A 60,948-nucleotide genomic window follows, 5' to 3' on the forward strand; every position below is an offset into this window, starting at 1 on the left:
TCTTTCTCTTTGAAGGTAATCTACCACCATCACCGTCAACGACAACATCATTCAGCTCAGTCCTGCCTCTACATGCTTGCTTTTGCTGTTTGCACCTCCCAGATGCCCCCTTCTTACCCCCTAACCAAATCCTAGCAATTCTTTTCTAGGAATCCTTCCTTGAAGACCCCAACCCAGGAGATGTCTCCCTCTTCTGAACTTTCCACCCCATCCAAAGACATTTTTATAGCAATGACTATGTGCTTGGCTCTTTGGGGAGAGTTAAAGATGTACCAGTGTAAGAAGGTGCATCCAGTTTGACCTGAAATGCCATTTCAGAGGGTTGGCTGAATGGTCTCTGGAAGGCTGTAGTCCATGCTGAAGAAAGCAAACAACACTCCTCCCGTGGTCCCCAGGATTGTTTAGGAGACTAAGAGAGAAGAGAAATGGGAAGAGAAGACAGTGAAATTTTCATGTGTATCATCTAGTTTAGAGCTCCCCAAATCTCTGCCACTTAAGTCTTAATTTACAGACAAAGGAACTGGTGCTCAGAGAGGTGAAGTCGCTCACCCAAGATCACACAGCCAGTGAGCGACTCACAGAGCTCGAATCTGACTTGTCCAATGGTCCTGTCCCCTTCCTACCCATTCCCTAATGCCCCCCATTATTAAGTGATGACTCACACTACAGAAACGTCTTCTAATTAAATTTGAAAATAGGAAAAGCATTTGGAATGTACTCTGAGGAGGCTAGCCTTAGCAGAATTACTTCCATACCAAGAATTTGTTCCCCAGCTATGTAGCAGCTGGAATTTTTTTTTTTATTCCTTGATGAATGGAATGTAAGAAGCACAGAAGATGACCAGTTTCCACCCTTGGCTTTCTTCCTAAGCTGCCTCGAACCCTTTGTACAATAAGGACATAGAAATCAATTGATCAATCAGTTAAGAAACCTATTGATGAATTAATTCCCACTTTTACCAGATGTGCTTATTTGGGAGAGTTATTGACCCAGTATGGACACAGCAAAGTCCTAGGCTCTATTCCCCAAAGCACAGTGACAATCAGTGGGGAAAGCTGGTTCGTTTTACAGCCAACAGTCTGAGAACACATCTGCTGTCAAGCTCCAAGTCAAGTTACTAAAATTGTGGAGGAAAATATGGGCTCTTTCCCTTTCCTACCATGCAGAGATGTAGTAAAATAAGCTGAATGTTACTATCCCAGCTCCCTCCTCTCTATGATGTGTGACCTGCAGGATGTACCTTCACAGAGCCTCTTGTTTCCCCATCAAGAGAATGGTGGGTTGTGCCAGGTGGTTGTGGAGCTCGCCTCCAGAATTGGCCATAAGCCTACAAGTGTCTATCACGCTGAGTCCAGCACCCAGTAAGAACTCAAACTAATTTTTTGAAAGATTTAACTGAGTAGAGTTGAAAAGGTAGAATATGGGCGAGATTGGTGCCACCTCCTGGCCATGTGACCTCAAGCAAGCTCATGACCTCTCTGAGCCTCGACTTCCTCTTCTGTAAAATGGATTCGATGATGCCAGCTTCGGAAAGTGGTGAAGATGGAACAGGTTAAGGGATGTGAACGGTGCTTAGGAATGGTTGGCCCCTCCCCTTCATTACCCAGCGAAGGACAGACTCGTCTCCTGTGGAAGCTGATGCACGGGTCTCAGCCTCGTAGGCCCCCATCTCCGGCACCAGCTCCAATGGCAGTTGTGAAAGGCACTGGCTGGTTGGTTGAGGGAGAGATCAGGAAGCAACGATGCCCACAGCTCTGTGGCCCCTCCCCTGGCAGATGAGGAATCACTCGGCTATTGGGGAGACTCTGTTGGCTAACTCACCTCAAATAAAATGTATTTACCAGCATCCCCCTCTTTTCGAAAGTTTGCTTTATGCTACTCTGCTTTTATGAAACATCTACATTAGTACCTGTTTTCACTAACCAAAAGAAATTTGAAGAGGATTTACACTTTTATAAAAAAAGGTGAAAAGCGAAGACAGAAAATAGCATTCAGCGTTTGTTTTGCAGCAAGCCCTTAGAGAGGCAGCGCACCCCCTGAGCAGTGAGAATGGCCCCACCCAGCTCGTCCCCCCCCCCTCCCCACAGCCCAGAACTACACTCAGCATCTCGGCATCAAGCTGCCCTAGCTTTGAACTGTGGCTGTGAGCATCTGTGCTTCATCTCAATTTATTTCATGCATATCCATTAGCAAGATGTGTCCTAAGGCAATCGTTTTTTCACCCTACACCATTTTGGCTTACAAAAGTTTTCATAGGAACCCTCTACTTTCAGATAGCAGGGGAAACCTGTGTTCATAGTGACCAACAAGGGCTGATGTCATCTAGTCCAACTGGCCTCTTCACCTTCTCTCTCTCCGTCCCTTGTTCCGCTTCATCCACACCAGCCTCACTGATCTTCAGGCCCATCAAGCTTGTTCCCACCTCAGGGGCTTTGCCCAGTTGTTCCCTCCACCTGGAATGCCCTTCTCCAAAGTTGTCACAAGGGCTCGCTTCCTCACTTCCTTCAGGCTTCTTCTGCTCAAGTGTCACCTTGTCAGAGAGGACTTCCCTGACCTCCATCTTGCCTTAGTTACTCCCAACATTGCTCCCCGGCTTTACTTTTCTTTGCAGCACTTATGCCTCATGTACAGTGTGTATTGATTTGTTTGTTGTCTGCCTCCCACAACCAGAATATGAGCTCCAAGGGGGCAGGACTTTGTCTAGCTCCAAGTCAACCTCAGACCATAGAACGGTGATTGCGGGATGGTAGGCCCCTCAGTAACTATCGAATAAATAGGGATTATCGGGTGGATTGGTGGATGGGAGGAGGGATGGATGAGAGAATGGTAGTGTAGGAAGATGGGTGATTATAGTTTGGCGGATGGGAGGATGGGTTGATTGATTGATAGGTGGATGGGGAAATGGATGGATGAGAGGATGGGAGGGTGGGTTGATGAGCTGATGGGTCAATAAGTAGATTGGAAAGAGCACTGGGTTTGGAATAAGACAGACCTGGGTTTTTGTTCCAATCCTCTCCCCACTCCTTATGTTACCTTAGCTGAGTTACTCATGCTCGCTGACCCTCTGTTTCCGTATCTGCAAAATACACAGAATGAATCCTGCCTTATGGGGTCATCCTTTGCACCTCTATGGGCAGAGGAGAGCTGAGGGTGGATCGGGTGGGTAAAAGCAAGGAACATAGGCAGAAAGTATTGCCTCTTCTGACTTTGTCTCCATGTGGGAGACCAGATGACCCACGACAAGAATGAAGTTGTGGGTCTGGAAAAGAGAAGAAGTATATGGCAAAAATATTGGGAAGGAAGGATGGGTAGGACCAGCGATTCACTTAACAGAGGGTCTGATAAAGGGTGGAGCCCACAACGGAGCTGGAAACTGGAGGGAGAGTGGGACCATGCTCCCAGCAAGGGGAGATCTAAATCAAACCAAAATGATCCTGGATCCCCAGCCACAGATTATTTGTTGGAACTCTGTGATGATTCAGAGAGGCAGCCCAGTAGTTAGGAGTAGCGCTTTGGAGACAAGGGACCTGAAGTTGAGTCCTAGCTCTGTCCCTGACTTGAGCAAGTTGCTTCCTCTCTCTGAACTCTGGTTTCCTCATCTGAGAAATGTAGATAATAATCATTTTTGGCCCTTAAGGATGTTGTGGGGATTAAATGAGACTGTGTGTAAAGTGCTTAGCATGGAACCCTTCACTGGGGAAATCAGCTGCCATGTAGTGAGGAGACTCAAGCAGCCCTGCAGAGGGACCCACATGGAGAGGAACTGAGATGCCCAGCCGACAGCCAGCACCAGCTTGCTGGCCATGTGAGTGAGCCACCTTGGAGGCAGACCCTCTGGTCCCAGCCAAATCTTCAGGTGAGTGCTGTCCCAGCTGACATCTGGACAACAACCTCCTGAGAGACCCTGAGCCAGAACCACCCAGCCAAGCCATTTGCAAGTTCCTGGCCCTTAGGAACTGTGTGAAATAATAAATAATTATTGGTGTTTTAAGCCAGGGGTCAGTGAACTTTCTCCATAAAAGTCCAGATAGTAAATATTTTAGTCTTTGTGGGCCACGTGGTCACTGCCATAACTACTCTGTCATTCGAGAGCAAAATCAGCCATAGATAAATGTGGCTGTTTTCCAATAAAACTTTATTCATAATAACAAGTGGTGGGTCAGTTTCAGTCTCTGATCCATAGTTTGCCAACCCCTGCTTTAAGCCACTAAAATAAACGATTCATGCATTTCTCACGGTGTATAAAAATGGTCCCTTTCTTCTTAGAGTTGATGGTCTTACCTGGAATGCCATCTCCTGTACATCCTCTCCACGGGATTGCTCAGACCTCAAGGGAGGGTCTGTGCTGATTCACTTCCATGTCTTGGCTCTCCCAGCTCTCAAAGAAAGTGCTAACCTAACTATTCGCCAGAGAAACAAACCACATAAAACTCAAGACACTATTTGTGCCACAAGTAGGAAGCAGACACTTAGGGCTGTGGGAACACTCCAAGGATTAATGTAGTCTGCAAGGCTTCCTGGAGGAGGTGATTTGAGCTGAATCTTGAGGGTAGGTACAACTCATTAAGCAAAAGACAATCATTTCAGACCAGAGGGAACAGCATGAGCAAAGCATGGAAGGGCAGACACATGTGGTGGGGTCAGTGCACTGAGGGCCTTAAAGGCCAGGCTTGGATGTCATCCTGGAGACCAGGGCTTCTCAAATAGGGGCTTCACAGATGGGCTCTGGGGAGAGATGCTGTCACTTTCATAAAATTCTGTGACCCAGAGACAATGGGTCCACTGGGGTAAGTCACTGAAGCCACTGAAGATTTGTGTTTCAGTTTTAAACAGAAGAGGGTGGGTTGTTTTGGGTTCCCCGTGAAGCAGACACGGAGATGAGGACCCAAGCAAATGGTTAATTTGGGAGGTGATTCCAGGAAACACTGTAAAGAGAGGGAAGTGAGGCCTGGAAGGAAAGGCAGCCAAAATAATCAAGCAGGTTGCTGATGTGGGCTATGAGAGCTCAACCCCAACTGGACCTCAACCGGGGACGTCTGGGAGACAGTGAGAGACACGACAAAGAGGCATCCCAACTGAGGGCTGGAAGCTGGGTATTCACCCATCAAATCCTATTAGTCGGGCTTCCCTGGTGGCGCAGTGGTTGAGAATCTGCCTGCCAATACAGGGGACGCGGGTTCGAGCCCTGGTCTGGGAGGATCCCACATGCCGTGGAGCGGCTGGGCCCGTGAGCCACAATTACTGAGCCTGCGCATCTGGAGTCTGTGCTCCGCAACAAGAGAGGTCGCGATAGTGAGAGGCCCGCGCACCGTGATGAAGAGTGGTCCCCACTTGCCGCAACTAGAGAAAGCCCTCGCACAGAAACGAAGACCTAACACAGCCTAAATAAATAAATTAACTAATATTAAAAAAAAAAATCCTATTAGTCATTGGCCAAAGGTGCTGGGGGACCCTTGATTCCCCAGCACCTCTGGCCTCGGGCAGAGAGTTGCAGATGTTTTGGGAAGGCTCCTTGGGCATGGAAAGGTGAGCACCAAGGGGACACTGACACCAAAGGGACAATGACAGCATGTGATATGGGTAGGGTGACACACGCAAAGCAGTGTGTTAGAAAGAGTAATTGAGCAGCTGTGGAAGGCAGGCGGGCACTGACAGGAGGAAGTCAGAGACTGAGACCCAGGGAAGTGGCCGCAGCAGACACTGCAGCCCAACCCTGCCGGGGCCGGGGGTGGAGGAGGGGGTACCAAGGACCAGGCCTGGCCCCACAGACCCAGTGAAGAGGTGGATGGGCCCTTCCCAGGGTCAGAAGCCAGGAGGGGAGGAGGCTGAGTCAGGTTCCAGACAACCCCGGTTTGACATGCCCACAGGGCTTCAAGTGGAGAGGACCAGCCAGGCGGATGGAGCCTCACGTCAGAGCTGGGGAAGGCGTTTGGGAGGCCCCCGGAGGCGGAGATAGGAGAACGGAGCTGAAAACTGACTCAGGAATGTAGCTAGGTGAGGAAAGAGCAAGAGGAGTTAGAAAAGAAGGAGAAAAGAGTACAGAAGGGCCATGGGAAGGGCAGCATTTCTGAGCTGATGCATGGCAAGAGCTTGGTCCCTGAGTAAACAGGGAGTGGAGAGGCCAGACCTCCAGAGAGGGTGAAGAGAGAAGGGGATGAGAAAGCAGCCCCCACACAGGTGGGCAGAACTTCTAAGACGTTTCATGACAAGAGGGAGAAGTGAAGTGAAGATCAGAGCAAAGGGGGATGGAGAGGACAGAGACCAGAGACAGGCAGATGGAGGGTGGGGAGGGGGAGGGCCCAGCTGGAAACGCTGAGAAAGGACCAAGGGAAGGAGGGAACTAGCAGAGGGGGTGGGATCCCAGAGGTGGGATTCAGGCTCGTTCAGGACCATGAGCAGCCATCCTTCCCTCCTCCTCACACAAAGAAGGACCAAGAAGCAGACATGCAGAAAACAGGCAAGCAAGGGCTAGTGGCTTCCTGCTGGTGCCTGAGGCAAGGACCACCAGGCAGCCCCCATGCCCAATCTCCCTTTGTCTTGGAGAAAAATATTTCCCCTGATTTTTAGTTGAGCGCATGTCTGCCCTGCATGATACCACATTTGCCAGCCTCCCTTGTGGCTGGACATAGCCACGTGGTTGTGGGCTGACCAGTCCCACCCGCTGGAGGATAGATGTGTTGGGGGCTATCTCGGGCAGCCCCTGGGGAGCTGCGCACCACGCAGACCCTGCACCAGGCTGCGCTGCTCACATCCAGGCTGCTGTGGGAGGAGTTACACTTGCACCTTATTTAAATCATTCTTATCCCAGCTCTCTGTTCTTACACAGGATCTAGGCACCCACTGCTCCCCCAGCTGTCTACTTTCTCTCTCCAAGTTCTTTTCCTCTGTGGCATTTTCCACAACTGGTGCATCATCTGCCTTCTTCCCCCAGCCCCTGTCCAACCAGATTATCAACTCCAGGAGGGCAGGGACATCACCAGACTCACAGCTAAACAAGGAAGCTGGCCAAGGGCCTGGGGCAAGAAGCCCAATGTGTGCAGACAAGGTCCCTGCTTTGGGGGGCACAGTCAGCATGACAACAGATCAACAAGATCAGTTCAGATGGTGGGAAAGGCATACAGGGAACGAAGCAGGCTAAGAGGATGGAGCATGGTGATGGGGGACCGGGTGTATTTGCTTGCGTGGTCAGGGAAGGCCTCCCTGGCGAGGTGGCATTCAAGAGGAGCCAGGGAGGACCAGGATGAGCTCATCATTGGAGATTTGGGGAGTGTTCCAGGCAGAGGGAACAGCAAGAGCAAAGGCCCTGAGATGGTAATGAACAGGTGTGCTTGAAGAGCAGGAAGGCAACCAGTGTGGCCTGGGGCAGAGAGACAGAGAAGCGGTCAGCGGGGCTGGATCCTGTGGGCCTTGTGGGCCGTGATAAGGGGAGAACCAGGGGCGGCCATGGCAGGTGTTAAGCAGGAGAAGAAGATGAGCTGGTTTTCTTTATATCAGATCCCTTTGGCTTCTTGGGGCAGGGTGGGAGTGGGGGTCGGGGTAGAGGGCAGGGGTAAAACCAGAAGACCACCTGGGAGGCCTTTACATGTATGCCGTCAGGGGTGCTGGATGCCTGCACTAAGCAGGCAGTCACAGAGGTGATGGACAGAAAGGGCTGGTTTGAGAGCTATTTCACAGGCAAAACTGACGAGTCATGGTGATCGTCTTAGCAGACCTGGAAATAAGAATTCAAGTGCAAATTGGTTACTTGGGAGTGGACTCCAGAAAGCAAGGAAGTGAAGGAAGACAGGGAAGGAAAGGAAGTGAATGTAAGGAGTGAAGATCAAGTTGGGCAACCTGGCTTCAATCCCACTGGGAAGTCTGGAGACAGAGTCATCCCCCCCAAGGGGCGAGGAAGCTGTGGGCTTATCCACAACTCCCAGTATCATCTTGGGGCGGGGCGAGGAGGAGGTGTGTTAACTTACCAGCACTCCCAGCCTGCCCGGTGGGTGGCTGGAGCCCTGGGTTCTGGACAGCAAGTACCCGAATGATGAACACCAAATGGTATGGGCAGGGCACCCACTGAGAGAGCCGGAGAAATGGCAGGACAGAGAGACTTGCGACTGGATGCCTTTGCCAAGAATTCTCAGGAGCTGAACTGGTCAGAAGTCATGAGGGATTGGAGGGGGACCATTGAGGCCCAGGTAAGGACTGGGATTAAGGGGCTGAGGAAGAGCAGAAGGTTGGTGCCTATCATTTCCTCCTCAGCCCAATTTTGGCTGAGCTGGCTGAGAAGGAGGTGGCTGAGGACTCTGTAGGCTGGGGGAGGCTGTGGGTCCTGAGGATCCTTAGGGCTGGGAGTCAGACGCCAGAGAAGACAATGGGGAGCTCTGAGAACCAGGGCTCGTAAGCTAGAGGCAGCCAGATCTGTGTTCTCTCCGTGTGACTCTCTGGGGCCTCCATTTCCCAACCTGTGAAATGGGTCGTTACCAGAACTAAGGACAGAGTGTGGAAGGACCCAGAACTCCAGGCTTTCTAAGGCCAGTGTCTGACCTTGTCCCTCCCCAGTCCTCCTCAAGGGCGGCAGCTCCTACTTCCTCTCTTCCCACCCACCCCCAGCCCCACCCCCTCCCCATCTCCTTGGGAATACACTCAGACAAGGCCACACCTGCCCCAATCCCACCACCCTTGCCACTGCTCTGCTCCCCTTCCTGCACACCCCCTCGCTCCCTCCATCCTAGCCACTCTACCTCCCTTCACTGCCTTGACCCCAAGTTCATTCCCACCTCCGAGCCTTTGCATCTGCTGTTCCCTCTACCTGGAATGCTCTCTCCAGATCTCCACACAACTCGCTCCCTCACTTCATTCAGGTCTCCGGCCAGTGTCACCTCTCAGAGAAGCTCTCCCTGACCACCCCTTGTCACTCTCTGCCTCCTCACCCCACTTGTTTTCTTCACAGCACTCGCCCTCACCCCTGCTGGGCTGTAAGCCCCAGGAGGGCGGGATCTGGACCTGTCATGTTGTTGGTTGAGTCCTCAGCGTGTGGACCAGTGCTCAGTAAATATTTGTTGAATAAATGAATGTTTAACTTCTGGGAGCCCTTTAAGACTCAGTTCAGATATCAGCTCTTGCAGGCCTCCTTCCAGCACCTTCCCTGGAGTCTCCACCACCCCTCCGACATGCCTGCATTTTAGAATTTATCCAACTTTGTTGTAATTGCCTGATTTCCCTCTCTGCTCCCCACCAGGCCGTGAGGACCTTGTGTCTTTAACTCTCACCGCTCCCTGGCACACAGTTGGTGCTAGGTACTGAATGAATCAATCAATCAATCAATTATCCGATTCCTAAAGGCTGGAATCGAGACAGGGGATATGGGTCAAGAAAACTTGGGGGCCCAGTGTCCCTCACTGCACTTCATGTGAAGTAATTTTTCTATCCCTGAAAGCGGCACATAATAGGGCTGCATGAAATATTTTTTGAACAAATAGTAATAGCTAACACTTATTAGGCACTTACAATGTGCCAGGCACAGTTCATTAACTCATTTACTCCTCACAATAACTTGATTACCATCCCCACTTTACAGATGAGGAAACTGAGGCACAGAGGAGTTCAGCAACTTGCCCAAGGTTACATAAGTAGTAAGTAATAGAACCAGGACTTGAACCCAGGCAGTTGGATGCCAGACTCCATGTATCACCAAGCTCTACTGCCTCTCAGCTGACAAACAATGGATATAAATAATAATGATGCCACCAACTGCTATAATTTGCACCTTCCCAGGGTCAGCACTTGTCTGGGTGCTCTGCAGTTATCTTTTGATCTCCAGAGTGCTCCTTGGGCATGTATTATCTCCATTTCATAGATGAGAAAAGTGAGGCTCAGATTTAAGGGTGCACAGAAAAGTAAGAGGCTCTGGCTCTCAGCTCCTTCCAGAGTGGGAAAGTTCAGATGCCTGAACCTTGGCTTTTTCCTCCACCTTTCTGCATCCAGTTCTCCCCCATCTTCCCAGAGCCAAGGCTGGTCCCAGCACCCCTGCCCCCAGCCCACCAGAGACCTGCCGTCCCCAACTATGCAAAACTTCTCTTCATCCTTCCCTTCTCTCCCCCAGCCAATTACTGACAGATGAACTTGATTGTGAACATGTTTTAGAAATATTTTCACTATTGTTTGAAACATTTTCCCTGTGTTTGAAAAAGTGTTACAACTTCAACAGCAGGAACAAGAAAAACCCTATCCTAGCGGACAAGGGCTGTGAGTGTAAAACCAGGAACGACTGTATTAAATAATCAGAACTGAAAACCACCCAAACAATAGAACTCCTCAGAGTTCTGGCATCAGGAGGACTTGGGTCTTTGAGGCTGCCCCCAGGTGGGGTTACGGGGTTTGCAAACACAGGAGAGGATATGGGGGTCTTGCCTCCAGTAATAGGTTGTAAATCCTGCTCTAATGCCTGCACCTTCTCCAAAGGGTGCTGAGAGCAGTTTTCTTTTCCACCCTTTTCTGGGAGATGGACTGAAGCCTGGGGAAGATGGGAAATTGGATTCATACAGCAGATCCAGGATGAGGCTAGAGCTTGAGTCCCAGGTTAGAGACCCCACTGGGGGCTCCGTCTGGGGCCAAAGCAGGGGCTCAGTATGAAACCAAGATCATAAGTCAGTATGGGGCCCAGGGTATGACTCAGTCTATAAGAAGGATCAGGGCTCAGTGTGTCACAGAATCAGGGCTCAGTCAGAGGCTGGAGTCAGGGTCTACTGTGAAACAACATTCAAGGTTCTGACCGAAAGCAAGATGGTAGCTTAGTCTGGGACTCAGTCCATGATCAAGAATGGGGTCAAAGCCCCATCTGGGACCAGGATTATGATTCAGTCTAAGATCAGGGTCAAGTGTCGGTGTGTGATGAAGGACCAAGGCTCACTCTATGATGAGAGAATCAGGGTTCAATGTTATGACCAGGATCAGGATTCATCTTGGGTCCCTGAACCACCAAATAGGAGTCTATCACTTCCTGAGACCTTGGGTGAGTCAGTCCACCTACGAGGCCTCACTTTCCTCTTCTGTAAACTGGGCTAACCATAATCCATTTCCTGAATCCTTCCATAGTTAAATGTCAGGCCAGATGAAATAGCAGATGTCAGTAAGCTTTGCAAACTGTAGGGCACTGGGCAGATGTTTATATAAACACCCCAGAGGAAACCCCAAACAAGTCTTATTGTGGAAAAATCTAAATGTCACTAAGCCTCCTACTCCATCTTCTATCCCACTTTCTCTTCTGTCTGTAAAACTAATAATAGCTAACAGTTACACAGCATGGCCTTGTGCCAGGCACTGTTTTAAGAGCTTCATGTATTTTTAATCTAATCCTCAAACAACTCTATGAAGTAGGTATTAATATCATCCCTATTTTCAGAGGAGGAAACTGAGGCAGAAATAAGTAATTTGCTTAAAGTCACACTTAATACATAGGAAATCTCTGGTTCAAACCCAGGCATTTTGGCTCCCAAGTCTATGCTGTGTATAGGAACTAGGGTGGGGGATGAGTCTGGGGGATTCTTCATGGAGCAGACAGACAGGGGTAAGAGATGCAGGTCAGCAAAAGGCCTAAGGATGACCCATGGCCCCCAGCAGCCTGCCTGTGCCCAGGAGGCGGAGTCTCTCAGCAGACCCCACTCCTACACAGGGACATAAAAGGCTGGGGGGAGGAGCTGGCGGGTGGCATTAAGTCATCTCTTTAAACTTGTTTGTTTATGGAAAGAAATTTCGGGCCAGCTGCTGAAAACCTGTATTTTATGGGTAATTTTTCAATTTATTTCACACTGGTATTAAAAACAACAACCCAACCTACCATGGAGGCTGTGATTCCACTGGGGTTGGTGAGGGAGGGGTGGCTGACTTGAAGCAGCTCCTTTGTTTGCCTGAGCATCCCAGGGCCAAGGCTGCTTGCCTTCCCTCGGGAAAAACCAGACAAAGTGAAGAATGAAGACAGGGGTTGCAGAGGTTGTGATTTAAGAGGAGAACAAGATGAAGTCCGGTGGAGGAAGGTGGGGGTTCAATGCCTCTCTTTTACAGATGATGAAACTGAGGTATAGACAATGGAAATTATTAGTGAAGATTTACTCTGGATTAGGCATTGCTTTTACCTGCACTACCTCAGAAGCAGTCAGGATAGAATTAGTAAAATACTGTCTTGGTTTGGGGTTGCTGAGAAGCAGACCCTGAGACACAGATTGGAGTTCAGGAAGTTCATCTGGGAATTGATCTTGAGAAACACAGGGCTAAGAATAAGGAGTGAAACAGGACCGAAAGGCAGCCCACGAAGGATGGGTCATCAAGATAGTTACCGCTGGGCACAATTGGAGCTCAACCGTGCTGGGGAGTTCTGGGAGACAGCATAGAACATGCCTCAGGCTCTCTCACTTACTGAAGGAGGGAGTGGGGGTATTTGTCCATCACTGGGTATCTCCACTCTGCTACTGAGTCTATTAGCAAAGTTTTTGTTTCAATTATTGTATTTTTCAGTTTTATAATTTCTTTTGGGTTCTTTTTTGTAACTTCTATTTCTTTGTTGAGATTTTCTGCTTCCATTTTTTTCAAAAGACTGTATAATTTCTTCTCAAAAGATTTTTTTTTTTTTGATGGCTGCTTTAAAATCCTTGTCAGATAATTCCAATATCAGAATCATCATGGTATTAGCATTGGCTGATTGTCTTTTCTCATTCAAACTATGGTTTTCTGGTTCTTGGTATGACAGGTAATTTTCTATATATCCTGGACATTTGGGCTATTATATTAGAAAACTCCAGGTCCTATTTAAATGTTTCATTTTAGCATGCAGTCTCACTGTTTAGGTATAGCATATAGGTTCTCAACTACTTTGGGGGCTGTAGTTGCAATGACCATTTGGTTTCCAGAGCCCTTGCAATTCTCTTCTGGCCTGCTTTGTTCTTCTGGTGTTACTGGGGTAGTATTATCCTAATACCAAAACCAGACAAAGACAGTACACAAAAATATATAGAGATCAATATCCTTCATGAATATAGCTGCAATAATCCTTAATAAAATATTGTCCAGTAGAATTCAGTAATATATAAAAAGAATCATAAACCATGGCCAAGTCGGGTTTATTCCAGGGTGGAAAAAGGCTGATTCAACATTCAAAACTCAATGAATGTACCATATCAACAGGCTAAAGAAAAATCACATGATTATATCAATAGATGCAAAGAAAGCATTTGACAAAATCCAACACCAATTCATGATAAAAACTCCCAGAAAATATAGCAATAGCAATAGCAGTAATAGAGAGGAACTGCCTCAACTTGATAAAGAGCATCTACAGAAAATCTACAGCTAACATCATACTTAATGGTGAAAGACTGAATGCTTTCCCACTAAGACTGGGAACAAGGCAAGGATCACTCTTGTTCAGCCAGTGCTGGAAGTTCTAGCCAATGCAATAAGGCAGGAAAAGGAAATAAAAGGAACATAAATCAGAAAGAAAGAAATAATAACTTTTATTTTCTTTGCAAGTGACATGATTGTCTATTTTGAAAAGCCCTAAAAATCTTTTTAAAAGTACTCCTAGAATTAATAAGTGAGTTCAGCAATGTGGCAGGATAAAAGAGCAACACATAAAAATCAGTTGTATTAACCCAATCAAAAATGGGCAGAAGACCTAAACAGACATTTCTCCAAAGAAGACATACAGATGGCCAATAGGCACATGAAAAGATGCTTAACATCGCTAATTATCAGAGACATGCAAATCAAAACTACAATGAGGTACCACCCCACACCAGTCAGAATGGCCACCATTAAAAAGTCTACAAACAATAAATGCTGGAGAGAGTGTGGAGAAAAGAGAACCTTCCTACACTGTTGAAGGGAATGTAAGTTGGTGCAGCCACTATGGAAAACAGTACGGAGGTTCCTTAAAAAAATGAAAATAGAGTTACCATATGACCCAGCAGTTCCACTCCTGGGCATATGTCCAGAGAAAACTCTAATTCGAAAAGATACATGCACCCCAATGTTCATAGCAGCACTATTTACAATATCCAAGACATGGAAACAACCTACATGTCCATCAACAGATGAATGGATAAAGAATAGGTGATATATATATCTGAATTTGCCGTAAAAAAGAATGAAATAATGCCATTTGCAGCAACATGGATGGACCTAGATTTTATCATACTAAGTGAAGTAAGTCAGACAGAGAAAGAGAAACATCATATGATATCACTTATATGTGAAATCTAAAATATGATACAAATGAACTTATTTACAAAACAGAAACAGACTCACAGACATAGAAAACAAAACTTATGGGTACCAAAGGGGAAATGGGGGTGGGAGAGATAAATTAGGAGTTTGGGATTAGCAGATACAAACTACTATATATAAAACAGATAAACAACAAGGTCCTACTGTACAGCACAGGAAACTAAATTCAATATCTTGTAATAACCTATAATAAAAAAGAATATGAAAAAGAATACATATATATAACTGAATCACTTTGCTGTACATCAGAAACTAACACAACATTGTAAGTCAACTATACTTCAGTTTTTAAAAAATCAGTTGCATTTCTATATACTAGGAATGAACACGTGGGGCAGCAAAACTAAAAATACAGTACCAATCACAATTGCTTTTAAAAAAAGGAAAAGAAATACTTAGGTGTAAATCTAATAAAACATATGCATATGCTGAAAATGACCAAACATTGATTTTTTAAAAAATCAAAGAAGATCTTAATAAATGGAGAGACATGTCATGTTCATGGATTGGAAGACGCAACATAGTCAAGATGTCAATTCTCCCCAAATAGATATACATACTTAAGGCAATTCTGACCAAATTCCCAACAAGATTTTTTGAAGATATAGACAAAATTACTATAGAATTTATACTGAAAGGCAAAGGAACTAGAATAGCTAAAACAGTTTTGAAAAAGAATAAAATGGGTAGGATCAGTCTACCCAATTTCAAGATTTCTTATGAAACTACCAAAATCAAGACAATGTGGTATTGGCAGCCAGAACAACACATAGTTCATGGAATAAAATGGATAACCTAGAAACAGATCCATACAAATATACCCAGTTAATTTTTAACAGAAGAGCAAAAGCAATTCAATAGAGGTAATACAGCCTTTTCAACAAATAATACTGGAGTAACTGGACATCCACAGGCAAAAAAGGAACCTTGACTTACACCTCACCCTTTATACAAAAATTAATTTGAAATAGATCATGGACTTAAATGTAAAACAATATAACTTCTAGAAAAAAATAGGAGAAAATATTTGAGACTTGGGACCAGGCAAATGTTCTTAGATTTAACACCAAAATCATGATCCATAAAAGGAAAAATTGATAAAGTAGACCTCATCAAAAGTAAAACCTCTGCTCTATGAAAGACATTGGTAAGAGAATGAAAAGACAAATTATGGACTAGGAGAAAATATTAGCAAATAACATATAGAATAAAGAAGTCTTAAAATGCAACAATAAAAAAATCTAATTAAAAATGTGCAGAAAGACATGCACAGACATTTTTGCCAAAGAGGATACACAGAAACTTGTATACAAATGTCCACAGTAGCTTTAGATTTAATAACCAAAAACTTGAAATTATTCAAATGTCTTTTGGTGGATGAATGGTTAAACAAACTATAATACATCCATATCACAGAATACTACTCAGCAATAAAAAGCAACTATTAATACATGCAATAACTTGGACAAATCTCAAGGAAATTATGCTAAGTGAAGAAAGACAGTCTCAAAAGGACACATACTGCATGATTCTATTATATAACATAAGTGTAACAACATAATTATAGAAATGGAGAACAGATTAGTGGTTGTTAGGGGTTAGGGTGGAAGGAAGGGAGTGGGTGGGATCCTAAAGGAAAGCATGAGAGAGCGAGTCTTGTGATGGTCCAGTTAGGCATCTTGATGTGGTAGTGGCTACGTGAAACTATACATGAGATAAAATTGCATCCCAGTAAACTCTTCAATCCCTGGCAAACCAGGAAAGTTGGTCACTCTAGCAGGGGTCATCCAGCAGCCCTTGTAGCTCTGAGGAGGAGTTTGGGCTTCACCTGGAAGAAAAGCCAGGTCCTCTGGCTGCTTAGGAAGAAGAGCTTGTAGGGGCCAGAACTGACACAGCCAGAAGCTACTACATCAATGCAGCCAGAGTGGCAGACTGGCCAGATGTTCACCAAATGTTTGTTTTCCCCCTGAGCACATGGCTAGACTACATTTCCCAGCCACCTTTGCAGACAGATGTGGCACGTGACTGAGTTCTGGCCAATGAGATGTGGGGGGACATGATCTTTGCCTCCAATATGTGGTCCTCCATGCCCTGCCCCTTCCTCAGTGAGCTTTAAGCCATGTACCAGAGAGCAGAGCACAAGCTGGAAGGAACCTCGGTCCTGGCTATCCCACAGAGAAGGATTTGCTGATCAGGAACACGCACTGCGAGCATAATGCATTGCAGCCATTATACCCATCTTCATTTATTTGTGACGATGTCCAGCAGTTCCTTAACTGATGGCCCCTGGTGTGTACACCTCCTATTCTGCCATCAGCACCACTGGTCTTGATGTCCTCCCTGTGCACCTATGTTGGGGGAAGGCAACTGGATGGCAGGCTGGGATTCCCAGACAGCCCTCTACAGCTACAGAGAACCCAAGACCCTCTGAGCAGCTCAAGGTTGGGTGGGGGCCTGAGTTCTGGCTCTTAGAACCCTGGAAATACCAAATTCTGAAAGGATTGGAAGGGCTCTCGGAGGACACAAAATCCCATCTGTACCACTGAATGAATGGGGAACCTGAGGCCCTGAGAGAGAATAGGAGGTAGTTGACGTCCCACAATGAATGAAGGGATGAGTGAACATTCATTCATTCTTTTATTCATTCCACAGATATTTATTTAGCACTTTATGTGTCAGGCACAAGGATAAAACAGAAGATTCCTGCCCTCATGGAATTCACAAACAAGCAAATTACAAACATGAACAGGCCTGGTGGTGCTCGGTACTACGGACAATAAAGCAGGACCAGGGGATAAAGGGCACAGGCATCTATTTTGTCTGGAGTGATCAGAGAGGGCCCCTCAGAGGAGGTAACCTTGAGTGGAGACAGGCCCTGAGGATATCTGAGGAAGAATTTTCCAAGCAGAGGTAACAACAAAAAGCCCTGCTGGGGACACATGGCAGAGTTTGAGAAGCAGAAGAAGGCGGGGGGCGGGGGCGTGGTGTAGGTGGAGCAGAGGGGGTTGGGGGAGAAGAGGCGAGAGGCTACAGGCTGCAGAGCTCTGTGGCTACTAAGTGGCCCCAGCCTCTGCCTGACTCCCATGCACCCTGCCCTTCCCCAGCCCTGCTCACCTGGGGGATGGCCTGCTCTGGACTCTGGAAACCTCAGGACCGGTGGTGGCTGGGTAGGGGCTGACTTTCAAACTTCTTAAAGTTTGAACTTCTAGGGTCACCTCATTTCTCCAAGTACCCAAATTCCATGTATAAGCTGGGAGACTCCTGCATCTGGAGAACTCATTCATTCATTCATTCTACAAACATGTTGCATACCTGCTCTGTGTCCAGCATGAGCTAGGTTCCAGGCATCCCAATATGACCTCATCTCTGTCCTTAAAGAGTTGACAGTTCAGAGGAAGGGACAGACACATCCATAGTTACCACCTGGTGTGATGCAAGCTGTAATAAAGAGATTGTGGGAGCCCAGAGGAGGCACTGGACCTGGCCTGAGAATCAGGGAAGGCTTCCTGGATGAGGGGCATATTCAGGACTGGGTCCTGAATGAGTCAGTGGGGATGGGGGATGGGATGTAGACCAACATTCCATGGAGAGGCCACTCATGAAAGGCTCAGAGGTGTGAGAGGCTTGGAGGTGTCTGTGAAATACTGCAAGGAGTTGAGATCTGGGATTAAAGGGGTGAAAGGTGGGGTAGAGGGGAAGATGGAGATCAAAGAAGTCAGAACAAGAGGGCTTTGTAGGGTCTGGTGGATGCGGAACATGCTGGGACACCTGGGTGCCCATCCCACCTCTGCCTTAGACTTGCTGGGCTGCCTGAGCTAGGAACCTCCAATCCCGAGGCCTCAGTGGCCCCATCTGTGGAATGGAGCCATTTTGGGGGGGGGTGGCTCTGACATTCCACCAAGACCCCTAGGATGTTGTCAGTGTTCGTGGAGCCCTACAGAAGAAGAACAGCCAGGGCAGAGTTGTCTCACTCTCTGTGTTTCCCTACCCCGACATGCCCTCAAATGTCCTCATTATACTGGGGGCCTCACTAAGGATGAGGACAAGGGGCTGGAGAAGGAGATGCCGGCATTTACCTTCCTTTTTTTTAATCAAACTACACACACAGGATAAAGGAAGGATAATTGGTCATCAAGAGACTGTCAAGGGTAAGTTCCTCTGTGCCCCAAGCAGTGGCTAAAAGGGTGGACACTGGACCCAGACAAACCACTGACCTGCTGTGTGGCCTTAGGCAAGTCACTTGGCCTCTCTGAGCTTTCCTTTCCTCCCCTGTAAAGTGGAGCTAATCAGAATAGAACCTCGCTGGGTTGTTTTGAAGATTATATTATGTGTAAAAGTGCTTAAAACAACGCCAAGCACATAGGCCTCAAAGTGATAGGCAGTATTATTCTTACTCTTACTGTTTTTAGTGGGCAAGGTGGCCGGAGGCAGGAGTGTACCGTTTGTTGGGGAGAAGGAGGGATTTGGCTCTGAAAGGGTTAAAATTGTACCAGCTGCTCCCATTCTGTAGACAAGGCTGGAGGAAACACAGTCCAGGTCCTGGGCCCCTTCGCTGGCTAATTTATCAGGTGCTGGTCACTTTGGGGCTTAGGAGAAAGAGGAAACAGAGAAAGAGGAAAAAGAAAATACGAGGCGGAGAGTGGGGTGGAGGGAGATGCTGAGAGGACGGGGTCACCTGGCGTCCGCGCGTCCGTACCTCTGTGTGTGGCGTGGAGGACCGTACCTGTGTATGCCGCGGGACAGTGCCGGGCGCGGGAACGACGCCAGAGCGCGCACGTCGTGACAGACCGACCTGGCCGGGCGACCCCCTCCACCCCCACCGCGCGCCTTCCCCAAGCGGGTTAATGCACCGCCCCCGCCTCGCTGGCTCCTCCCTGCCCGCCCCTCCCAGCCCAGCCGACGCCCTCACTAGACCTGGAGGCCGGCCCCTGGGCGGACTGCGGGTCCCTGGCTGCGGGATCTACCCCGCACTCGCTGATGCGCCCGGCGCGCCCTGAGCTGCCCCCGCGCCCGCTGTGCCGCCGCCGCCGGTAGCCGCTGGGCCGTCGGGCCTCCCAGGGAGCCCCGCGCGCCCGCCCAGCCCAGGCTGCCCAGATGCGGGCGCCACTCTGCCTGTTGCTGCTCGTCGCCCACGCCGTGGACATGCTCCCCCTGAACCGCAGGAAGAAGCAAGGTACGAGGGGCAGCCGGCAGGGTGGCCGGGAAGGCGCAGCAGGATAGTCAGGGGGGTCGCCCTTGGGGCATCTGCCTGCTGCCTGACGCCCTGGGCTGTTAACTCTTCCAGACTGCTGTCAATCCCACTTTACAGATGGGGAAACTGAGGCCCCAGGGCACCCGTGGGGCAAGCTGGACCAAGAGGCTCTCCAGGGAGGGAAGGAGCTGGCAGGGCTCTCTCATTGCCCCCGCTCCCTATAATCACAGAATTGCTGGGGGGAGGGAAGTGACTTTTGCAGAGACAGGAAGCCTCAGGTGGCAGGCTAGAGGTCGCAGGGCCTAGGGGACAGAGTTAGTGGCTCAGAAATCATCCCAAGCATCCATACTGAGCCAGGAGGTGACATAAAGAGCCCTGAGCTGGGAGTCCAGATGCCCCAGTCTCAGCCCCATTATAGACCCTGATCCCCCGCATCACTTTCAAGAAGCCAGTAATTTTTGGTGGGTTCCCCTCTGGTGAGGGCATGAGCTGCATGAGCTCAGAGAGACCTGAGTTTGAAGACATTTATTCTGGGTTGACCTGGAAGATGTCCAGCCCCTCTAAGAGCCTCAGTTTTGCCATCTTGACCTCCTAGGGCCACTAGGAGGATGCACCAAGGTTCAGACCATAAATGTACCTGGGGCACAAAGCCAGGGGCCCCTTGCACTCTCACTTCGGGGTCCTGTGCCACAGCCCTTCCCCGAAGGAGTCAAAACATCCTCAGGAGGTGGGTTTGAGGCTGTCCCTGCAGAGCCAGGACTGGCAGAGCCTGGGGGGCTGAGGAAGGTGAGCGAGTCCCATACCCGAGCTGGCAGCCCTTTGGCCTCCGGATGGCAGTCTGAGAATCAACAACCAGCCACTGTGCCCAGGGTTTTCTAGTCAAGGAGGGAATCCCCACTACATCCTCGTGGCATAGGGCTTATCCCATTCTAAAAGCCAGGTGCCAAGGCTCAGACAGGCTAAGTAACTTTGCTCGGTTGACCAGCAGGTGAATGAAGACCCTGTGTCTTCTTTCTTTGCAGCTCTGGTGTGAGGTCTGAGCTTGGCTACATGGGAAAGAGAACGAGAGTCTGCCCTCTGGGGGTTTCTAGTCCACCTGAGTGAAAAAGCCCTAAATAGACACAGTCACTCCTCGAGTGAAACAGGAGGCAGAGAGAGGCTGTGGGAGAATTGGGGGTGGGATTGGGTGGGACAGAGAGACTGTGGCCTGAAGGACTCCAGCTCCAGGTGTGACTGGACAGAGGGATCCAGGGAGGGAAGAGGTGGGTGGGCTTCACATGAGCTGGGGGGCATCTGGGACCTCATAGGGACACTGCTCTGTGAATGGCCCTTGTATAGTAGTTATGGTCATGGGCTCTGGAGTCAGCCTGCCTTGTTCAAATCCCTGCTTCCCCAGTTACCAGCTGAGTGACCTTGGGGAAGTCACTTTGCCTCTCTGAGCCTCAGTTTACCCATCTGACGGTCTTTTAGAAGCTCTCTAAGGTCTTTCTCAGTTCTTAAAAAGACCAAAAGAATAGATAAATAAAAACTGTCTCCTCGGCGACTCCTCTTTAAAATAGGAATAATAATCTTCAGTATCCAACTCACAGGGCAGATGTGGGGAAGACTGAATGAGTTAGTGTGTATGTTACATGAGTAGCCAAGTACAATAGTCATTCTCCTTTCCTGTCCATTGCGTCCTTTGCCTCTCATAACAGCCTAGTGGGGCTGGGGGGATGCTTATTTTCTAGACGAGGAAACTGAGATTCAGAGAGGAAAACTGATTTGTCCAACGTTGCAAAGAGGGTTAGTAGCAAAGCAGGCTTGAATCTCAATCCGTCTGACATGACGCTGAGAAGATATCTCCTGAGCTGTGTTGCTCTTCTCTTCTCAGAGCCTCACTTTCCCCATCTGAAGAGGAGCTGGTTTAGAAGATCTTTAAGATGCTTCTCAGTCAGTTCTAAAAGACACACACACACAAAGAATAAAGAAAAAGAAAACTTCCAGTCCCTCCCCCCATCCCCAGTTGCTCAGTGAGGAGGTCAGGCATGGCTGCGCCTTACATAGCCACCATCTGGTGAAGGGGCTAGTGGCACCCCTCCCCACGGTAGGTGATCTCTTGCGTCTGGGACATGTGCATGTCCAGTGCAGCATCTTCAGAAAGAGGCTTGTAGCTCCATTTATCAGTCAGGTGCAATGGAGATAGCCTTGGATTTCAGTCCAACTGCCAACCCCTTTGGGTAAGTGGATTTCCCCACCACCACCACCTGCCTGCTGCCCACAGCCTTGGCTTCCCCATTGGCACTGGGGTGGAGGTGGGAGGGGGGCGGTAGCAGAAGGCTTCCTGTAGCATCTTCTGCAAGGTGGTCATAGGAGTCCTGGTCAAATAGGTATGAGAGATGCTGGCTTTAGCAAATTTCTTAACTGTGGGACTTATCAGAGCATTCATAGAGAAGAGGCTGAGGATAGAGAGCAGGACCTTTCCCAAACCAGTTACATATTAGAGACCATTTTTCGTAAGACAGCTGCTTGGAAAATTGCACATGAGATCCCTGAGGGTCTTACCAGCTTTGACATTCTGGTCTAACTTTGGCAGGAGAATGTGTCCTGAAGGCACCTAGGTATTGGCAGTGTCTTTTCTTTCCTTTCCTTTCCTTTTCTTTTTTCTCCCTCCCTTCCCCCTTCCTTCCTTCCTTCCTCCCTTCCTTTCTCTCTCTCTCTTCCCCTTGTTCATTCAACAAGTATTACAGGGCAGACTGGGCGCCGGGCTCTGTGCTGGGAACTTTGGGAGTGCCGAGGTGAACAGACCTGGGGCCCGCCCTTGAGGAGCTGCCAGTGTCGAGGGATGCCCTTCCCTGGCCCTCTCCTACCTCCCCTCCATGCCCGAGTGCTTGGCCCAGCCTTTGGCCTACTCTGCAAGGTCAAGAGGAACACTCGGTGGGCCCAGCAGCCGCCCAGGCTGAGCTGTCACCCTTGGGGCCTGGTTCCCACAGACCCATGCTTCCTCAAGCTCCAGCATCACTGTTTTTTGATGAAACCTAATTTTTCTGTTTCCAAGACAAAGACTAAAAGAAAAGGCTTGAGAACAGTTCTTGGATCTCAAGTGACTCTTACAAAACATGTTGATTAATTAAATATAAATGAATCAGAACCAGATGGGGATGTTTCTCTTGAAACATGCTGGGGTGTCCCGGCAATAGGACAGTCGGGCAGGGTGAGGGGGCCCTGGTCTGTACCCCACCTCAATACGGAGCTTCATTTAGGCAATGAGGAGAGGACAGGCCATGACTGACTCTCCCCAGCGTCCAAGGCCTGCTGGGGAGGGGGCTTGGTGGAGGCAATTGTCACCCACATTCACATGGTGCCTTTAGATCCTTCTAGACCTGAGGCAGCAAAGGGCAGAGGGAGGAGCTCGGAAATTCAGGGCCCTCTCCTTCCCTGGATGTGTGATTTGGGGCAGGCCATGTACCTTCTGCATTGGTTCCACATCTGTGAAATGGGAACAGTTGTACCTACCTGTTTGGTGTTTGGGACGATTCACCACAGTCCCAGAGGGAAGGTGTCCAAAGGCATAGAGTATGTGCTTCATGAGGACTCAACCACTTCCCCCTCCCATTTGACAGCAGAGCTGGATGCTCCCTGGGCTGGGGGAGGGGAGTTTCATGCAGGTTGAATCTCACCTCTGCCCTTCTCCCCTCTCTGAGCCTCTTTTTCTTTATCTGTAAAAGGACTGTGGCAGCGCCCACTCCAGAGGCCTGTTAGGTGGACTGAATATAATAATTCTCTGTAAACTGAAAAGCCCTATGTGGATGGCCAGGCCGGCAGCACTCTCCCCTGTACACAGACAGAGAAGCTGAGACACAGCAAGCAAGTACCCGAGGCAGGGGTGGCGATCGGGGAGGACCCAGGTTTCTAGTCTCCAGGTCAGGGCCATGGCTGGGCACACAACAAGGTGTATCCCACCTCCCTCTCCCATGGATGGAGACCACCCCACCCCTGCCCAGCCACCAAAGGAGACCCTTGAGGCCACTTGGGGCCAGCCACGTGCCGGGAGCTCTGCATGTGGGTTTCGACATCTGACTGACTATGGCGCTGCCTGTGTTACACCTATTTCCTAGACAAGGGGTCTGAGGCTCCGAAAGGGGCAGGGACCTGCCCAGGAACTCCCAGCAGCTGAGCTGGTACGTGGACCCAGAGTTTTGGAGGCTCCAAAACCTGTGCATAGAAAAAGAAATGAATTCTGCTGGAGACGTGCCAAGGGCTGCAAGGAGGAGGCATCTGAGAAGAGCCCCATCAGAGGGCTGCAGAGGTGGCAGCAGCATAGGAGCTGGGGACTCTGGCAGGAGGAGGGGAGGGTCTGGCCGGATGGGAAGGGCCGAAGGGGCTGTGTGGCAGAGGGGGTGGAGGTCCGATGGCAGACAGGGCCAGAGCCCAGCATCTCCTAGGGATGTCAGGAATGGATCCATCAGAAAAAATGACATGGACAGGATCCCGCTGCTCCTCAGTGCAGCCTAGCAAGGCTGGTCGGCGGCAGTCCTAGTCTCAGCTGAGGAATCTGAGCCTCAGAGGTGGGACGTTGCTTGGCTGAGGTGTCACAGGACAAGGGGACCTTCTTCCCTTTGTTCCCCTGCCTCCTCTAGTCCATCTGTCAGTCCACTGTCTCTTCATCCATCTTTCCATCCTTTCATCTAGTGAAAAAACTGAAGCTCACGTTGATGCAGAGTTTTTCCATCAGCAGATGAGGGAGATAAATTTAGTAAATGCAGCTAGCATTTAGAATGCCGAAATGGAGTAGAATGGATAAAACAGAACAGAATAGTATAGAGTAGAATAAAATAGAGTGGGGTCTTCAAACTGTTTTTGCAAAAGGCCGTATAGTTACTATTCTAGACTTCATGGGACATATTCTTCCTGTTTTGTTTTGTTTTTTTACAAGCCTTTAAAAACATTAAACCATTCTTAACCTACAGGCCATACAAAAAGAGGCCATAGCCCAAAGTTAGCCCATGGGCCATAGTTTGCCAGCCCCCTTTTTAGAAAATATCAGAGTGCACTGCAAGTGTTAAGATTAATTATCATTTTGAGAAATGGGTTTCGGCTTACATATGTATGTGAATGTGTGAGTGGGTGCATGTGTGTGCACATGGATGTGGGTGTGTGTGGGAGTGTGTGAATGAGTGTGTGTGTACTCTGTGTACTGTGTGTGTACTGATGTAAAAATGTAATTTTTACCATTCCCCAAAAAGTGTGGAGCTTTTGGCTGAGCCCAATGCAGTGCTCCTGACAGCTCTGAGAGGCGGGTTCTAGGGGATCCCAGTATTGCAGATGGGGAGACGAAGGCCCCATGGGTCACACAGCCGTAGGCGTGTGAACCCAGAGAGTCTGGCTCTGGAGCCCCAAACAGGACACCGAACTGTCTTTATAAGTAGCAACTGTCCTCAACACATTTTGCAAACCTCTATTTCTTATGCTTGTTTCTAATGGCTCAGAATCTGGCGGCCACGTCCTTCCCAAGGTGTTTTCTTTTCCCAAGGTGGATTTTAGCCCTAGGACCCATTGGGGGCCTAAATATCCCTCCTGCATTAGACACCCTCAAGCAGCCAGTGAGCGCCGGACATTGCATGTTCCTTTCTCATCGACCCTCCCCCAACCCTGCCAGGTGGATATGGTTGCCCCTCTTCCTTTACAGAAGAAGCAGGCTGGTTCAGAGAGAGAAACTGGCTTGTCCAAGGTCACATAGCCAATGTTGCTGATTCCAGAACCACAGGAGCAAATCCCACCTACTATAGACCGCTCCAGAAAGTCCATCTAATGCTGCCATTAACCACCCTGTCATTTATATAGCACTTTATTGTTTGCAGAGCAGTTCAACTTTCATTTTCTCTCTGGAGTTCTGGAGAAGGTAGAATAATGGAATGTTAGGACTGAAAAGGCCAGTTGAGACCTTTGAGACCCACGCTTGTAAATATGGAGCCTCAAGTGAGGAAGTACCTCACCCAGGATCATCCAGCCAGGAGTGGAGGTGAGGATGCAGGAAAGCGAACGGGGGTGGTGAGGGTGGCCTTGGATAGGCAGAGGAAGGCAGCTTGCTCCAGGGCCTGAAATCTGGTTTAGAGCTTCTCAGAAACTGAGTCTCTTAGTTTCCCCTGTGTGACTTGGCAATGCTCAGTCTGCTTTGCCTTTCTCCCAGGCCTAGAAGAAATGTTAGATGAGAGGATGGAACCAAGAGGGCTTTCAGAGCTTGAAGGCTGTCTGCAGAGGTTTCTTAATAACCAGAGGCCAGCCTGGGGTCCAGGAGCCTCATAAGGGCCTCCGGAGTTACCTGAGTGCCACATGGGGCCTGTGGCCTGGCTGTGTGGTTCCGTAAGAGGGACCTGGTGGAGGCCTGGGCCCTGCACAGAACCACCATGGCCTGGAGGGCAGTCCTTCCATCAGAGCCCCAGGCTGTGGACACTGTCAGGACGTAGAACAGCCCCAGACTCTGTGGACACCCAGGAGCACACGCCTCACGTATATATCCACACACATATATGTTCCTAAAAACATTTATTTGTTTTTTTTTAAAGTACTTAATTTTCACTGGCACCAAAGGTTTAGAAAAGTCTCTTTCTGATTTGGTTTTATGGTTGAACATTTACTCTATGCCAGATGTTACCTGTGTGGTTTTATTTTATTTGTCAATGTCAGGTACTATGCATATAAACTGACTGAATTCTCCTAATAAACCTGTGATGTGGGTACTATTATTATCCCTATTTTACATATGAGAAAACCGAGGCACAGAGGGGTTAAGTGACTTTCCCCAGGACACACAGCCAAGTTCAAATCCTTCCTAGTCCCAGAGCCAAGCTCCAACTACTGAGCTCAGTTGCCTCCCACCCTTATTTAGTCCTCACATCAACTTGCGAAGGGACTGTTACTATCCACATTTTACAGAAGAGGAAACTGAATTAAGAAGAGAGGAGCATTAGTTGAAGTATGTGAAACTGCCATTTTTGTAGGTTGAAAACAGCCAAATATTAACGATTTCATATGTTCCAGTCCAATAGCTTGGCAAGTAAGTTTGGCAAAGCCAGGATCTAAACCCAGACAATTGATTCCAAAGGTTGGGTGCATAGCCATCCTGCCTGGCCTTCTCCCAATTCATCCAGATAATAGCCCACGAGGTGATTTGATCCTATTATTCTCCAGAGGCCCTCCAAGCACAGAGAGGGCAATCGACTTGCCAGGGTCACACAGCCAGGATGGGGAGAGGTTGGAATGTGACCCCCAGGTCTCCATAGCCAGAACCTCCTTTTCTCAGCCCTGTGCAGCAGTAAGCGCCACTCGGGACACATGAGCCCTCGGCCCCATGCCTGGGGATTCCTCCAGGGTCCCGAAGGGAATGGTCTGGTTCCCATTGCCTGGGTGAAGCTCACTCGTCTTGAGCACTGCTGCCTCAGGCTAGGCCATTACTGCCTGCCCCTGGGATGATTTCTTGTAATGCCGCGTGACTCATAGGGCCCCTGCTCTGTGGCCCGTGGTGGGGACTCCTCTGTGCTGCTGTGAGTGAGGGGTTCTGTTTCAGCAGCTGAGAAGAAAGGCATTCTCAAGCCTGGGGGACCCAGACTACATAGGGAAACCACTCCCTTTCCCTGCAGCCTGACTGCTGTACCCACATCCGCAGGGGTGGAGACACCCAGAAAGGAATGTCACAACTGCCCTTCTGCAGCCTGCTCTGGTGTTGGCAGGCAGGCACAGCTGTCTCTAGCAAGTGCCAGATGAGCAGTGGGAGACTGGCTGTCTGTCACGAAGGCCACGGGCTCTACTGCTCACCAGCTGAGTGACCTTGAGCAGGTCACCTCTCCCCTCTGGGCCTCAGTTGGCTAATTTGCAAAATGGGGCATGAAACGCATCCCTAGCACATAGTGAGTGCTCAGTTAGTGACTATGAAGAGTGTCCAGTGCCAGGCAGTGGGTGTGGGATTTGGGCTGTGACAGGCCTGGGCTCAGCTCCCAGCTCTGCTACTGCCGTGCTTGGGTGAAAATATTTCACTCCTGAATCTCATTGTTGTCTATCAATACAATGGGGACGATAATAGCATCTACATCATAGGATTGCGTTGAAGGTCAAAATTGTGCATGTAACCCACCTGGGAGACAGTAGGTGCTAATAAATGGTGGTCACAGTCATGCGTCATGGGAAGGTTGGCTCCTTCTAGCATCCAGGACATTCCAGCCTGATGTCAGACATGCCCCTGCCTGTGTTTGAAAGTCCTCTGTAGACCTAACTCTCCAAAAGAAGGTTATTTTGGGGAGCCCAGATTCAGAGGATAGGGCGGTCCTAGGTGCTCTGTGTCTATGGCACAGTGACTCACCCTCTCTGAGCCTCTGTTCACTCCTCTGTGAAAGGGAACCTCAGAGAACAGCAGTGAGGATGGAAGGATGTGTGTGTGTGTGTGTGTGTGAGTGTGTGTGTGTGCTGCTGGCACATTATAAATGTATAAATGATGTGATGGCTATTTGTGGATGAGGCCATGATGGGGCCTGACATCCTGCCCTCTGCCCATGGCAGGCTGGAAAAACCCAGTCAAATGCTGCCTTTCAGACCTGATTTTCCTTCCTCCTCCCCTGTTGCCCCACTTCTGACAGGCATTTGAGTCAATCAGACTTAATTCATAGCACATTATCAGCATCAGTTGAGCTGATAGTGCTCTTGTTTTGTATTATTTTATTTCTCTTTCCTTATTTTTTAAATGGTTACAAATTGCCAGTTTTTAAGTTTACTCAAAATTTATTTCACTTATTTAAAATTTTTTCATTTTTATTTTATTTAAACATTTTAATTTTATTTTTAAAGTTTACTCAAAATTTATTTCACTTATTTAAAATTTTTTCACTTTTATTTTATTTAAACATTTTAATTTTATTTTTAAAGTTTTAATTTTTATTAATTTTAATTTATTTAAATTTACTTAATAATGTATTTTTATTTTATTCTTACATTTTATTTTTCTAAGTTTTTTATTTTATCATTTAGTTTTAAAATGCCATTTTATCTTAAATTTTTTATTAATTTTAGTTATTTTTTATTTTAAATCTTTTAATTTTACTTTTCGGTTTTTTTCATTTTAAAATTTTTATTGTATTTTTATGTGCCCACGTTTTTATTAGGTTTCCTGAATTTTTCTTGTCAGTTTATAGTACTTCTTTGTATTACCTACATATTAATCCCCTGTTGGTTTTGACATGGAAGATATGTTTCTTCAATCTGATACCCAGCTACTAACTTTGTATGCCCTTTGGAGAAGAGAAATCGTTACTTATAATACTGTTCATGTGATCAATCCCTTGAAGGTTTTTTAGGTAGGAGGGCATTGTTTCTGCCGTATGTTCTGGGCTTTTTGATTTTACAAAAAGTCCTCATAAGGTGGTCTCATGAGAAGGGTGTGAGCCCCCGATTCTCTGTCCCTTGAGCGGATCACCCTTCCCGCAAGTGATTCTTCCCTGACAAGTGTTGACAATCCTGATGCAGCAGCCCTCAGCCCTTCCTGAGTACATTCCTGGAACTCAAATTCAGGTGACACTTCTCTGTCCACCCTCATTCCTGGATGTCCCCTGAGTCATCGCATTTCAGCCAGTGTCTGTTGAACACTTGCTGTCAGCTGGCCCCTGTCCTTGGGGGCCCCAGACTGATGAAGGTAGCAGGCCCAACAGAGTGAATAGGAGAGGTGTCAGCTGGAGACCCCCGCCCCTGGGACAGGGGACGTTGGCTTGACGCCCTCCCTGCGAGCGGAGCATCCCCACAATGGCTGATGTTCTCCCAGGGCTGCTTTGGCTGAATAGCTTCAGTTCGTAGACCATCTTATTCCCTTGCATCAATAACCCTCCCTCCAACCACCTCCCCCATTAAAAGAAGAAGAAAAAAACCGAGCACTCAGGACATTTCTGGATAACACAGACTTTATTGACGGTCCTGGGATGCTGCTAAGGGCTCCATGGTTTCCGACTTAAGACCACTGGGTTGTTCCTGCAGCCTCCCCTCTTCTCCTCCCGTCTGACCCTGCACACAGCTCAGGGCCCCTCTTTGGCCCTGAGAGACGTATGACTTTCAGTGGCACTTCTCTGCCTTTGGAGAGCCACTGGGCATTAGTCAGCAGGGAGGGGCTGACAGGCCATCAGGGAGGCATGGCTCCCAGCAGTCAGGAGCTAGGACTCTGGTTTGCATCCCACCTGACTCTTCACTGTGGGTTCTTGGGTCAACCACTAACCCTAACCCTAACCCTAACCCTAACCCTAACATCTCTGAGCCTTAGTTTTCTCATCCATGAAAATGTGTAAATGTAGCCCGGGTTTGCAGGGCTGTGATGGGTTTGCAGTGATTTAACACAGGACCTGGTAGCACAGGATCCTGCATGCTGCAGACGGCATCAGCCTGATTCTCCCCATCTGCAGACCTGGTCCCTCAGAGGATCTACAGGAGCTCACAGAGACCAGCACCTCTGGCTGTGGCTGCTCATCTTGGTTCCAGCCCTTAATCCTGGTTTTAACTGGGCAAGAAGGATTATGGTTCCCATTTTGCACATGAGGAAACTGGGACCCACTGACAGTGGTTGTAGAATTTCCAGGCCCTGCAATCCTAGGTCCCTCCAACTGGCTGGGTTTCGGTGTGGTGGAGACAGTGCCCCAGGACCACGAGAGGTTTCCAAGGTAGAGCCCCACCATATACTGTGCCTGTGTCCCCTTCTTCCATTCAGCTCCTCCCTACTGGCATCACACCATTTCTTGAGCACCTACTATGTGCCGGGTGATTTTTGTGTGCATTAGTTACCCACAACCTTAGAAGATAGGACCCATTTTACAGAAGAGGAAAGTAGAATCCAGATAGGTGAAGCCACTTGCCCAGGTTTCCACAGCCCCCATACAGTCTGGGTTGGAAGCCAAGCTGGGGCTCCGAAACCAGAGCTCTTTTTCACTGTGCCAGGAATTGGTGAGCAGAACCCAGGGCAGAGCATAAGGACGAAGTTGGCTCCCATGTGGTGAGTCCTTGGCATATGAGCTGGGCACAGAGCCAGGGGCTCTGCAGGTTATTACCTCCCTTTATCCTCCGGGCACCCCTTTGATAGCATCATTCTCAATTTGCAGCTGAAGTGTGAGGCTCAGAGAGGTGAAAGGGACTTCCCAGAGTCAAGGTGGCAGAGCTGGGATTCATACCCAAATGTGTGTGACCTGGACTCCCGACTGCCCAGCACTGCCTCCCTCCCATCTCCCATTTCCTGGGCAGTTGGTCTGGGGGCCTGGCTTGGGGAGATGTCACTGTGACTCACCACCTATTCTCACCTTCGAGAATGACTTAGGGAACCATCCAGACAGGGCCTCGGGTTTCAGTCCAGCTTGGGGGCGGCGGTATACAGCTGGTTTAGGGAGCAACTGAACAGCAGAGCGGCTTAAAACAACCAGAGGGAAGCTTGAATGAGACCTTGTCCTGGTGGCCTGCGAAAGTCGAAAGGCCACAGCAGGTCAAAGAGGCACAACCCGAGCCAGTGACAAGGAGGAGCAGAAGCAATTCAAGCATCTCTGGAGGAGGCTGCGGGGCAGACAGTCATGGGATTCTTGGATTAGGTCCCTTTAGAGCTGAGGATGGGCAGCTGAGATCTGCTCACACCAGCTACCTGCTGCCCCATGGACTAGGCCACTTACCTTTTCATTCTCATAATAGCCCACAAGCAAGGCTTGTCCATCTGCTGCTCACAGCCAGCAGCCTGGTCCAGACCCCCTAGATGACCACAGGCCTCCGCCCTGGGCTCCCAGCTCCCACTCCTGCCCCCTACTGTTCATTCTGCTCAGCCCCAGAGGGAGCTTTCGAGATGGCAGACGCTCCTTGGCCTGCACCACGCAGGGCCTTCCCATCTTGCTTCCAGGAAAACCCAGCTCCATCCACACTCCTGCTGAGCCTACCACCCAGGTCTGGGCTGATCCGCCATTCTGACCAGTCCCTGTGCTCTGGCCTCACTGCGCTCCTGCATGCTAAACCCCTGGACCTTTGTACCTGCTGGTCCCTCTGCCAAGAATGCTTTCCTTATATGTCACAGCGAGTCCTGTCTTGTGGCCGGTACCCTCCTCTCCTCTCCTCACTCTGTTTACTGTCATTCACTTACTGTCACTATCTCAAATGACCTCTCTCTCCTTTAGGATGCAAACTCCCTGAGGGGAAGGGCTGTCTTGTCCACTGATGTATCCCCTGTGCCTACAACAGTTCTTGGCACATAGTAGGCCCTCGAGCACATTTGTGAAAGGAACAAGCTTTCCAGTGAGTGGGTGATTGCCTCTATCTTACATATGAGCAAACCGAGGTTCAATAATGGGCCCAGGGAGTGAAGTGTGGAGCTGGGATTTGAAGGGGGGGTTGTCTGATCCCAAGCCTTGGGTTCCCACCTCCGCTCTTTATGCCTCACTGCTGAGCAAGACTGATTGGGAGCCTCATCTATTGTGGGGAAGGGGTGACAATAGGTGTGCTGTGCTGGGAACAGCAAGGGCCCAGCCTCCTCAGTCCCAAAGCAGGTACAGCAGTGGGTATAGCAGGCCTGGCCTCCCCAGTTAGAGGCCAGGGACCAGGCTGTTCACAAGGCCAGACAGGGAGAGCCAGCTGGCTGGAGATAAAAAGCCAAAGGCACCCATCCAGAGACCAGGGTTCCAGCCCTGCCTTCCAGTGACCCACTGTGTGGCTCTGAACAAGTGCCTGCCCCTCTCTGAGCCTCAGGGCACCATTTGTAAAATAATACTACTGTCCATATACTACAGAGTTCAAACTCTAATAGACACTGCCCAAATCCTTTTTTAAAGTGAGCACTGGATGTTGTCAGTCTTTTAGTTTGCCTTTCTGGTAGGTCACAAGCAATATTTTGTTCTTATTCTAAACATCATTTTGAAAATTATTAGTGCAATGTAATAGCTCTTCCTGAGGTTACTGGCCCATTTGTCTTTCTTTTTTGAATTACTTGTAATATTTTTGCCCATTTCACACCTTGGGTTGTTGCTGTTTTTCTTCTTCTTGATTTCTAAGAGCTCTTTGTATATTAAGGATGGTAATCCTTGGCCTTCTTTCGTGAGGCATAATGATCAGAGTGGACATGTAACAGAGGATCACAAACATGACATTTGCTTTTTTCTCTCTCTCTCTCTAATTCTGTTATATCTCTAAAACCCAATCCTTAATAACTTTGGGTAGATCTCAGAGTTTCTGGTATTAAAAAGCTCAGTTTGGTGCTAAATTTTTAAAAACACAGATCTAATTCAAAGCTGTCTCCTTCCCCATCACTGACTTGCCTCCTGACTCCATTGATCTGCCCTGTCGGGAGATGTGTCATCCTCCCTCCCTTCCTCCCCTGTGTGCTGGGGAGCAGAAGAGGGATGGGGACAGGGACAGCTGTGTCTTACTCCTCTGGTGCTGCTGTGGCCTCACAAGTCCCAGCAGTGAGAAAACTCGGGGCCGCATCACCAGTGAGCACAGGGAAGCGGTTGGGTCTAAACGTTCCTATGCCTCCCTCCACACCCTCTGTGTGTGGCAGGTGCCCTACCTGTGGCATGGCTGTGACTTATTAGGGGAGGAGCATGGCCTCGACTTCTTCGTATATTCCCAGCTTCCTCACTACCCCATGGTACCCCTACAGCCCCTTTGGGTTGGAAATTTTGGATCAAGTTCAACAGCCTCCTTCAGTGTCCACGTGATCTGGACAGAGAATTAGCCAAATGGTGGCAGCGCAGGCTTCTGAGAGACTGACCCCTCCCCTTCTGCATCGCTCATTCATTCTCCCCCCTCCCCCAATAGACATGGGAAGGATCAGCAAGTGTGTGTTCAGTCAGGGGATGAAATGCCCATTTCCATGTCTTATCGGGTTCCCTCCAAACTGTGAGTGATTCTCTTGCCACCCCACCTGGGTTTAGGGAATTGGGGAAGTGCCCTGCCCCACCGCAGCCCCCGCTAGACAATCCTTCCTAGATCCTCTTCAGACATCGGTTTACACCAGCTGGTAGGCAGTGGAGGGGGAGAGGATGGAGGGTGCAAAGATATCTGGCCTCCCCCTTGCTAAGTTCTGAAGGGGGTGTCTGGCTCCAATTGCATACTCACGAGGCAGATTTCTTTAGAACACAGTGGTAAGGGGAGGGGAGGACTCAGACTTTGTTTCCACCCTTAGTCACAAGTTTTGGAGCAGCAAGATACATCTTGTTCCTTCATCCACCCAATGGACATTTACAGAGCACCCAGTGCACCCCGGCACTGTGCATGGCACTGGGAGGCGTGGGTGAACAAGACAAGGTGCCTGGGAAATTTCCCTTCCTGATCTAGTATCACTTTGCGCATCTTTCTAAAATGTTTCCACAGGTCTGTGATTTGTCTTTTAACTTTGTCCAATAAATCAAATAAAAGAAAAAGGTTTTTGTTTCTTGTTTTCACTGGAGTCTAGACAAGGGCCTGGTATATTGTAGGCATTCAAGAAACACCTACTGAATAGATGGACGGATGGGTGGTTGGATGGCTATTGGGCCCTTAGAAACACTGAGTTTAACCATCCATTTGACAGATGGAGAAACTGAGGCCCAAAGACAGGGAGGAACTTGCCTGAGGACCCACAGAACCGGGATAAGAGTCCATATCTGGTGCTCTCTCCCTTCTACAAGGTTTTGAGAGGGGGAGGGAGCCTGTGGGGAGAGACCAGACCCAGAATAGGGTCCCTAAAGATGCTCACCCCATGTCTGGAGGTCCAAACTGGATTCCCAACTCTTTGTCACCGCTCGGAACCTCCAGTTACCCCAGGTGCTGGATGAGAGGGGCTGGGGCTGTCCCTGGGACACCAAGAGGGTCCAGTGCTGAGGCCCAGCCCCATTCCCTGATGCTCACTAGCGGCAGAGCCCCAGGTTTTCTCTGCACTGGGAGCTGATGGTATATCCAAAGCTTCCTTAGGGCTTAATTGTAAGAGGCAATGAGGGTGTTTACATGGGACATATTCTAGGGGCTAGGTTCTCCGCAGTACTTAATAATAGCTACCAGTTACTAAGACTCCCTGGCGTTAAATCCCAGCTCGCCACTATGTGATCCTCAGCAAATTACTTACCTTCTCTGTGCCTTAACTTCCTTGTCTGTAAGAGGAGATAATAATACCTCGTAGGGTTGTTGCAACAGAGTCTGGCCTTGTAAGAGCTCCACACTGCTCACAGCTACCCCATTGCCATGCACCTATCATCTGCCAAACCCTGTTCTGAGCATGTCAGACACACCAACATATTGAACCTTCTCAGCAATGCATGAGGACAATGATTATGCCCATTTTACAGATGAGGAAACTGAGGCTTAGTTTGCGATTTAGACCCAGGCTGTCTGCCAGCAGAGACCAACTTAACTGCTATACCATGCTGCACTGCCTCTCCTGCCATTAGTGCTGAGGGACTTCGAGGCTTGAAAGTCTTTAGAGATTATCCATGCCCTTAGGGGATGCCCCCGGAAGTGAGCAGAGGAAACCAAGAGGACTGGCTCGAGATCCTCCCCCTCACCCTATGCAGGCCTCAGCCAAAGCAGCTCATCTCTTAGCTGCCCTATTAATCGAGCTCCCAGATCATATCCTATCTTGGGAAAAAGAAAGCTTCCTTGGCTGAAAAAAGTTTGAAAGTCCTCTGTCAAGATCAATCCCTTGTTTTTCTGCTGGGGAAACTGAGGCTGCCAAGGTCACGCAGTGAGCCTGAGTCCCAGCTGAGACGGGAAGCACGGTCCTGGCTCCTAGCCCTGAGCTCTGTTCACTGCGGGTCTTCAGCATGATGGGGTGAAGGGGTCATTTGTGGAGCAAACTGCGAGACCTGGTACCTCTCAGTTGAATACATATTAGGAATCATGTGCTCTCAGTTCCTCTTAAGAAGTTCCCCCACCTTTCCTGGAATCCTGGCACTCATCCTCCCCACGGCTCATGGGGGGCTCCTGGACTGGATTAGTGAGCACCAGCCCCCCTACCCCCGGCCTGTGGCATCAGGTCTCCAGATTGGCTGGACGTGTCCCACCAGGTCCTGACTGCTGCAGCATCCTCCCACTCCGCCAAAGCTGAAGCTTTCACAGCCTCCCAAAGAGCCACAGGAGGCCTCCACAGCCCTAAAGAGCCCAGGAACCGTGAACTCCCCACAGAGGGAAAGGGAATTAGCAACTAGTGTTTCCTGCCCCCAGTGTTGCCAGGTGCTTTATACACAGCTCTTGGGGCGCTTTATAGCACCCAAGGCAGGCTCAGAGAGAATCAGAGAAGCAAGAGGCCTGTCCGACGCCACACGGCAAGGCAGCCCCACCATAGGCAAAGCCAGAACCTGTCTGAGTCCACTCCCCAGCCCACAAGTTCTCACTAAGCACCCACTGTGTACCAGGTACCGGTGCTACAGATGTGAACAAGTCAGAAACACCTGCCTCAGAGAGATTCCATTTGTGTGTGTGTGTGTGTGTGTGTGGTGTAGCAGGGCCTCTTGAGCACCTACTATGTGCCAGGCACTGTTTTGAGCATAATGCATTTTATCTGCAAAATAGCCCTGTAAAAGTCAGTAGAAGAAGAAACTGAGGCACAGAGTATTTCAGCAACTTGTTCAAGGTCACGCACACAGCAAACCTAGTCTTCTAACACAAAAAGAAAAGGAACTGTCCTCTCCGTATTTTTTCAGAAGAATAGCAACTGCACGTACCCAACACTTCATGACAGTTTTACATGTAGGACAATAGCAAGATAATTCCTTACATAATTTCACATACTTGACACTTTCACACGCAAGAGAGTTTTGTGACAGTTCCACAGACAGATGGATTTTGCAACAGGTTCGCACTCCAGGCAGATTCGTGACAATTCTGTTCATGGATAACGGTGTGCCGAGCTCTGGGGACATGGATGCCGGGGAAGCCAGCTGGGGGTTGTGACTGCCTCCCCTGGTACTGGTCTCAGCCGCTGCTCCTACCCGCCCCCTCACCCCCCGTGCAGCTTGCCGAATGATGAGGAATCCAGTAACAGTTCTTTTTTTTTTTTGAATTTTATTTTATTTATTTTTTTATACAGCAGGTTCTTACTAGTCATCAATTTTATACACATCAGTGTATACATGTCAATCCCATTCGCCCAATTCATCACACCACCACACCCACACCCCCGCGGCTTTCCCCCCTTGGTGTCCATACATTTGTTCTCTACATCTGTGTCTCAATTTCTGCTCTGCAAACCAGTTCATCTGTACCATTTTTCTAGGTTTCACATATATGCATTAATATATGATATTTGTTTTTCTCTTTCTGACTTACTTCACTCTGTATGACAGTCTCTAGATCCATCCACATCTCAACAAATGACCCAATTTCGTTCCTTTTTATGGCTGAGTAATATTCCATTGTATATATGTACCATACCTTCTTTATCCATTCATCTGTCGATGGGCATTTAGGTTGCTTCCATGACCTGGCTATTGTAAACAGTGCTGCAATGAAAATTGGGATGCATGTGTCTTTTCGAATCGTGGTTTTCTCTGGGTATGTGCCCAGTAGTGGGATTGCTGGATCATATGGTAATTCTATTTTTAGTTTCTTAAGGAACCTCCATGCTGTTCTCCATAGTGGCTGTATCAATTTACATTCCCACCAACAGTGCAAGAGGGTTCCCTTTTCTCCACACCCTCTCCAGCATTTGTTGTTCGTGGATTTTCTGATGAAGCCCATTCTAACTGGTGTGATGTGATACCTCATTGTAGTTTTTTTTTTAGAATGCAGTTTTTAATTTTATTTATTTATTTATTTATTTATCTATGGCTGTGTTGGGTCCTCATTTCTGTGTGAGGGCTTTCTCTAGCTGCGGCAAGCGGGGGCCACTCTTCATCGCGGTGCATGGGCATCTCACCATCGCAGCCTCTCCCGTTGCGGAGCACAGGCTCCAGACGCACAGGTTCAGTAATTGTGGCTCACGGGCCCAGCTGCTCTGCAGCATGTGGGATCCTCCCAGACCAGGGCCCGAACCCGTGTCCCCAGCATTGGCAGGCAGATTCTCAACCACTGTGCCACCAGGGAAGCCCCCCTCATTGTAGTTTTGATTTGCATTTCTCTAATAATTAGTGATGTTGAGCAGCTTTTCATGTGCTTCTTGGCCATCTGTATGTCTTCTTTGGAGAAATGTCTATTTAGGTCATCTGCCCATTTTTGGATGGGGTTGTTTGTTTTTTTAATATTGAGCTGCATGAGCTGTTTATATATTTTGGAGATTAATCCTTTGTCCGTTGATTCGTTTGCAAATATTTTCTCCCATTCTGAGGGTTGTCTTTTCGTCTTGTTTATGGTTTCCTTTGTTGTGCAAAAGCTTTGAAGTTTCATTAGGTCCCATTTGTTTATTTTTGTTTTTATTTCCATTACTCTAGAAGGTGGATCAAAAAAGATCTTGCTGTGATTTATGTCAAAGAGTGTTCTTCCTATGTTTTCCTCTAAGAGTTTTATAGTGTCCAGTCTAACATTTAGGTCTCGAATCCATTTTGAGTTTATTTTGTGTATGGTGTTAGGGAGTGTTCTAATTTCATTCTTTTACATGTAGCTGTCCAGTTTTCCCAGCACCACTTGTTGAAGAGACTGTCTTTTCTCCATTGTATATCTTTGCCTCCTTTGTCATAGATTAGTTGACCATAGGTGCATGGGTTTACCTCTGGGCTTTCTATCTTGTTCCATTGATCTATGTTTCTGTTTTTGTGCCAGTACCATATTGTCTTGATTACTGTAGCTTTGTAGTATAGTCTGAAGTCAGGGAGTCTGATTCCTCCAGCTCCGTTTTCTTCCCTCAAGACTGCTTTGGCTCTTCAGGGTCTTTTGTGTCTCCATACAAATTTTAAGATGATTTGTTCTAGTTCCGTAAAAACTGCCATTGGTAATTTGATAGGGATTGCATTGAATCTGTAGATTGCTTTGGGTACTATAGTCATTTTCACAATATTGAGTCTTCCAATCCAAGAACATGGTATATCTCTCCATCTGTTGGTATCATCTTTAATTTCTTTCATCACTGTCTTATAGTTTTCTGCATACAGGTCTTTAATCTCCCTAGGTAGGTTTATTCCTAGGTATTTTATTCTTTTTGTTGCCATGGTAAATGGGAGTGTTTCCTTAATTTCTCTTTCAGATTTTTCATCATTAGTGTATAGGAATGCAAGAGATTTCTGTGCATTAATATTGTATCCTGCAACTTTACCAAATTCATTGATTAGCTCTAGTAGTTTTCTGGTGGTATCTTTAGGATTCTCTATCTATAGTATCATGTCGTCTGCAAACAGTGACAGTTTTACTTCCTCTTTTCCAATTTGTATTCCTTTTATTTCTTTTTCTTCTCTGATTGCATGGCTAGGACTTCCAAAACTATGTTGAATAATAGTGGTGAGAGTGGACATCCTTGTCTTGTTCCTGATCTTAGAGGAAGTGCTTTCAGTTTTTCACCATTGAGAATGATGTTTGCTGTGGGTTTGTCATATATGGCCTTTATTATGTTGAGGTAGGTTCCCTCTGTGCCCACTTTCTGGAGAGTTTTTATCATAAATGGGTGTTGAATTTTGTCAAAAGCTTTTTCTGCATCTATTGAGATGATCATATGGTTTTAATTCTTCAGTTTCTTAATATGGTCTATCACATTGATTGATTTGCATATATTGAAGAATCCTTGCATCCCTGGGATAAATCCCACTTGGTCATGGTGTATGATCCTTTTAATGTGTTGTTGGATTCTGTTTGCTAGTATTTTGTTGAGGATTTTTGCATCTATATTCATCAGTGATATTGGTCTGTAATTTTCATTTTTTGTAGTATCTTAGTCTGGTTTTGGTATCAGGGTGATGGTGGCCTGATATAATGCATTTGGGAGTGTTCGTTCCTCTGCAATTTTTGGGAAGAGTTTGAGAAGGATGGGTGTTAGCTCTTCTCTAAATGTTTGATAAAATTCACCTGTGAAGCCATCTGGTCCTGGACTTTTGTTTGTTGGAAGATTTTTAATCACAGTTTCAATTTCATTACTTGTGATTGGTCTGTTCATATCTTCTATTTCTTCCTGGTTCAGTCTTGGAAGTTTATACCTTTCTAAGAATTTGTCCATTTCCTCCAGGTTGTCCATTTTATTGGCATAGAGTTGCTGGTAGTAGTCTCTTAGGATGCTTTGTATTTCTGCAGTGTCTGTTGTAACTTCTCCTTTTCCATTTCTAATTTTATTGATTTGAGTCCTCTCCCTCTTTTTCTTGATGAGTCTTGCTAATGGTTGATCAATTTTGTTTATCTTCTCAAAGAACCAGCTTTTAGTTTTATTGATCTTTGCTATCGTTTTCTTTGTTTCTATTTCATTTATTTCTGCTCTGATCTTTATGATTTCTTTCCTTCTGCTAACTTTGGGTTTTGTTTATTCTTCTATCTCTAGTTCCTTTAGGTGTAAGGTTATATTTTTTATTTGAGATTTTTCTTGTTTCTTGAGGTAGGCTTGTATAGCTATAAACTTCCCTCTTAGAACTGCTTTTGCTGCATCCAATAGGTTTTGGATTGTTGTGTTTTCATTGTCATTTGTCTCTAGGTATTTTTTGATTTCCTCTTTGATTTCTTCAGTGATCTCTTGGTTATTTAGTAACATAGTGTTTAGCCTCCATGTGTTTCTGTTTTTTACGTTTTTTCCCTGTAATTCATTTCTAATCTCATAGTGTTGTGGTCAGAAAAGATGCTAGATATGATTTCAATTTTCTTAAATTTATTGAGGCTTGATTTGTGACCCAAGATGTGATCTATCCTGGAGAATGTTCCCTGCGCACTTGAGAAGAAAGTGTAATCTGCTGTTTTTGGATGGAATGTCCTATAAATATCAATTAAATCTATCTGGTCTGTTGTGTCATTTAAAGTTTCTGTTTCCTTATTTATTTTCATTTTGGATGATCTGTCCATTGGTGTAAGTGAGGTGTTAAAGTCCCCCACTATTATTGTGTTACTGTCGACTTCCTCTTTTACAGCTGTTAGCAGTTGCCTTATGTATTGAGGTGCTCCTATGTTGGGTGCATATATATTTGTAATTGTTATATCTTCTTCTTGGATTGATCCCTTGATCATTATATAGTGTCCTTCCTTGTTTCTTATAACATTCTTTAATTTAAAGTCTATTTTATCTGATATGAGTATTGCTACTCCAGCTTTCTTTTGATTTCCATTTGCATGGAATATCTTTTTCCAACCCCTCACTTTCAGTCTGTATGTGTCCCTAGGTCTGAAGTGGGTCTCTTGTAGACAGCATATATATGGGTCTTGTTTTTGTATCCATTCAGCAAGCCTGTGTCTTTTGGTTGGAGCATTTAATCTATTCACATTTAGCGTAATTATCAATATGCGTGTTCCTATGACCATTTTCTTAATTGTTTTGGGTTTGTTTTTGTAGGTCCTTTTCTTCTCTTGTGTTTCCCACTTAGAGAAGTTCCTTTAGCATTTGTTGTAGAGCTGGTTTGGTGGTGCTGAATTCTCTTAGCTTTTGATTTCTCCATCACATCTGAATGAGATCCCTGCCAGGTAGAGTAATCTTGGTTGTAGGTTCTTCCCTTTCATCACTTTAAGTATATCATGCCACTCCCTTCTGGCTTGTAGAGTTTCTGCTGAGAAATCAGCTGTTAACCTTATGGGAGTTCCCTTGTATGTTATTTGTCGTTTTTCCCTTGCTGCTTTCAATAATTTTTCTTTGTCTTTAATTTTTGCCAATTTGATTACTATGTGTCTCGGTGTGTTTCTCCTTGGGTTTATCCTGTACGGGATTTGCTGTGCTTCCTGGACTTGGGTGGCTATTTCCTTTCCCATGTTAGGGAAGTTTTCGACTATAATCTATTCAAATATTTTCTCTGGTCCTTTCTCTCTCTCTTCTCCTTCTGGGACCCCTATAATGCGAATGTTGTTGCGTTTAATGTTTTCCCAGAGGTCTGTTAGGCTGTCTTCATTTCTTTTCATTCTTTTTTCTTTATTCTGTTCTGCAGCAGTGAATTCCACCATTCTGTCTTCCAGGTCACTTATCCGTTCTTCTGCCTCAGTTATTCTGCTATTGATTCCTTCCAGTGTAGTTTTCATTTCAGTTATTGTATTGTTCATCTCTGTTTGTTTGTTCTTTAATTCGTCTAGGTCTTTGTCATTTCTTGCATCTTCTTGATCTTTGCCTCCATTCTTTTTCCGAGGTCCTGGATCATCTTCACTATCACTGTTCTGAATTCTTTTTCTGGAAGGTTGCCTATCTCCACTTCATTTATTTGTTTTTCTGGGGTTTTATCTTGTTCCTTCATCTGGTATCTTGTTCCTTCATCTGTTCCTCCCTCTGCCTTTTCATCTTGTCTATCTTTCTGTGAATGTGGTTTTTGTTCCACAGGCTGCAGGATTTTAGTTCTTCTTGCTTTTGCTGTCTGCCAACAATTCTTTTTTTAAAGCAGCGATGATTTTCTGAAGGTCTCTGGCAGATGCTCTGGGCTGCTGAGGGCCCCCAGTGCTCCCATCAGGAACACAAAGGTGACCACCCTTAATGAATGGCTAATGAAGGCAGACCATATCTTGTGAGTCCAGGGTGGGTCGTTAAGGGATAAGGAAGCAGAGATTTGGGTTGATGTGGGGAGGGATTCCAGGCACAAGCAGCCCGCTCTGGACTGTCCACCCTCCCCCGCCTAGCAGAAGGGCTGGGCAGGGGCAGCACAGCCAAGGCCTTCTCCGTGCTTCAACCTCCAGGCACTAGAATCCTTTTGGTATAGGTCTCATCTGTCCACACACACCTGCCACTGTCTCAGAGGCACACACATGCTCAGGACACACAAACCCAGCCCCTTTTCTTCTTGCCATGCTGGGCTTGGCAGGGACTGTCCTCCACTTGGGCCACTTGGGAAAATACCCCTCCTATGAGTGGTAAGAGGGGTCAAGTTGCCCCTTCCAAATATCAGCCCAACCTCTCATCCATCGTCAGGCCAGCAGGGCCAGGCACCGTGACACAGTAGAGTTTGGGGGCTCTGTCTAACTCTGTGACTTACAGTTGCTGGCCTTTGAGCCTTAGTGTGCTCCTCAGTAAAATAAGAAATAATAACAGCACCTGCCTTCTTGCTTCTTAAAATGAGGTCTGGGGGCCAGCACCATCAGCATCCCCCAGAAGCGTTGTACAAAAGCAGAATCTCAGGCCCCAGCCCAGACCTTTAGCATCAAAATCTACACTTGAACCCAAGGTCCCTGGGCACTTTGTGTGCTCCTTAGAGTTTGGGAAGCCCTGGCCGACCTCACAGAGTGGTTTCTGAAAATCACACGAGTTCATACACATATGACACCAGGCACAGCACTGTACACGTTAAACCAACAGCATATATCGAGGGATGGAGGTGCCTCTGCTTTTAATAAGCAGCCCCAAGTGATTCTGATGTGGATTTAAATCTCAAGATCACCACTGGCTGGGAAACAGCAGATGTGGGTATGAACCCTGGCTCCACTACCAGCCTCCATCTCCCCACCTCCCCAGCCCATGGAAGCCGATGTCTGAAAAGGATTCTGTGTGGATCTCAAGCAGGGGCTGGGGCAGGGCACTTCCCCACCTCCCCAGGCCCAGGTGGGTGGCAAGAGAATCACTTGTAGAGAGCTTAGAGGGGACCTGAAGGACAGGGAAATAGGCATGTCACCCCTGATTGAACACGCAGGTACTGATCTGCCCCACATCATGGAAATGAGGGGAGGTGAGCACGGGATGAGGGGAAAATGATTGAGAGATGCAGAAGAAGCAGGGTCTGTCCTGGGAACACATGTACTGCCACTGTTTGGCTAATTTCCTGTCTCAGTCAAGGTCAAATGGACATTGAAGGAGGCAGTAGCCTTAGCACAGCACTGGGAACCTAGCAAGGCCTTAGCAAGGGGACCTGTTATTCTGTGTGGAGGATTAAAGGAGGTGCTGGGATACACTGGCAGCTGGGAGGCCGTGTGGCCTCGAGATGAAGCCTTCAGGTTCTGCAGTCACACTGCCTGTGTCCTCTTACTAAGTGACCTCAGGCAAGCAGCAGCGCTGCCCTGGACCTCAGTTTCCTCCTCTCTGAAATAGATATGATAATTATACCTAAATTAATTTTGCAGCATCTCTATATGGAATGGTAAGCAGCTCTAAAAAAGGATGAAGCAGTGATGTGCGACATTCGCCAGGATAATTTAAGTGAGCAAAGCATGGCGCTGAAAAGTCTGTGGAGCGTGCTGTGGTTTATCCCTGCCCTCCCGGAACTCCCCTGTCAGTGGTGGGACAGAGACACCAAAAATTCAAACAAACACCTCACATATCAGGTGGGGATAAATGCCAAAGCAAAACAAAGCAGGGTGAGACAAGGATGCAGGGATGGGTGCTACTTCAGGCAAGGTGGTCAAGGAGGTCTCACAGAGAAGGGGACGTTCCAGCAGAGACCTGAAGTGGGGTAAGCCCTGAGGATGCACGTGGGGAGGGCATTCCAGGCAGAGGGAAGGGCAAGTGCAAAGGCCCTGAGGAGGGAGTGGTCTTGGCATGTTTGAGGAACAGCAAGGGTGAGGCCAGCATGGCTGGAGCAGGGCAAGTGATGATTGGGAGGGAGGGGGAAAAACGTGTTGGTGCAGACCAATTTCTGATAGATTCCATGTGGGACAGGAAGGCAAGAAAAGAGGCAGGGTGACTCCAAGATTTCTGACCATGAGTGGAGTAGCCATTCACCCAGATGGACAGGAGAGGCAGGTTTGCGGGGAAGGAGGGGAAAGGATTACAGGTTTCCATTTTGGATGTGTGCCTATTGTTACTATATTCTGAGGGTCCTACCCATTAACCGCTTGGTGTCATGTACAGACACCTTAGCAGGGATTCACTGTCTGCTCCTTGCCCAGGCTCCCTCCCTGCCACCAACTTATATACTGTCATATACTCACCTCTCTTAAAAACCTTTCTTTCTCCCACACAGACTAGTCCTGCTCCCGTCCCCACATCTGCCTCTCCAGAAAACCATCCCTGATGACTGCCGTCTGTGCCCAGCCCCTGGCTCTGAGCTCTGCTGGGCAGACATCATCAGCTTTCTTTGTAATGTATGGGCCTAGTTCTCCCAACTAGACTGCAGCCTCCCTGAGAACAGTTTTTGAGAACTTTTATTAAGCCATCATTAATTCATGCATTATTCTTTCTTTTAAGAAATAGTGGGCACCTACAGTGTGCAAGACTGTGGAAATTTGAAGGAGAATGAGCCAAGCTGGGCCCCAGCCCTCAAGTGAGCACCTCGGGGTGCCTCTCATGTATCTCCCATGAATCAAGTAATAAAATAATGCTCATTCATCAGCCATGAGCTGTGCTAAGTACTTTGCATGGATGAGCTCACAAGTGCCTGGGAGGTGATTGCTACTACCATTGTCCCCATTTTGCAGAAGAGGAGACTGAGGTTTAGAATAGTGAAGCCACTTGCCTAAGATCACGCAGCCAGAAAATGGTGTTTTGTCATGCTGCAAAGCTGAGATCATCTCAATGTCCCCACACCTGCAGGAGTCTCCAAACCTGGAGTCATCTCTAGGGCCCGTGCCTTGCTGGGGATGGTGCAATCTGCCCCCGAGGCAGGAATGTGCCTGGGGTCCTCTGAGCCAGCCTCCAGTGGCAGTGACTGCCTCCCATATGTGGCGGTCTGAGCAGGCAGACGGGAGCCCAGATGTTGTTTATTTCCTCTGGTTATCGGTGACATGCATCCCACACTGCCAGGCAGGGGTCGGAGAAGGCACTGCCCATCACTCTCTGCATGGGGTCCCCCTACATGGTTCTGGATCCTTCTCAAGGACATGGCAGGGCCTGGCCCTCCTCAGGTTGCACTGCCTTGGGGCAGGGAGCAGCGGTCTCTTTTTCTTCTTCCCCATCCTCCTCACCCACAGGGAGTCCTTCGGGACAGCTGTGTTAAATCCTTTAGTCCACCATGACACACAATGTTCTCATGCAAAACACACTTCCCTGGGCACATCCCAATTATGAAGAAACTCTACCCCAAAAATGTTGACATCAAATTAAAAGTTCTGCACTGATTGCCAAAGCAAGTCCAAGATCACAAACACCAATGGAGGCGTGGCAGGTGGCGATAGTAACATTACTGAGACCCTTGTTAAGTGTCAAGCCTGCTCAGGTCCTCAAGGTTCTGTAAGGTTGGCCAGTATGATTTCTATTTTACAGATGGGAAAACTGAAGCACAGAGAGATTAAGGCACTAGTTCAAGGTCACATGGGCAAGGATAAAGGGTAGAGCTGGGGTTTGAACTCAAGCAGTCTGGCTCTTAACCCTACTCCACTTTAAAGTGGGAACCTGTTAGCAGTGCAAATTCTCAGCCCCCACCCCCAACCCCAGACTTACTGGATCAGCAACTCTGGGGGAAGGCCCAGCAATCTGTGTTTTTAACAAGCCCTCTAGGTGAATTTGATGCGTGCCCAAGTTTGGGAACCCCTGCTCTACATTGCCTTCTAATGTGAATGAATGAAGCAGGTACAAGATAAACAGCAGCTCGAGGGGAATAATACATGGCAGCTGACCTTTGCCCTCAGTGTCAGGGGTAGCAATAGGGAGTGGTGGGGACTGGCAAACTGGAGAGCACATGCCCCATCTATGGAACTCCAGCCAAATGTTGCCCTGCAGGAATGCAGGCCCAGTGTTAGCAGGTATTCATACCTTTTCCAGAGAAGTCCAAATTCCAGCTTCTTATGTGAAATCTGATTTTTTTAAATGGTGGCAAATCTTTTTTTTTTTTTTTTTAGTTTTTTTTAAGTGTGTAGCTGGAGTTCTTGGCTTGGGTATTGAGGATTTTTCATTGACAGACTCACTGTGGGCTGCTGAGGAGGTGAGCCTGTCTGGGGAAAACAGGTAATTTTCAGGGTCCAAGATGTCTCCCTGTGCCTTTTGACCCCCTCAAGAAAAGCTCTGCAGAGTGAAGGTGGGTGGGAGGCATGATAATGCAGAGATGACCCTGAATCCACTCAAATCCCTAAATGAAAAAATATAGAGATCACTTGCAAACACTGAACCATTGACTCCTATCAAAACAAGGGGCTTGGGGTCATTCTCAGGCTGTGGATGACTCTGAGGTTGAGAACCCTCGTTTCAAAGAGCACAGGTCATTCCCTGATCCCAGCAGAAAGAAAAACCTGCCCTTCACCCAAGACCAAATCTGCCTCCTCTGTCTCTGCCCTGAGCCCTTCACCATCCTGAGGATGAAAGACCATCTCCCTGGAGACGGTGGTTGGTGGCTGTCCTCCACCAATGCCTCTGGCCTCCGTCTGCTCACCAGTGAAAGGGGAGGAGGGTCCGAATGTGGGCTGACAATCCCACCATGTATCGTGACAGTGAGGGAACAGGAAAGGAACTTATATTTATGGAGAAGGACCTACTACATGCCAGGCACTTGCTGCTTGCACACACCTCATAACAAAACGTGTGGGAGTAGGGGTTGTTGCCACAGTTTTTCAGATGGGGAAACTGAGGCCCACATTGATGAAGGTACTTACCCAAGGTCAGTCAGTGGGTGGTGGAGCCAGGATTTGAACCTGGGCACCTGGACCATAATACATGTCCTTAGGCATTTGAGGGCAGAAAACAATATAATAACAAGATATCCAATTTATCAGAAGTCTGCTGCCAGGCTTTAAGCTAAGAGTTTTCCATGTACCATCTCCTTTCATCACAACAACACTGCAAGTTAAGCATTATCCCTCCTTTTACAGCTAGAATAACTGAGGCCCAGAGAGTTAAAGTACTTTGCCCGTAATCACACAGCTGCTGCCACATTTCATAACCATCGAGCCCCCAGCACGGGACCTCACAGAAAGTAGGGGCTCAGTAACTGTTGAATGAATGGATGGATGGATCACTTAACCTTGGGCTAATGCACGTACTCAGAGTCGTTATAAGCCTGCATCCCTTTGTAAACTGCCAACCCCATTGTCATTCTCCATAAAATGGACATCCAAGTCTCAGCTTATCCCCTGGGTGCTTGGGGAAAGACAATATCACTCAGATGTCATTCCAAGCCCCTCCAGCTGCTGGAGCAACACAAGGCCATCCTTTTTGGTACAGTTGGCACTTTGACCAGGGGAGGATGGTCTTAATTATGGGAGATACTTATTAAGGGAAATCACAGGGGGTGCCATCCCCTCTGATGCCCCAGGAAAGCTCGGGGAACCTGCAATCAGAGCTCAAATACTTCATTTAGAAATGCACATCAGAGCCGCTAGAGGGCAGCAAAGAAGGCCAGCATGCAGTTGAGGGGTAGAAGGAGCCAGGGGTTTTCAAACTGTGCTCCCTACAACCCCAGGGTCCCTTGGCGTGCCATGGTCAGGCCGGGTGGGCAGTGCTTCAGGCCCCTCGGCCTTGCTGAAGCAGAGCTGCTCCACCATGATCTGTTGGGCTCCACCTATCTGGTGAGATACATCATTTTGATTGTAATTTGACAGGAGGAGAGCTAGCTCAAGTGAACTAGTGACTTTCTTTGGAGCTATGGGGTGAGCCAAGCCTTGGGGGACTGGAACCTGGGCTTGGAAGATGGTCAGAAACTCTGTTTGACCATCTAGGGCCCATGAAGTTTCTGGTTGCTTTTTTTCTCTCCTTGCATCTGATTTATTTTTTCTCTCTCTCTCTGCTTCTGTGTAGTCAGGAGTCTTTCGCTGCACGTGACAGAAAACCCTACTCAAAATGGCTTTAGAAAAGAAGAGACTTTATGGACCCTCCCAGGGGTGGATCCAGGTGCACAGACAATCTCTTGTGTGGCCTCCATTCTCGGGACACTCACCCCGCATACGTTGCCCACCAGCTCTGGTCTACATCTTCTCAAGTCCAAACAGAGTGTAAACACACACACAAACACACACACACACACACACACATACACGCAATCCGAAGACTAGCTCTAGTTGAAACATGTGCCTATGTCTGAACCAATCACTGCAGTCAAGGGGACCTGATTCTCTGACTGCCTAATCCCAGGTTAAATGCATCTGGACAGAGATGGTTCCACATGAACCTCAAAGTCAAAGATGGGGCCTCTGTTAGCAAAGAAAGGTGCCACAGATGCTAGTGCTCACCAAAGCTTCTCACACAGGCCACCCTGCCCTCCTACAAATGTCCTTAGGTCAAGAGGCCATCCTAGACCATTGTCTGTCGGCCCACCATCAAAATTCTCAAGAGAGATGGTCTAATTGTCCCAGCCTGAATGAACTGTCAGGCCCTGGTACAGCCTGTCCACCACTGGCCAGGGGACAGGGTCATGCAGTACAAGAATATTTGCCACATCTGGTTCTCAGGGAAAAGAGATTGTTCTCAGGGAAAGGAGATTATGAGCAGGGAAGACACTCCCACAATGCCAATTACATCTATTTCGGTCTTGTTTAAATGCACATCCCTGGGCCTATATACTTTACAAGCCTCCCTGGGGATTCTTATGCACAGTCAAGTTTAAGAACCATCAAGTTTGGATCTTTCTAAAGCAGCATTGTACAAACTCTAGTTGTCATCACTTATTATTCATAAAATTAGCATTCAAGTCTCTATGCCCATGACCTTGGGGAAGTGGGAGGAACATTACTGCTCTTTCTAGTGAGTTAGAGATATGATGAAAAGCCTGAGTGAGGCCATCAGAATCAAAAAGTCAGAGGTGCCATTACAACATGGAGGCACTAGAGGGCACCCTACCAACTGCGGGGACCAAGGATGCAGCAGGAGGCAGAGACAACTCTCTACAAAAACCCAGTGATGAATGATGCTAGTTGAGACCCATCACCTGTGCGCGCGTGCGCGCGCGCACACACACACACACCACACCCTCCGAGGTCAGGGGAGGGTCCTTGTTGGGTTCTTTTTTCTGCAGCATGTTGAAATATCACTCTACAAATAGTGCTGTAGCTCAAATTGGAATTTCTTTGCTGTTTGGCTACCTGACCTTGGGGAAGGCTGCACCTCCTCTGGCTTCAGCGTCCCCAGTGAAGCGGCAGGGGTTGGGCTGAGTGACCTCTAAGCTCTTCCAAGAGACAGTGGTTAGTAAGAGTTTTGCTTTGTCACCATCTGCGTTGCTATTACAGTCACCTCAGCCCTACTACCAGGCGTATCTGATTGGCCAGGTTTTGGTCAATGCCCACTCACTGTCGACTTGAAGAAGGGCCAGGCCTCCATGGATTCTGTTCCTGGGGGCAGGCACCAGGATTTGCCCTTCTCCAGGGACTCTCACAACAGGGAATTCCTCTGAAAGGAAGATGGGGCACCAATAGGAAGGGGGTGGGGGTGAGGCTGGAGAGTCAAGAATGTCCCCTGCTAGGTGGCCATGGACTCAGGTGAGCCAAAGTGTATAAGTAGTTTATTAAACAGGCTGACCTTGATGGAGTATTAACATACATGAAACAGCTTCATGTTTCCCTAATCGCTGTGTCTAAGAAGCTACCTGGTCCTCTTCTGTCCCTTAATGACACCTGGTCACTTTCTGACTCTCCCCAACTACCATCTACCCCCGATGGTCTGCCCTACTGCCTCTTGCTGGGGCACCTGCCAGCAACCAGTCTTCTTGGGGAGGCAGCAGCAACAGCACTTAAGCCTGGCTACTCCTAGGGGGCCCTTGCTGCTGAGAACCCCCTTGCTTGCCATGAAGGATGTGCAGGTTCTTCTGCTGCCTCCCCCTCCCAACTTGGCCCTTCTCTCTCCTGGTCTCTTTTCTCTGCTCAAAGAGACGTTGGACGGGGCAGACCTGCAGAGCTGCCACACAGGTTCATGTCCAACCAAGGCATGAGGTGCTTGTCACCGCTTTTTGCAGGCATCCGTCTCTGTGAGGGGTACCCTTGCATCTCCTCTCTCTTGGTTTGGGGGTTGGGAACAGAGGGAAAGCCACAGCACTCCCCCTTCCCCGGGCTGACAGCTCCTAAGTCCCCTGAGTTCCCCTCTCTAGGTGGTCAGCTTGATCAGGTGGTGGTCAGACAGCAGAGACTCCCTATAAGCCTTGGAGAAGCTCTCTTTCCAGGGTATTTTCCACCTCTTTCTTCCCAGTTTTGGGCCCTGGTTGCCAATTCTGGAACAAGAAAAAGTTCCTTTCCTCCACTTGCTATACTTGATGATTTTGGGAGTCTTTGATAATGGTGGCAGTGAGGAATGGGGTATTGCTCAGAAAGGCAGCAGGAGGGTGAGGGGCTCCCTCACAGACATGTGTACCCCACACACAGTCAAAAATACACACTGTGTTAGTGAAGATCAAGTTTGTCTGTGAGTGACAGAGGACTCCAGATAACGGTGGTATGAACAAAATAGATACTGATTTTTCTCTCATGTAACAGTCTGCACAGGCAGAAGAGGGCTGATGCAGCACTTCTACCTTCCTCGAGGACCCAGGATCTTTTTACCTTATTTCTCCAGTATCCTTAACACATGGTCTCTATCTCATGATCCAAAATAGATGCTCATGCTCCAGCCATCATGTTCACATTCCACCCAACAGGAAGGATGAGGGGATGACAAAGGGTATGCCCCTGCCCTTTAAGCTCTCTAGAAGTTGCACACACTGCTTTACCTTATAACACGCTAGATTTTGGTCACATGACCACATCTAGTTGCATGGGAAATGTAGTCATTTGGGTGGCCATGTGCTCAATTGCTATACCAATGAGACAGTCAGAGCTGCTCACGCATATGGTTTGACTATCTCTCTCTTCCTTTCCCCACCCTCCACCCTGGTCTGGCTGGCAGTGGGCACTGGTCTGGGGGGCAACTGCACAGGCTGTGTCATCTGCTCAGAGGAGAATGGCTGCTCCACCTGCCAGCAGAGGCTCTTCCTGTTCATCCACCGGGAAGGTATCCGCCAGTACGGCAAGTGTGTGCATGACTGTCCCCCCGGCTACTTCGGCGTTCGCGGCCAGGAGGTCAACAGGTGCAAAAGTATGTGGCCCCTCCCTTGTCCTGTGCTAGCACTGTGCTCCTGAGCATCTCTGGCCCACGTCCTACCTCTAGCCCAACGCAGCCCCAGGGGAAGTAGTATATGCCTGAGCCCAGACTCTGAGATACTTGCTTGCTTTCAGGCTGGCTGTGAAGCCCCAAGCAAGTCAGTGCCCTCTCTGGGCTCAACACTAAGGGGACAGGGGACCTTCACTTCTACCCTAGTTTGGCTGTGTGGCCTTTGGCATGCTACTCACTCTCTCTGGGCCTAGCTCAATGGGAAAAGGAGCCCTAACTCCTAACTCTAATTTTCACTGTGACCTGGACAAATCATGACCATCTCTGAGCTTTGATGGAAATGGAGTAGGGAGTCCTCGCTCCCAGTCCAGATTTACTGTGCGACTTTAGGCAAGTTACTTGCCCTCTCTGAGCCTCGGCTAAAATGAGAAAGGGAATCAAAATAACCATGTTACCTTGGACATGTCACCTGCCCCCACTGAGCCTCAGTTCAAATGAGAACAAGAGTTCTTGAATGCAGCCCAGTTTGACCCTGGACAAGTCTGGGCTTCAAAGGACACACTGAATCCAGACCCCAGTACTACAGAGCTTGGGCTATTCAGAGGCCCTCCCCAGTCCCAGGCAGTCCCAGAGGATCCCCTCCCTGGGCAGCCACCCTCACCAAAGGTGGCCCTGGCTGTATTACAGAATGTGGGGCCACATGTGAGAGCTGCTTCAGCCAGGACTTCTGCATCCAGTGCAAGAGGCGGTTTTACCTGTACAAGGGAAAGTGTCTGCCCACCTGCCCACCGGGCACCGCGGCCCAGCAGAGCACACGGGAGTGCCAGGGTGAGTGGGGGCATCCCCACCCTGCCCTGTCCCCTCCCTCCCTGGAGCAGGGGCTGGTGAGGGGTGTCAGGAGACCTGGAAGAAATCATAGGAGAATGTCACGTGGTGATGGGAAGCCCAGCACCGTATCAGGTACACATATGAACCCTTCAATACACTAGACCCATCATAAGCACCACTATTATGATTACTATTACTACCAACATCTACATCAGTATTATTGCCAAGAGAGGCCACAGAGCACAGAAGAAGAGCATTGATTTTGGAATAAGGCCTGGGTTCAAATGCTAGCTCTAAAATTCACCCATTAGTGACCTTGAGCAAGTCAGTTAAGCTCTCTGTCCCTCAGTTTCTCCAAATGTTAAAAAAATTACAGTAGAACATAGAACCTACTTCATGGGGGAGGGTTGTTGTAAGGGGTAAATTAATACAATTTAAAGTACTTAATACAGTAACTAACACAGCAAATGCTCAATACATGTCATTATTATTACACATCATATTAGCTGTCATTACTGTTCTGTTTTCCCACCACTCCTTTTTAGACTCCTGTGTGAGCCCCTCTTCTGTGATCTGTCCTTACACAAGGCTATTCTCCAGTGTTCTCACCTAAATCACATATCTCTGCCTATACATTTTCTCTGGGCACATGTTCATGGTCATTCCAAAAGCTGATGGCTCCTAACTCACTGTCCTCAGCTGCATTTCTCCATGGGCAGCAGACTCACATCCTCACCTGCTCTATGGATGCCTCCTTCCCTCCCTCCCCATTCCCAGCCTGGTGCTTCCTCTGGGCTTCCTCCATCAATAACCAGCTCTGGCCATCACTGTGGGCTCTTCTCTCTCATCCTACATCCAATCCAATCTCGTTCTTTCACTCAGGAAATATTTACTAGAGCATCTTCTACGCTCCAGGCACTTTCAGAGTTGCTGGGGACATATCAGTGAACAAAACACACAAACTTCTGCCCTTATAGACGTGACATTTTAGTGGGGAGACAGAAGACACACAAAAATAAATATAGATGTTAGGTGGTAAAAAGAACTCTGGGGAAAATGAAACAGAATAAAGCTCCCAAACCTGCCCCACCCCTCCTTCCCCCTTTTCCCCACCCCATCCCCACACATCCCTTTCTCCCCACCCTCTGCCCATTGCTGGGATCTTGGCCACAGCCCCTTGCCTACCTGCCTGCCTCTGGTCTCACTGCCTCTAGCCCAGCTGGCTCATTCCAGAAGCAAGAGTGATTATTTCAAAATGACAATCTGATCAGGCTTCTCTTCTGCTCAAGGCCCTTCAATGGCTCCCATTGTCCTCAGGTAGAGCCCCCAGGCTATGGGCAGTCTGGTCCCCATCTGCCACCTCTCCACCCCTATCATTTTTTTCCTTCTCCGTTTGAGTCCGTGCTCCAACTTCCCCATGGAGGGCAGTGTCACGCTGGGGATTTTGTTAGGGTTATTCCTTTCACCTGGAGCTCTTCTCCCTCCTGCCCCTCCCTGAGCCTGGCTAACCTCCCCACCCCTACTTCAAGACTCAGATCAGGAGTCTCCTCCTCCAGGAAGCCTTCCAGGTCACCCAGGCTGGGACCCTCTGGTCTCCCACAGCTGCCTGTTTTTCCCCATCACTGTAAGAGCACCCTGCCTTCCAGCCTGACCGCTCTAGACAGTGAACTCTGGGAGGCAGACCCAAGACCAGCAGACAGACCGGCAAGGTCTGTCTTGTCCCTGCTGCACCTCAGCACCCAGCACAGCATGTGCACACAGTAGGTGCTCAGTCTTTTTTTCCCAAATGAATGCATCTGTGAAGGACCATCATTCTAAGGTCTGGAGAGCTGGTTTCTGGGCCCCACTAGATCTTAAACACTTGCAGTTCTGTTTTGTGAGCTCCTTCTCTGTTCCCTTAGCAAGCCCCTCACCTGCTCTAGACCTCAGTGTCCTAATCTGCAAAATGGGGTATTAATAGCTGCCCTATTCTCTGCCTACCTTTCAGGGACTCTTAAAAGAATCAAATGTGAAAGAATACTATATATGTTCATATATTTTGAAAATTTCTCCCTACTAAGACCTTCTATGTCCATGACTTCATTTTTCCTCACAACAGCACAGTGTAGCTCCCACTCGTACAGCTGATCAAAGGCACACGATCAAGTTCAAAATCCAGGTCCTGGCCCCAGGGCCTCCCAGCTGACCTTGTAGCCTCATCTCCTGCCCCTCCCCTCCTGAACCTTCACTCCACCCCCAGTGTAGCTTCCTCGTCCCTCACACAGGGTGGCCAGGCCCCCGGGCTGTGCACAGCTGCCCCGCATGCACTTCCTTCCATCACCACCTGATGAAGAAGTCCTCTCTCCCTTTAGCTCCTTTGTCACCTCCTCAGGGAAGCCTTCCCCTTTAAAGCCACACAACCAGTCCCTCAGGCTTCTGGCCCGCAGCAGCCTGTGCTTGCTCTAGTACAGCTCTCATCCCAGGCTCTTACAAATAGCTGCTTAAACGTCCCCCTCTGCTCCTTGTAATAGCCTGTGACTCCTTTGCATGAGGAAATGGTGTCTTCAGGGAACTGAACCGCTCAGACCCTGCCCTTGATCTGAGGAACACTCACTGCCGGCTGACCCCATCTGTCTGTCTGTCTCTCCACCTCACAGAGGAGTGTGAGCTGGGCCCCTGGGGCAGCTGGAGCCCCTGCACACACAACGGGAAGACCTGCGGCTCAGCCTGGGGCCTGGAGACCCGCGCGCGGGAGGCCGGCCGGGCCGGGCGGGAGGAGCCAGCCATCTGCCAGGTGCTGTCTGAGTCAAGACAATGTCCCATTCGGAGGCCCTGCCCAGGAGGTGAGCACCAGGCCGGGCACGGGGGGCAGCAGCAGGCAGGGCCCAGGGTGGCTCTGAGTGGCCTTGGGACACAGCCCCCACAAAGAGTCCCTGTAAGACTGCCTGAAAGCCCCCCACTAGCCACACCTTTCTGTGCCTTGAGCATTGCCCCCTCTGGTGTCCTCCTACTGGGGTCAGTCCCAGACCCCTTGGGAAGATCAAGCTTGCCCTTTCCAGCGGGAGTTTGCGACCCTTGCAGACTGACACCTCCTGTCAAAGGACTTGGGACACCCTCTTTACACTCTGAAACAAAGTCATGGATGATGTGACCCACTTGCACTGGTCTTTTTTTAAAAAATCAGTATGGTGCCTAACTATAAAAGAGAAATAAAAGAAATTTCATTATGGCAGCGCTTGGGCCCAACACACCAGAGAGTACTGACTGAAGTCAAATCACGGTGAAAGTGGTAGCCATCCACAGTCAGGGCCTCATGCACAGCTGTGTTGCCATAAGAGACGCAAATTCCCAAATGGCGACCAGCTCTTAGTAAAGTCCAACAAAACTGTCTGACTTCTCGATTGACACCACGCTGGCAGCCCTAGAATATTCAGTAATGGGACAAGTGTTCGCAAACACTTGGCATTCACACACGAGACAGAGTTCAACTCTGAGCTCCCTGCGTGAGGCTGGAGCAGCCATTAGAGAACTGGCTGAGATGGGGCCTTCTTCCTGGGGGACTGTCCCACGCAGCACGCCCCCATCCCCTTCCACTGAATGCCCCAGGGACCCCCTTCGTTGTAACAACCGAGATCACCGCAGAGTTCCAGAATACGCCAGGGGCCACGAAGAACCACTGATTTAAATAGAAGAGAGGCCGCAGAGTGTGTGGGTAAGATGTAAACAGTGAGTAGTAATAATGTGGCATTAGCTAATGTTAACTGTGCACCTACTATGCACAGGGCACTGTGATAATTCTCTACACTCATTAAGTCATTTAATCTGCACAATGACACTATGAGGTGGGTATTGTTATTATTCTAGTTTTACCAATGAGGAGATTAAGGCCCAGAGAGGTTGAGCCACTTGCTCAAGGGTCACACAGCTAGGGAAGGGTGGACCTGAAATTCAAACATAGGTCTGTGTGCAAAGAAGAATCTACAGCCACGGTAAGGGTGAGGACCCTGGAGCCAGGTCACCTGGGGCTCACTGGGTCGGGGTGGAGTCAGGACTTAAACCCAGGGGCACCCCTGGTTTCAGAAGGGCTTGTGGTGTCTGGGTTGGGAGTGCATATAACAGAGATGGAGGCCCCTCAGGGCCACAGTGGGCAGTTGGGGACAGAGGATGAGTTTGAGATGGGACCAGAGAAACTAAGAGACCCCAGACCTGAGGAAGCACCCACAGAGACGGACAGGTCTCTGTAGCACTATGGCCACATCTCTCATGGCATTTGAGAGCTAGTGGCTGATTGGCTGTGGAGGGATTGAGAGAGGAAAGCTGTTCCCCCAGATAATAACAGTAAGAATAATAACAACAATAGCAACAGCAGCAAACATTCATAAAGCGCTGATCACATGCTGGGCACTGTGCTAAGTGCTTTGTAAATATGATGCCTTTAATCCTCACAACAGCCCTGCTGTGGGCTCCCTGCGGCATCTGCTCAAATGTCCCTCCTCAGAGAGCCTTCCATGAGCTTCCCCCAACCAAGAGTCACTTTCCATCATATCACGTCACAGCTCTTAAATCTTCCTGAAAAGATCATGCACATTCTTTACGTGTTTAATGTCTTCTTCCTCGATAGAGTGGGCCCTCCAGTGAAAGCAAGTTCTTTGCTTTATTTCCAGCTCCCTCTTTAGCACCTAGAACAGGGCCCGGCACATAGTAGGTGCTCAGTCAACACTTGTGGATGGCAGGGTGAGTGGGTAGGCAGGCCTAGGGAAGGGGTGGGGACCCAAAGCCTCTCACCCCATTTCCCACCTTCACAGCTGGCAAGGGCCCCTCAGGCAGCCCCCCACCCCATCCCCCAGATGCTTTCCTCCCCTGAGGGCTGACACAGTCAGCGGGAGCTTAGAGGGGCGCCTGGCTTCAGCGCCCCCGAAGGGCCCAGGAGTGGGTGTAGGGGGCCCCAGAGCGGGCAGCCAGGTCTCAGGGGATGACCCTGAGTCTACCCTGAGAAGGGAGGAGCCCCGACTCCAGAGGAGGCAGGCACACAGCTGATACCCAGGTAATAAAATTGCCCTCCCCTTGCCACTCCCAGCTCTCTAACTGCCTCACCCTGTGACCTTGGGAAGTGGTTCCCTGAGCCTCGGTTTCTTCATGTTCAAGGGGGCACACGGCTCCCGTGGGAGAAGAGTATGGGGCCAACGATGGGTGAAAATGGCCTGAATGTGGAGACACTTTTAAAACAGAAATTTAGGGCTGGCCCTGCTCCCAACCATGCCTCAGTCTTCTCACCTGTTGATAATAATAATGACAAAAAACAATGGGAAGAGCATTCCAGGCGGAGGGCAAAGCCAGTGCAAAGGTGTGGAGGTGGCATGAACCTGCCAGTGGCCAGGACGGTGTGAGCAAGGGGGCTGGGGTGGGTGGGGGGAGGCCACAGAGACAACGTGGTCTTTTCCTCCAAGTGAGTGAGGAGTCACTTGAAAGTGATGCCCAGAACTCCAGCCCAGGCTGTGCCACTGAGTTAAGCGAGGCCCCTCCTGGGCCTCAGTCACCTCACCTGAGAAATGGGACTTGATAAGATGTTTATGTTAGAAACTCACCCCAGCTCCACGGGGCATGGGGAGTGGGGCGCAATGGGGTCAGGATCCCGAGGCAGGTCTGGGGTTTGCATCCACTCCCCACGGTGGGAACTGGGTGAGGTACAGACCCCGGTGACGGCGTCAGATGGGGCAGTGGGCCTGCGCCTGCCTACCAGCTGTTGTGAGGGTGACGTACTCAGCGGGAGCGTCAGCTAAGTGCTGACGTTACTGTGGCCGCTTTGAGGGCAGAGCTGGGCCCCAGCTGAGTGGGAAGGTTGGTGCCGGGACCCAGGTGAGAGGTGTTGAGTCTCCAGCGTAGAGCCCTGTAAACCGCGCAGTGAGTGCGCGTGGGAGTGTCATGGGCGCCCCCTCGAGGCCACCCTAAGTCCCAACTGGGGTCCCAACAGTGGACCTCCAGGCCTGTTGGGGCAGCTGCCCAGCATGGGTGGTGCTCAGCAGGTCAGCGCCCTCCCCGCCCCCCGCCGAGGAACTGAGGGGAGTGTCCGGTTTGGGGTAAGTGATGCTGCCGTCCCAACTCCGAAAAGGAGGGACTGTCGGGTCAGCACCCCCATGTCATTCCGAGCCTGCTGCGGGGAGTGGGGGGCACCCTCGTCTGTCAGGATGGCCTCAGCAACAACGCCCCGCGCTCTCGTTGCAGAGAGTAACGCCAGCCAGAAGAAGAGCGGGAAAGATCGGCGCCCGCGCAAGGACCGGAAGCTGGACGGCAGGGGGGAAGGGAGGCCCCGCCCAGCGCCCGCCTAGGCACGCCGCCCGCGGCCAGACCGCCAGCAGCCGCGAGCTTTGTCTCGCGCCCCTCGCTCTCTTGCTGCTGCTTCTTCTCTTCTTTCTCTCTTCTCTTTCTTTCTCACCTACTTCTCCTCTCTTTTTTTCTTTTATTTCCTGCATTTCTTCCACTTCTGTTTTCCCCTTCTCCCTCCCCTCCTTTCTCTTCTTTCTCTCTTTCCTTTTATCTTTTTCTTTCCTCCTGTTTTTCTTCTGTTCTTCACTGCTTCCCTCCCCCCGACACACATGCACTAAGACAGAGACCGACTCCTGTGCACTCCACCCCTCACCCCCCTCGCTCTCTGTCTCCTCCTTAAAGAAAGCAAACATCTTTTTCTAGGCCTTTCCCGGACCCTTCCTGACCCCTTTGCAGACAAGGTGTTTCTAAGAGCAGGGCCCAGGCCACAGCCCAGGCAGGCTTACTGAGTCCTGAGAGACCCGCTTCTGCTCCAGAGGAGACCCCAGAACCCGGAGCTGTGGGTGCCTCCAGCTCTGGCCAATCCCTGGAGGCATTTCCACAGCCCTCAGCCACCAGCTCCCCTGGGAACCGCCTGGAAGAGTCTCAGGGCTTCCTGATGCCCCAGCTGGGACTTGATAAGATGTCTCCTCACGGAGGAGCCACGACGGGGCCTCTAGCTGGTCAACCAGCCCCGTGCCCACCTGTGGCACAGAGTCACCCTCCTGGGAACTGCCTGCTGCCCTCATCAGTGCTCCCTCAGCACCCTCCCTCTCACAGTTCCCTGGCCCCTGCTTCCTGAGCCCACGGTACACCCATGTCCTGCACCAGGTGGGGCTGTCAACCCTGGAGGAACCACCAGCCCATCCTAGAAGAGGCCATGGAGGCTGAAAGGAACGTTGAGATCATCCAGGCCACTCTGTTCGCCCCTGGCTCCTCCTGCCTGTTGTACCGCTGGGGAAACTGAGGCCTGAGAAGGGACTTGCCCAAGGTCACACAGGGAACCCAGGGGCTGTGCCTTCCACCTGTTGGTTGCCCCGCTCAGCACACCCAGAGCTGAGAGGAAACTTCGGGAGCCCTTGGGGAGGTGAGGAAGGAAGTTGTCAGATCAGGAGCAGGGGAAGATTCCTCCACTCACCCACAGCACCCCGAGACCCCAGCCTGCGACCCCCGCACACCAGCCAGAAGAGCAGGAGGAGGCATCCCCTCACTGCCTGTCGTCCCGCCATCAAGTGCCTCCTTCTTCCTTTGCTCCCCTGACTCCCAGGAAGCGGTGCTCCCAATTCACATTGGCGTTTCCAGCAGCCAGGACCAGGGAGAGCGTGAGACCCCAGGGGCCCGGGAATTGGGGCTGTCAGCTGGCTGGAGGAGAGGCTAAAGGTGATGCAGTAGCACATCCCCACCCGAGACAGCGCCCACCCTCAGGCCTCCCTCCGCCTGGTGCATGGGGATCCCCTAGCACTGCCTCCAACAGATTCTGAGGAACCTGCCCCTTCCCAGGCCTCAATCCCCCTCTCACCTCCCTGAGGTCAGCAAGAGCCCCTTGCCTGGCCAGGCCACCAGCTTCTCTTCTGCAAAAGTTTGTGCCTCTGAAATGCTCTGTTGTTGTTGTTTCAATACCCCACTATTTTTTTTTTTTTTAATAAAGTGAAAAGAAAGAAACTCACAAATGCTTCTTGGGCATCAAGCAGATGTTACGAAATCATGATGCTGAGTTTGGAGTAGCCGAATCTAAATGATGTGGGGTGGTTTTCTCTGGAATGCCCGGGACCAAGAGGGCCAGGGTGTGCCAGGGACTGGGTGGGGGGTGTGGGGGGAGAGGAGAATTTGGCCCTCAGCCCCTTCAGGACTCCTGTAAGAAGGGGGCTCGGCCAGAGGCAGAAGAGAGCAACCCTGTGCTCCCCCCACTCCTGTGCCTTTCAGCCCCAAGATTACAGGAGAGACCCCAGGAACCTATCTGTGTGCTATATGACATGTCTGAGGGGTCAGGGACACCTAAGAGGTGTGACAATTCCACGGAGCCGTCTAAACTTCCTGGGCTGCTGGTGAGAGGGGCCTCAGCACTGGGAGGCACAGATCCAAGTCCCGGCCTGTCACCGGCAATCTGCGGGGTCAAGGCCAAATCATTTCCTCTTTCTGGGCCTCGGTGCCCCCGTTTGATGGATGAAGAGGAGGCATAACTGGATTAAATCCATTGCCCAACCTGGGTGGCCCAACAGCATCCTCTGGGTGCTTCCTAAAAATTCAGATTTCAGGGCCCCGCCCAGACTTACTAATTGTGAACAAATTAGGAACAGACAGTGAGAGCAAACGTTCATTCCAAGACAAGATCAGGGGAGAGGGCAGCTCTCAGATGACTTCCAGTCTCAGATCACTGGGTCTAAACTTGAGGGGGCTGCACTTTTGATTCTGACCTCAAGGCTCAATAATCTGATTCTACAAAGTTTATATTCTAAATGGAGTTTTCTGATAAGATTCAAATTCTAGGATGCTG

The 60,948-nt window shown here is 49.1% G+C and overlaps 1 protein-coding gene across 1 annotated transcript; it reads left to right on the top strand.

The window, feature by feature from the left end:
* Window positions 1–19,208: 19,208 nt before the first annotated feature.
* On the top strand, window positions 19,209–59,989 carry RSPO4 (R-spondin 4). Its single transcript, XM_007193396.2, has 5 exons — window positions 19,209–19,435; window positions 51,141–51,329; window positions 52,032–52,172; window positions 54,809–54,994; window positions 58,374–59,989. The coding sequence occupies exons 1-5, from the start codon at window positions 19,357–19,359 to the stop codon at window positions 58,475–58,477; spliced, it is 699 nt and encodes a 232-aa protein (XP_007193458.1). The 5' UTR covers window positions 19,209–19,356; the 3' UTR covers window positions 58,478–59,989.
* Window positions 59,990–60,948: the final 959 nt, after the last annotated feature.

Source organism: Balaenoptera acutorostrata, chromosome 15, assembly GCF_949987535.1.
Source record: "Balaenoptera acutorostrata chromosome 15, mBalAcu1.1, whole genome shotgun sequence".
NCBI lineage: Eukaryota > Metazoa > Chordata > Mammalia > Artiodactyla > Balaenopteridae > Balaenoptera > Balaenoptera acutorostrata.

Bases quoted from the DNA above. Each gene is read 5' to 3' on its own strand.
- RSPO4 (XM_007193396.2), top strand. From the start codon at position 19,357: ATGCGGGCGCCACTCTGCCTGTTGCTGCTCGTCGCCCACGCCGTGGAC. The intron at 52,173-54,808 runs GTGAGTGGGGGC...TCCACCTCACAG, and splicing joins GAGCACACGGGAGTGCCAGG to AGGAGTGTGAGCTGGGCCCC. The intron at 54,995-58,373 runs GTGAGCACCAGG...CTCTCGTTGCAG, and splicing joins TCGGAGGCCCTGCCCAGGAG to AGAGTAACGCCAGCCAGAAG.